This window comes from Vipera ursinii (assembly GCF_947247035.1).
Source record: "Vipera ursinii genome assembly, chromosome: 3".
Taxonomy (NCBI): Eukaryota; Metazoa; Chordata; class Lepidosauria; order Squamata; family Viperidae; genus Vipera; species Vipera ursinii.
Window position 1 is genome coordinate 81,564,473 of NC_139516.1, and position 72,089 is coordinate 81,636,561.

General features: G+C 39.1%; 1 protein-coding gene across 3 annotated transcripts; it reads left to right on the plus strand.

Moving 5' to 3' along the window:
- Positions 1 to 10,818: 10,818 nt before the first annotated feature.
- Positions 10,819 to 45,710, plus strand: ZNF326 (zinc finger protein 326). 3 transcript variants are annotated; one of them, XM_083358868.1, is made up of 12 exons: positions 10,819 to 10,949; positions 21,127 to 21,253; positions 23,157 to 23,562; positions 26,678 to 26,873; positions 29,801 to 29,835; positions 33,325 to 33,409; positions 36,853 to 36,967; positions 37,753 to 37,900; positions 38,991 to 39,090; positions 40,037 to 40,167; positions 43,480 to 43,575; positions 45,010 to 45,710. In XM_083358868.1, the coding sequence occupies exons 1-12, from the start codon at positions 10,934 to 10,936 to the stop codon at positions 45,196 to 45,198; spliced, it is 1,644 nt and encodes a 547-aa protein (XP_083214994.1). In that variant the 5' UTR covers positions 10,819 to 10,933; the 3' UTR covers positions 45,199 to 45,710. The 3 variants fall into 3 exon arrangements, with proteins under 3 accessions (XP_083214994.1, XP_083214996.1, XP_083214995.1); XM_083358870.1 differs by lacking the exons at positions 29,801 to 29,835; positions 33,325 to 33,409 and having other exon boundaries at positions 26,678 to 26,807; XM_083358869.1 differs by lacking the exons at positions 29,801 to 29,835; positions 33,325 to 33,409 and having other exon boundaries at positions 10,821 to 10,949.
- Positions 45,711 to 72,089: the final 26,379 nt, after the last annotated feature.

A 72,089-nucleotide genomic window follows, 5' to 3' on the forward strand; every position in this document is an offset into this window, starting at 1 on the left:
CTCCACAAATCTTTGCAGTACCAGTTGAAACAAGCAATTTAGACTGGCAACAGTGAAAAGGTGAGCTCCATTTAAAAAATTAATATGATTTTATTTTTTTATTTCATTTGTATCCTGCCTTTACTTTTTTTTAATAAATAGGGCAGAAAACACACTCCATCCTTTTCCTATTTCCCCCACAACAACAACAACCCTGTGAGATGGGTTCGCTGAGTGACCAGCCCAAAGTCATTTAGCCAACTTTCATGCTTAAGGTGGGAGAAGACTTCTCAGGCTTCTGGTTTCTAGCCCGGTGTCTTAACCACTACACCAAACCAGCCCTACTACTAACTGCAGAGATCTCCATTGGGCTCTCTGGGTACACTATGCACCATTTCAGTCATTGCATCTTAACAAAATAGAGAAGAGCAAACAAAATGATGAAAGAGCTGAAACAACTGCCCTGCAGGAAAAACCTGGGGCTTAAATTTAGAAAAAGGTGGTTTTTTTAAGTTTCTTTAAAAAGAGGGGCAAACATGGTAGACATTTGTCAAATTGCAGTATAGATGGTGTAGAAAATGTGCATTGGCCTTTTTTGACAATACAGGTAGTCCTTGACTTACTTTGGCCACCACTGGGCCCAAAATTTTTGTTGCTGAGCGTAAGACGTTTGTTAAATGAATTTTGCTCTGTTTTATGACCTTTCTTGCCCTAGTTGTCAATCACTGCAGTTGCTAAATTAGTAACAGGGTGGTCAAGTGAATCTGGTTTTCCCCTTGACTTTCCTGGGTGGAAGGTGGCTACATGACCCTGGGATGCGACAATAGTAAACCTTAGTCAGTTCCCAACCATCTGAATTTTGATCATGTGGAACCGTGGGGATGCTGCAACGGTCATAAGTGTGAAAAACGGTCGTAAGTTATTTTTTTCCCAGTGCCGTTGTAACTTTGAACTGTCACTAAATGAACTGTTGTTAGTCGAGGACTACCTGTATTAGAAGCCTGGCTCTTACAAGGAATCAGCTGAATGAAAGGAAAATTTACAACTGACCAAGGAAGTGCTTTTGCATACTCCCCATAATCAAACTGTGGTAGCTACATTTGCTATCTGAAGAGGAGGGGAAGGTCATTTGCCCAGAATGCTTGAAAGCAGTGTTGTTGTTGTTGTTTTTTAAAAAAAATCTGGCAACTTTAAGATGTGTGGACTTCAACTCCCACAATTCCTCAGGCAGCACTGCTTTAAAGGAACTACCGGTAAATTCATTCTGGTAGAATAAGATCCTTCTTACTATGTTAAGAATTTATGTCTTTGATTTATGTCCGGCTGCATGTCTGTTTCTCCTGGAACCTTGACTGTGATTCATAGCAGCCAAACACCAGATTGTTGCTGAACTACAGTGTTGAAACTTGAACGTTCCTGTTGAAATTGGCTGCAAAAGAGGAGTAGCACCAGGGCAAAACAGCACTCCAGCTTTGGTGTAGCTCACTCTTGTATCACCCTGCCCATCAACGCCCGATGAGGAATCCAATGGTGCTTACATTCACAAAGCACATTGAACATGGTTACAGTTTCTCAATTCTTCAGTACAAATTTTCAGAGTGAGGTTTTCAGCTGTACCCTCAAAAGGGATACACTTGCAAGCATTTCTTTGGAAGACAGTCAGACATACACAGTGCTAAACGGGAGGCCTCCAAATGGATGTTAAACAAAACAAATCGAGAGAAAATAAAAGATATTTGATGGCGAGTTCAGTGCAAGTTCACAAGCCTGACAGTAAACCTGCAGTTGTCGAGAAACAAATAGGATTGAAGTAGAAGAAACAAAACATGTTTTCAGGATGTGTACATGAATTGTTGCTTCGTAGAGCATGTGCGATGTTTTTTTTTTTTTAAAAAGAGGCTGCTCTTCAAAACGTTGATACGGATATTGTTTAAAAGCAAGCAAGAATAAAGTATAGGAAATCAATTCCAGATCAGTTAAACCCATAATTCCCCTGGAATTATGCATCTCTGGCTTAATCAAAATGCAAAAAAGTAGCTATGCATCTCGAGAAACTTTGCTGTGATGGAGAAAAGAACGCAAGCCATTCCCAAGAATTAGGTCAGACAAAGAGCTGCTTATTTTGCAAGTCGTAGACAGGGTGGGACATATATACGTTTTCTTAACCCTTGAAAAATGCTCACTTATCTGGTCTAAGGACAGCCAAGGGCAGGAGTCTTCAAACTTGGCCCTTTTATGACTTGTGGACTGGCTGAGGAATTCTGGGAGTTGAAGGCCACAAGTCATAAAAAGGCCAAGTTTGAAGCCCTGTGGTCAAGGGTGTCTTAAGTATTTGTGTGAGAATAATGATGTTCACATGATCCCAGACATACCTGACCCCTGCTGGAAAACTGAGATCCAGTTTTTGCCATGTTCTGTTGCAATGTGGGTTCTCAACATGGCGACAGGCATTCCCTTTTCACCTTGATTTTTTTCAGGATCCAAATGTCATTCATCTTGGATACATAATTTAGCCACGCAGGGACACACACACCCATCCACTGTCGTCTGAGCACAAAAAATCTAACCTTTTGCTTATGCTCCATAATACACTTAGATTTTTACCAAGATGCACAATTTAGATAAATATCTTTTTCTGCTTAATGAGGCTAACTTTGCTCTTCCTTGTGTATTTTGGAGAACCAAGGAAAGTTAAGTAGAGGACGGAGGCTCCAAGGGAAGAGGAGAGTTATCTTTCCAAAACTAGCAAATGTTAACTTCAACAATATTGCAAGCCTTAGCCGCTTTCAGCGAGGCCTGCCTAGATATGCAATCACAACACATCCTTCGCTAACTGCAGCCTTTAATCTTAGTAAGAGGATAGATTCCTCAATTAGATCGGCTACAAATCACAAATGCATTCCACTGAATGTTAAGATGAGGGAAAGGCAACAGTGATAAAATGCATTTTGGGGGGATTATTGTAACATCAATGTTTATTTGGGGTGCAATGATGTATTAATCTGTCAATGCTCAGAAATCTTCGTAACATCATTTTGCAATGGAAGAAATCACCTCTGATCTTTGCTTGTATATCTTGTATCTTGTATATATTGCTTATTTATTCAAAAACAGCCATTCCAACTTAAGTTGCTCAAGCTAGCTTACACCATCGTAGATTTAGATAGTTCCCACTTCAAAAATTGCACCACCAGTTTGATCGCTCACTGGATTACTGATCAAATAGAACCAAGAGCTTCACGAAGAGGATTTCAGGACCACTGCTATAAGTTATTATGTAATACAGGCCATCCTCTTTTACTGGCCACAGTTAGAACTGGCAACTCCATGACTAAATGACACAATTGTAAAGTGAAATGTCAGATAACCACTCCCAACCTATGACAGCAATTCTAGTAGGGGTTGTTAAAAACAATCACGTGTGGGTCACTGTGATGTCACATGACCAGGTCTTACGATTTTCTGCCAGTTTCCCTGTAGACTTTGCCTATCAGCTGTGAAGGTCACAAATGGCAACCAGGAGACATGACCGTCATGTGTACAGCACCAGGTTCCCAAGCACCAGAATCCTAGAAATGCTGCAATGGCCATAACTTCAAGGACCTCTCGTAAATCTTCATCAGCAGCACCATCGAAACTTTGAGCGGTTGTTAAATGAGCAGTTGGTAAGCAAGGACTATATCCTAATTTGTAACTTGCATTCCTGTACAGTTTTTCCAATGTTTTCATTGGAAATTGCATCCATAGAGTATCAGACATCCCAGAGTTTTCTTTTTTTAAAAAAATCCCTTCTAGTCTACAGGATGTGAGAGCCATTTGGTCTAGTAAGTTAAGGCATCAGACTGGAAACCCAAAGGCCATGTGTTCTACTCTGGGTCGATCTGGGTTATTTTATGCTAATGGTCCAATGCTGCTACAAACGTTTTAGAAATGGCCTGTTTTTTTACCCTTTAAACTGGACAACCTCATTAAAGTCCCTCCTCCAGGCTAGTTTGTCTTGCAATTTCGTACTCAATGAGCAAATGAAATTGGTGGCTGAAATACTTTTATCTCATAATAGAAAATGGCAGTTTTAATGAACATGCTCCTAATCCCTTCTCCTAAATATTTCCATGTAATGGGAGCCAAGAAGCGTGCCTTTTCTGTGGCAGCCGCTGCCTTATGGAACACTCTGGACCTTCATCCTTTTAGCCATCCGTGAGGCTTTGAAGACCTGCCTTTTCTCTCAAGCGCTAGGAGAAGATTGTATAATTGAACATTAGAAGCTTGACTTGGTACCAGATCTTTGTTATCTTTAAAGTTTTAATCTATTTTACAGTTTTATAGTTTTAATATGATTGTACATATTGTTTTAACTTGTGATTGGGAGCCTCCCAAAGATGGTTTGAAAATGGGTGACTACATAAAGGTTTTAGATAGATTAGATAGATAGATGAGAGAGAGAGAGAGGGGGGGGGGTAGATTAAAAAGTTCCTGCAGTTTTCCTGGCAAGATTTTTCAGGAGTGGTTTACCCATTACCTCTTTCCTAGGGCTGAGAGAAAGTGATTGGACCAGGGTCACTCAGCTGGCTTTGTGCCTAGAGCAGGACTAGAACTCGCAATCACTCAGTTTCTAGCCTAATGCCTTAACCACCACCCTAAACTAGCTCTCTAGCTAGAGGTTACCAATTTCCTATAAATGACACACCAGAATCTGAACCTGGGCCGTGACTCCATGAAACACAACACAACAGTTGCAATGCTATTTAAACCAGCTGCCTTGGGGATGCAATGCTTGAAAGAAGCAAAATATTATTCTCTTCTTTACAAGAGGTAAGACTATTGTTTGCAGCCAAAAGCTACGGCTTTTTCGCTGTTACCTAGAAGTAAGGCCCAATGAGCACATGGGGACACAATTTATTGGTAATCTGAGAACAAGATTGTACTGTTCAACCTAATAAAACCCTTTGCTTTTCTAAGAACCAAAGCTAACATTTTGGCTGAGTCCCTTGAGGTTTAGTTCCTTTCTTTTGCTGACTTGCACAGACTAGTACTGTTATGTGTTCTGCGGTGGTGGGGTGTTTTTGTTTTTTTGGTCTTCTTAACTTTTTTTTTTCTTCTCTGCTGTTTGCATCTGAGGTCCTGTGGGGAGACAAAAAGGTGGTCGGTATTTTTCCCCCCAAACTGCTTCTTACACATAGTAACCCCCTAAAGCCTTTGGGCAGGGTGTATGTGTTTAGCTTTCTTAAGAGCCTTGGTGGAGCAGTGGGCTAATGTCTCCTTAAGTAACACCAGCTGCCTGCAATTAGTGCAGGTTCGCATCCCACCAGGCTCAAGGTTGACTCAGCCTTCCATCCTTCCGAGGTAGGTAAAATGAGGACCCAGATTGTTGGGGGCAATTAAGCTGACTTTGTAATAATGCCGCTGGGGGGGGCGAAAGCCCTAATAAGCAGGCATATACATAGAATGAAGGCTACTGCTAAGCTTGTAAGCTGCCCTGAGTCTTCGGAGAAGGGCGGGATATAAATGGAATTAAAATAAATAAATAAAATAAATAATACTTCCTTAAGTTAAAATAATGCTTTCTCACAGTTCTGTTTGTCTCGCACCATACACCTGCCATGCTCTCTAGCTGACCACAAAAACTGCTTCTTGTCACTTCCTTCCCACAACTTTCTGCTTATCTAAGAGCACAACACTAAACATCGCTTGCAAATGTCCTTGTCACACTGCACTGTTGCTGGGGTGATGGAACCGGTTCTTATCCTGCAGGGTGCATCATGTGTTCTTTGCAGCCAGTTTTCCCATTGCTGAGCAACTTCTAAATTGCTGGTAATCGCACTTCTACATTCCGAGTGGAGCAGACAGTTTGTTCTTTATGGTGACCTGCACAGCCCTGGATTAAAACATAGCCTGTGTCATGGTTGCGTGCCATATCCCCACAACCTCTTTCATCATAGTTAACAGCGCAGAATACTGCTGGCAATAACAGCATGGAAGATCTGCACAGTGCTTTCAAAACCACGAAGCAAGTTATCCTCAATTGTTTTTCACTCTTACAACAATTCTGCAAGGCACACAAATATTATCGTGCTCTAGATTTCAGAGAGAGAGAGAGACACCAAACCTGAGATACAAATATACACGCAAATATAGAAATAAGGATACACTAAGGATATTTCTAATAAAGCACCAGGAACAAAAATAAAGAGCAATCTTATAATCAATCCATATATTTTAGCTGCATTACACAGAAGAGTCTAAAATAGCCCAGCTTTGCCATTTTCGTAGTAGTAAAAGTCACTTACAATTAATACATACAATTAAAAATAAAATAAAATATACAGTTGAAAGAACAATGTAGTTTACTGGAGTAAAGCAGGTTTTTTAAAAAAGACATTTAAAATGTACCTACATATTTAGTTGTAAGATTTATCAATCAACCCAACTCAGTGTGGCTCTGGGCAGAATAAAGCTTAAAAACCAATAACACATCACAAAGCATGGTAAATATAACCACCTACAGAGGAGCTGAATACTAACAAATATTGTAAATTAGCAAACGTACAGAAAGGAGAGAGACGGAAACCAATAGGTTTTGTCTTCTTTTATTATTATTTCTTTTTACCCTACTTTTAATGTTTGGATACTCAAATGTTTGCTAAATTTTCTTCATCTACCGGTATTTTTAAATTTCCTTTTATAAATGCGTACGTGTGCGCATGTAGATAAAATGGTAGATAAAAGGAAATAAAAATAGATGAATTCTTTGTATGTATATGTACACGCAGACCCAAACATATGCATGCACATTAAGCAGCCATACAGTGGCGACCTTTATATAATACTATATGCAGTGCTTTTTTTGTAAAAGAAAAAGGTGCCGGAACTCACACATGTCATACAACCCACTTTGTCTACTCCAGAAGGTTCTATCCAAAAAAGGTGCCGGAACTCCGTTCTGAGCGTTCTATGAGAAAAAAAGCCCTGACTACATGTGTAGACTATTCCCATCATGATGCTCTGGCTTGTGCAGAACAAGGTAGAGAGAAAAAACCCACCGGCAGATTAAAAACCACAGCAGTGGGTACATGCCAATCCATGTATTATGACCAATAGTATGATAGAATAAAAAAAGACTTTTAACTACTGCTTGGAAAGCAAAGAGGGAAGATGCTGAATGTCCTTCTGGGAGAAGCATATCCCCGAACTTCCATGAAAATACAAAGCACAACTACGGGTTTTCTCCAGAGCCATGTAATTGTTGTCATGCCCTTTGGCCACAGCAAAATGAACTCTGGCTGTATCTGCCTTAGAATAAGACAGCTGATTTCACTGTGAGGCTGAGGCGCTGAGGCTCAAATCAAAAGGAGTACTAAATTAAATTATGTTATCATCTAATAAATAAAATACCTACATAATTGCAAATATTTTTCAAAATGCCCATCTGAGGCAGCTCCAGGTCACACGAGGCCTGGAAACTTCAGAGAACATTCTTGCACTGCCTTATAGCTTCTCCCGAAAAGTAGGAAAGTATGCCTTGCATGCTTTTTGGAAACTCTACAGGCCATGTGAGAGTAGGGCCTTCTCACGTGACTTCCAAAAAGTTTGGAGGTCTGGTTTGTCACCAAGCATGACATGGTGTGCCACCTGTGGAATGCACGTCATAGGTTCACCATTACAGTCTTAGGGAGCATAGGTTTGGATCGTGAGGCCTGATTATAATAGAATGTTTGAAGACCTGGTGGATGTAAAATTAAATCTCTCCTCAGCCATGAAGCTAACTGAATAATCTATGACCAGAGACTATCTTTTCAGCTAAATTTACTTCCCAAGGCTATTGATGGAATAAAAAGGAAGATGGACTTTTCCTTAAGTATCACACTTATTTTATCCATCCTGGCTCCTGGAGCACCAAACGAACCCTTGAGGACAGAAAAATCCTTCCCTGCTTATTAGATCTGTTTTATTGCATCAGGAAGTAGGGTGGCAAATATGTTTACATCAGCTGTATTACAGCTACCTTTTCTGGCTTGTTTCTCAACACTCTCTATGACTACCTCATGGCAGCAAAGAGATACATGTAGTAGTCCTCCCTTAGCAACCACTTGTTGAACGACCATTCAGAGTTACAACACTGAATGTGTGGTACTTATGATCACTTATGATCAATCTTTGAAGTTCCAGCTGTTTCAGCAGCCCTGAGGTCATGTCACCATGATATGGGTGCTTGTCAATGGGCTTGCACTTGTGACAGTCACAGCATCCCACAGGCACTGTTGGGGGACAACATGCTGATTCTGTAAACCACTTAGAGAGGGCTGTAAAGCACTATGAAGCGGTTTATAAATTTTAGTGCTATTATTATTGCTATCACCATTTGCAACCTTGTTTGCAAGTCACTCCTGTAAGTCACTTGTATTCAGCCACTTACACGGCCGGCGTGCTTGCAAGTCATCTGGAACTCATTTAATGACAACAGGGATTGCTGGGATTGCTGTCACTAAGTGATGTGGTCACATGATGCCCTACTTTATGATTATCACTTAGTGACTGAAATTGTATTCCCAATTCTCTTAGTTAAGCGAAGACTACCTATACATAATGTATCAAGGCTTTGGTGGTCATCCCAAGTTTTGCTGGTGTCTTATATTCTATTATCATATTTCAGTGGTATATGCAAGATCAACAAGCATCTCCATACTTTGATTATTAATTATAGCATATTTTCTTGCTAAAATCTAGTGAAAAACCAGAATGCTATCTCCAAAAACGTGGTGAGATGATAGGTCATATATAAAAATAGGAATCAGCTAGCAATAATTCTTGTCCCTAATCTAATTTATGAAATACGTCCCACCCTTTCTTCCAGTAAATAGTTTGAATGGAAATTCCCAGTTTCCCACTTCCAGATCCCAGTGTTCTATGACATATCCTGTTTTTCTCCTTCCCTGCTATTTTAACATCAGATTTAAACAAGAATTCTGGATAATTCAAAAGCTGGCTGAAAACATTATGACATTTTAGTTGATCCTATTAAAAGCACTGCATAACTGCATGTATTAAAACTAGGAACAACAATTTTTTTAAAAAAAGATAACACAAAAAAACCCTGCTTTAACAGGTTTGCACAATGCCTTCAGGCTTGGGAAAAGATTAGAGGATGTTGCAGACAAGCTTAGGTAAAAGGAATGTCATAGCAAGATAGGACAATTGGGAGAATTGGGAATAATTTTCCGAAAGCTCTCAGAAATTATATTTGCATGAATAGCTTGATCTAATGTAGATTTTTTTGAGGAAAACATTTTTTTTCATGTTTCAACCTAAAAGTTATTGTACTTTGGCCCCAAATAATACAAATTCCAGCAGTTTACAAGTTTCTAAGTTAAAGTGACAGGAATTTATTGACCTTGCCTGAACTTGGAATTTAAATAGATTTGAGCTAGTTAATACACAGGGAAGTTGAAAAACATCCATAGACAAATCAATTTCATTGTATAGCCAGGAAAGTGCAAATATTGTGCATTTGTTACAGGAATCATATTCAACTAAGAGACAACTTCATTTTTGTCATTACCTAAAGCGATGGACCGACATTTTATTGGATAAATTAAGTACCCTTTCAAGGATGTTATATAAGCTATAAAATCAGCCCATACCCGAGATTTTATGCTCCTTTTATTGCTTACATTTCATCAGTAATTTTATAAAAAGACCAATAGAAGGGTGAGTTTTTGATCCATTGTTCTGCTTGGTGGCCATCAGTTACTTGAATGCATTAAGTGATTGGTTTTTATGTTATTGTACTTTGAATTGTGTGCTGCCAGATCCTGGATAGATTGAGCGGCTTATAAATACTGCTAAATAAATAAATAGCCTGGATCCACCGAAGTCCCCAGGAACGTTCACATTTTTTACATGCCTGTGATTGTGAGATGGGCAGCAACAGTACAATAAATGTGATGACTGCATAAATGTGCTAAGCACATTGGTCTGTGCTTAAATTGTAAGCCGCCCTGAGTCTTCGGAGAAGGGCGGGATATAAATGGGATTAAAATAAATAAAATAAATAAAAGTGATTTGTGCTAAGCTTTAAGACCTCTGTGACTTACTCTGTGCCCCTCTTGTATTACCTCAGAATCCCACCTACGACACCTGTACAAGAGATTGAACAACACTGGAGTAACCAGTTCATCAGACACCCCCCCCCCTGAACTTCGGTTGGAATATGAGACGCACAAGGATATTTTTTGACGTTTCTTTTTTTTAAAAAAAAAATCGATCAAATCTCGCTCTCCGAGTTTTTTTTAATTTTTATTACATTTATATCCCGCCCTTCTCCGAAGACTCAGGGCGGCTTACAAGCTTAGCAGTAGCCTTCATTCTATGTATATCCCTGCTTATTAGGGCTTTCACACCCCCCCCCAAGCGGCATTATTACAAAGTCAGCTTATTGCCCCCAACAATCTGGGTCCTCATTTTGATGAGAGAGTTCAAGCAGGTCTCACCCTTTGCCACCTTGACCCTCTGTAATTTTCCCTATAGAAAAATAACGACACGTTGCGCCATGTCTTATTGTCCACAATTCTGATACCACGTTAACTGGACAAGCATGTGTATAAATACCAGAGACTCCTTGACCGCTAGAGGGCGATAAAGAAAGCCGTTCCTACTCTCCCCCACCCCGGCCAATCTTCCCACAGCTGTTGCTATCTCTAGGGGGCTATTGAAACCTCCTCGTGCTCGCGCTGCTCCTTTATCTCTCTCTCTCTCTCTTTCGCCGGCTCTATGCTCGGAGAGGGCTTGACGCAGCCAATAAGCGTGCTCAGAGCCGTGCGTGCCGCGCCGTGCTCCTCTACGTCGCTAGGAAAGGAAATTACGTCACAGGGAGCTTGTGACCGCCACACGGAGAGGGACGGCGCTCCCGCCACCGCTTCGAAGCGCGCCTAGAAACCCCCCGAGGGCCGTCGCCGCCATGGATTACGGGGAAGGTGAGAATTTGGGATTCGCCGTTCGCGGCCCTAGAGCGAAGAGAGGCTCGGGCTCAAAATGGCGCTGGGAGCGGCGGCCGCAGCCGCCGCCCCCGGCGGGAAACGGCGCCTGCCGGCCTAGCGGAGGCCCTTTTCCCTGAGCCCGAGGTGCGCCATGTTAATTAACGAAATGCGCGGCTCACAAAAGGCCCAAGGGAAGCTGAGGAGGCCGCGCTGCTCGCAATCCCCCAGCCCCGCCCCGGCCCTTAGTGTACCCACCCGGCCGGCGCCAATAATAGCGCCGTCTGAAGTGGTTACCGTCCCCTCCTCATATTGGGAGGGGGAAAAAAAAAAGGGCATGGCTATCCGGAACGGTGTAACGGACGAGGACCTTCGTAACGCCTGAACCTATTTCAACCGGCGAAGAGACCGTTACGTTTTAGGCCGGGCACATCCGGGTTACAGGAATTTGAACAGACACACACACAAAAAGGCAGCAGCGAGAACGAGGGTTTCCCGGATCTCCGGGCGGGGGGCGGAGCTCCCGCCCTTCTGCGCGTCGCGTCGCCTTCACGTGATCCGTGCCGTTGTAGGAAAGCTACGTGGGGAGGCATTTTTTGAGCGAGGGAGCCCCGTGGCCGGACGGAGGAGGAAGGTTTGCTCCTTTTCTCGCCTGCAAATGGGGCGTGATTCACGCGCAGCGTTGATCGTGCGGCGCGTATTCGATTTGCCCCTGGTTTTCCCCTCCCCCCCCCGCGCGCTGTTTCCCTTCTCAAACCTCCAATACGGTAAACCTAACGAAACAAAATGTACAGAACATAGAATTGAACGTTTTATGATTCTAAATCCATAACTGGATCATTCCCAGTGGGATCTTAACTAGGTTTAATACTAATTTCCTAGAATGGGAGAAAAAAATAATATTCATTCCACCCGGGCCTGAAGACCTGGCTCTTCGAGCTCTCTGGCCCAGGCTGAGGATTAATCTTATTTTAACTGGGGTTTTATTTATGCAGGGACAAATATAATTTTTTGTTTTTAACTTCTGTATCTTGGTTTTTTTAATCACCCTGTAAACCGCCCTGAGTCCTTCGGGAAAGGGCGGTATATAAATGTAATAAAATAAATAAATAATAAAATAAATGCCTTTCAACTTCTTGCACAGCGTTGATCGTGCGGTGGGTATTCGATTTGTCCCTGGTTCTCCCCCCCCCCGCGCGCTGTTTCCCTTCTCAAACCTCCAATACGGTAAACCTAACTAAACAAAATATACAGAACATAGAATTGAACGTTTTATTATTCTAAATCCATAACTGGATCATTCCCAGTGGGATCTAACTAGGTTTAATACTAATTTCCTAGAATGGGAGAAAAAAATAATATATGGGGATTTAAATGCCTTTCAACTTCTTGCACAGCGTTGATCGTGCGGCGGGTATTTGATTTGTCCCTGGTTTCCCCCCGCGCTGTTTCCAGGCGGTTTCTTTTAAAAATATATATATATTAAATACATAATTAAAAAAATTATTTATATGTATGGGTGTCAGTGACTCCAGGCTGCTTACAAAGATAAAGACCCAATGTAAAAACAAAAAGCGGTAACCACTCCCGCCCTGCGATGACAATGAATCAAAAAAAGGGGGGGCTGCGTCACGCTCTGGGGTCCCCCAAACCAGCGTCTTTCGGGCCTTGCAAAAGAGTGCCAAAGTGAGGGCCAATTTTATTTCCGTGTGGAAGATGCTTCACGAGGAAGCCACCGCAGAAAAGGCCCTTGGTCTTTGTTAGACGGACCTCTTTAGGAGAGGGGGACCCGTAGCATCCCTTGTCTTTCCCACTCTGGTGGGTTGGGTGAAGGTATTCGAGAAAAGACAGTCCTGCAAAAACACCTAGCCCTAAGCCATTTAGGGCTTTGTTTCAGCTAGAGTATTAAGGCTGAAACATGGTTTTTTTTAAATTGAGTCACATTTGTCTTTGCACTTTTCTGCATAGTAAGAACTAGTTTGGTGAAAGATAGGGCTAGAAACTGGGAGACTCTTGAGTTCTAGTCTTTCTTAGGCATTGAAAGACAAACTGGATGGCTTTTGGGCCACTCACTCCCTTTCAGCCCAATTCACCTCATAGTGAAATATTAGGAATGTTCACCACCTTATGTGATTGAAAGGTTATTAGATATCTTTGGCTGACTAGAGACTATGTATACTATATTTCCTTACCCTACATGGTCTAACCAGGAGCAAATATTTTGGATATCCACTCTTTTAGAAATCAAATGGATTGTGGCCTGGAAGATAACTTCAGTAGCACTCTTGAATAGCTTTCCCCCTGAGGTCAGATCAGCCCAGTCCTATTGTTTAATGGTAAAATAGTTGTTCTCAGAGAACATTTGAAGAGAAGGATTTTTCATTAGAAGACATAAAATTAATTAGAAGGCAGCACTTGTATAATTTATTTTTTATATCTTATGTATTATAAGATGTATAGAGTCTAATGAATAGCATACAGATAACTGAAATAAAAGCAATTGTTTGGGTTTTCACAATAAATTGAAAGAAAAAATATACACAGGAAGGTTTTATAGACTGCTGGGTTAAAATTTAGATAGTTTGCTATAGGGGTTTGCAAGTTCTTTTAAGTTCGTGCATATCCATATAGCGACTACCATGAGCAGTATGTGAACCACTTTCATGAGCCTGTAAAAAGACATGAAAATGTTCAATCTATCAAAATAAATGTATTGACCTTTCATCTAACCAAGGTGTATTTTTTTACATGGAGGAAAAAAAGAGAGAGAGATTAAAGGGATGCAGAGAAGAAACTGAGACTTGAGTTTGAATTGCTACGTTAGAATAGGGATCTCAAATTCAAATTGCAACATGAAAGCATTTTCATATCCAAAATCTAATGAATAAGTAAAATGAAGAGTATATCTTTAATGTTTTTATTAAATAAAATTACTGTGTAACAGTGGCTTTTTTAATTGTTTCACTTTGGCCATATATTCCATTTCTTTGCCTGTAAAGAGGTAGAAGGGAATATATACTTTCAGACATGCAAGATTCTGTTAAAGAAACTTTATAATAAAGTGTGCTTGTCTGGACTACCTTGCAAGGCAGACGAATGTTTCAGAGATCACTAGTTGCTGCTGTTTTTTTACTCATATAAACTTATTTTGTATAGCTATGCCAGGATTCTCACTCTGGTGTGTGTTGTTAGGCACACAAAATTTGCTAATAATTGTATACATTGATTGGAAAATAACTTTTACTACCATTATATTTGTGAATGGTTGTTAAATGAGGTGGTTGCTAAATGAGTGAGTGTATAGGCTGCAAAGATAGCTGTACAATGATAGTTTAAATTACTGTTAACATGTGAATAGTTATTGCATAAAGAGAGGCTGGAGCAGATCCTGGAAATTTTGTAATGAAGTGCTGAAACTTTAGGTGGGGCCACCACTTACACCGCTCTTGATGGAGCCAGGCTTAGACTGTATCTCTACACAGGAGTAGAGGAGTAACTATAGAAGTAGCTATAGCTGGGGGGAAGGGACTAGGATAGGGAGACCAGGCAAGTTGGGAAGAGTGGGACTAGGGTTTTGGCCTCCTCTCATAGTACCTGAATTTATTATTAGCCTGAAGCTGTTGGTCTCAGCATCTGCAATGAGCCTGGTGAATTTCACTGCCTTTACATTTTTACCAGCCTCCTGATGTTCAGTTATATATTCAGGGAGGATCCATAGTTCTTGTCCAAAATCATCAAGCTGTTTACTGCTACATGTGCAGAGAGTGAAGTGCTTTTTACTATTTTGGGCCATGGGGAAAGCTGTCTCTTTTCCATCCTTATCTTGTCAATTTAGTTTGTTCTTGCTTCACTTGTTATACCCCCAGACGTGAGCAGAGAGCATTGCTATCTTCTGGGATAGATCCTGTTAAGATTAGAGGCAGATGCCTTGTGGAACTTATTCTGATCACTATTGTTGTAAACCACAGAAAATGTCATGGAGGTCTATATGCAGCCCATGGACCACAAGCTTGGGAATCCTATATAAATCATGCAAGAATGTGGATAAAAATATGACAGCACAACTGGTTATTCTGAGGAATCATTAGGAACTTTGTTAAGAGAAAAGATTGATTCAAAATAAGGGTTCAACTTAGGGTTAGCAAGTGCCACTAAAGGAATGGCAGAATTGAAAGAAATGACATCTAGAATTAGATATTTGGACAATTACATTTTATTAGCAGAAAGTGAAGGAGACAAAAGAACTCGTTATAAAATTAATGTATAAAATTAAAAAATGAAAGTGAAGATCTGGATTAATATTAAATATTAAAAGGATGAAGGTAACAACATGATTAAAATGTTCAGAGTTGTAAAGGAATTTAGAGTCAACTTTGGGGAATATAAGAGACCTTAAAAAAGGAAGAAAAGAGCTAGCCATTAAGGTAATAGTGATATAAGAAGGAGCAAAGAGAAACATACTTTAAAAATTGTATTAATATATCTTTAAATAATACAGTAGCATTCCTGGAAAACCTGTAGTCTTTGTTTCTTAACCTGGCCTACATTAAAGAGCTGATAACAGCTGGCAGTGAAGAAGTGAAAGTCATAAATTGCCTTGTTTTCCTTGAGCTGAGTAATAAATAAATAGTGTGTTCGAGAAGTAAACAGTTTAATTCTAGGGGGAAAGGTAATGATAGATGTAGAAAAGATCATAAAGATTAGCGTATAGTTAATACCTAAATGAGCGGTTTGCTTCTGGTAATATATTGATGTGCACATGGCACATTGAGAGAGAAAAAAAAGATAAGATACCTTCAGATTACAGATTCAGAGTGTGTTGTGTATTGAAAGAAGGCGAGTCTGTAGGTCCCAGATAAAATAAAGACGACTGAGACACCATGTGATAAGGTGGAATGACGGATCCTTGGAAGAAATGTCAATTCATGCACTCGTGACCTCCCGTTTGGACTACTGCAATGCTCTCTACATGGGGCTGCCCTTGAGGACTACTCGGAGGCTCCAGCTGGTGCAGAATGCAGCCGCGCGAGTGGTGGTGGGGGCTTCCCGATACTCCCATGTAACACCTCTACTCCGTGAGCTGCATTGGCTTCCGGTTGTCCTCCGGGTAAGATTCAAGGTGCTGGTTACGACCTATAAAGCCCTAAATGGCATGGGTCCGGGTTACTTACGGGAGCATCTGCTGCCGGCATCAACTTCCCTTCGTCCAGTGCGCTCCCACAGAGAGGGCCTCCTTAGGGTGCCGTCGGTCAAAGAGTGTCAACTGGCGGCCCCCAGGGGGAGGGCGTTCTCTGTGGGCACGCCAGACCTTTGGAACCGTTTACCGGTGGAGCTCTGGATGGCTCCCGACCTTCGCTCCTTCCGACGTGACCTAAAAACATATTTATTTGAACAAGCAGGCCTGGTCTGATGGGTTTAGGGGTATTTTAACATTTTGTATTAATCTATTGAATTGGGCTAGTGTATTTAATATTTCTTTTAATTTTTATTTATTGTATTGCCCTGTACACCGCCCTGAGTCCTTCGGGAGAAGGGCGGTATAAAAATTAAATTATTATTATTATTATTAATTGACACTAGTGGCAAATAGAGATGAATGATATTTGTGCACTGTCACCAGTCCTGACTCAGTGCCACATAATGATAACCGTTGCTTAAAGACCAGAGCTTAGACATCAGTCAAACATGACAGACACGCCTCCCCAAATACTTATGAACTGGTTCAGGCGTTCCAATAGTGGCACATCTCACCACTATAGTTACATGCATTTTGGGCACATGGCAACAAACTTGCTTTTACTGCTGGTTACCACATTCTGCTGTCACAAGAAGAGATTTATGATGTTTTTTTCTGGAAACCAACTTTCACCCAGTTTCTGGCAAAAATATGCTCATAGGAATGCAGTGACTCACTTAACGGCTGCTGCATTTGCTTTACAACTGCTGCAGAAAAGGTCATAAAATTGGGTTGGTCATGTAGGTGCTTTGACTTACAATCATTTTAACTTATGACAGGCTGGCTTCCACAGTTGTAATTCCTGAGCCAGCCATGTTGGCTCAGGAATTCTGGGAGTTGAAGTCCACGAGTCATAAAAGAGCCAAGGTTGCCTACCCCTGGTCTAGTACTACCTATAATGAATGCATTCTCATGCTCATTATATTTGAAAATAATTTCTATAAGTATTGACATAGTCTAACTATTGATTCTTGAAAGGATATTTTAGATATATGCTAAATCAGCTGCACTTTGAGATTAAAACATTTCACTGACACTGTAGTAACTGAGTAGTTTCATGGAAGTAGTAGGGTACTTTTATAGAAGTTGATAGCTTTGGCTTGTAAATGTATACATATGTAAAAGCTTATATGGCCAGAATTTATTTGCTTTATGTGGTTATAAAAATAGATACCAAATAAAATATCACAAGTAGCTGCTTATGAAGAAATTGCTGCTTTGTTGCCATCTTAGATCTGCCTCGTCTAATCTCTATCTGCTGAGCATTGATTAATGATGTGATAAAAATAGAATAGTCATAAATCTCAGTGCAAGAAGTTGAAAGGCATTTAAATCCCCATATACTATTTTTCTCCCATTCTAGGAAATGAGCATTAAACTAGTTAGATCCCACCGGGAATGATCCAATTATGGATTTAGAATAATAAAACGTTGAATTCTATGTTCTGTATATTTTGCTTAGTTAGGTTTACTGTATTGGAAGTTTGAGAAGGGAAATAGCAGTAAGGAAACAAAATTCCGTGCATTTATATATAATTCAATGAAATCAAGAATATCACATACGAAAGGTGTCTATTAAAACAACTCAGTAATTTCATATTCTGTGTAAGTGGATTATAGGTAGTTTACAGCTACAATTGAGCTCAACATTTTTGTTAAGTGAGACATTTGTTCAATGAGTTTTATCCCATTTTACAATCTTTCTTGCCACAATTGTTAAGTGAATCACTGCAGTTTTTAAGTTAGTAGCCTGGTTGTTAAGTGAGTGCCGTCCCCATTGACTTTGTTTGTCAGAAGCTCGCAAAAGAGGATCACATGACTTTGGTATACAGTAACGGTCATAAATATGAACCAGTTGCCAAGCATCTGAATTGTGATCACATGATCATGGGGGATGCTGCAAAAGGTTGTAACTCTGAAAAATGGTAATAAGTCACTAAATGAACTGTTGTAAGTCAAAGACTACCTGTATTGCTGTTTTAGTTACCTGTTTCTCTGGCCTCCACAAAAATGAGACACCTACAAAGTGATATGTAGCTGGAATTTTTTAAGCAGCAGTATTAGGTTTATTTTATGACTGTACAGATACTCATTAAGAACAAATTTTCCCTTCATGATCGTAGAGAAAGGGAATGAAAATTTGTCTGATTACGTTTCTCAGATTTTTAAAAAAGGATGATCATGCAAAGCTGAGGTTTATCATAAGCCATACTTTACTCTCAAGTTGAATTACTCCAGATATTAGGGGCTTAAATCTCTTAAAAGTAATCCTTGGCCGTGCTGATTGATGAAAATGTTAGTTCACCTAGAGCAGGGGTTCCCAACCCCGGTCCGTGGACCAGCACTGGGCTGTGGCATGCCAGCAACCAGGCCGCACAAACAAGCAAAGCTCCATCTGTAGGATGCAGGTAACACACAAAACCACGCACCTTTCAGTCCGCAGAAAAACTTTTCGCCATGGAACCAGTTTCTGGTGCCCTAACGGTTGAGGAGCTCTGACCTAGAGGTACTTGGATAAGTTGAGACTAGTTTTAACTCTTTTATTAGCCTCAAATAGTTATCTGTTTCCTAACATATATGGGAATGCTGCTGCAGAGTATTTACCTTTATGCAGTAGTTTGGGAGATATAAATGGAATTTTGAGAAAGCATTGTAAATCCTACATTAAAGTGAGAACGATAGACAATGGCTATCTGAATACGCTCCTTGGTAGATTGTGATGTAATTGCTTGGGGAGAAACCTGTGAAGTGCAAGTTCATTTAGTCACTGTTTAGCCCAATTTAAATTACCAAATTGTTATAAAGGACATTTGGAGGTTCCCAGATAATCATAGGAGTAATGTAATTTTTTTTTACAGAAATGAGGAAATCTTGTGAGATTTGGTAAACTAGTGAAATTTTACACATTTAATAAAAAAAAATCCTTAGGTTCACTTTGTTATTCTTTGGAGGTATGATAGACTACAATGAAGTAACAGCTTCCTGGGAAGAAGGGATCACCTTCCCAGGAAGAAAAGTGAAACAAGACACAACACAGCCCAAGGAGTCAGATGAGGATAGTTAGGATAGCTTGACTCCCTAGAACAGGGGTAGGCAACCTCGGCTCTTTTATGGCTCATGGACTTCAACTCCCAGAATTCCTGAGCCAGCTATGCTATGCTGACTCAGGAATTCTGGGAGTTGAAGTCTATGAGTCATAAAAGAGCTGAGGTTGCCTACCCCTGCCCTAGAACCTTCCAGGGTATATTCATTTGGGTGAGAGTAGTAAAGGTTTAGTCTGACAAGATTCTGTCTATTGGGTATACTGAACTTTGTCTGGATTGCTCTATGTCAGGGGTCTTCAAATTTGGCCCTTTTATGACTTGTGGACTTCAAATTCCAGAATTCCTTAGCCATAAAACGGCCAAGTTTGAAGACCCCTGTTGTATGTCTTTCTTGTGCCGGGCCCTACAGGGTGCCATTTGTGGACAATTGCTGGCAGCAGATTTGAAGTTGATGACCTTTGAATAAAAAAAAAGTACATAAAAGGAAATATTCTACCACCATGATCTTTTCCCAGATGTTTCCTTGGGTATGCCTCATGTAGGATCCTACTTTATTTAACTTTTTCTCTCTAATTATCAAGCTTGTCTGTAGCTGATTAAAGCATTTGTGACATTTTGTTCTTTGTGCAAATTCCTGGCCATCCCATGTGTTCTTTAAGTTACTAATACAGAATTTCTGGAATTTTAATTTTAAAATTTCTCAGAAATTTTTAAGTTTAATATGATTAGTTGACTTGCATTTAATAGACTCAGTTAAAAAAGTGAACTATATAATTTTAAATCCTATATTGATTGCTAAAATTATGAGAAATGAAATATTTTATTGAGGGTAAATGTAGTGCAGCATGCATAATATTATTACTGTTGAACCACATTAAAAAAGAACTCGTAGAACAGGGGTGTCAAACTCAATTTCATTGAGGGCCACATCAGCATTGAGGTTGCCCTCAAGGGGCTGGGTGGGTATGGCCAGGGTGGGCGTGGCCTACTGGGTGGGCGTGGCCAGAGTGCGCATGGCCTACTGGGTGGGCATGGCCAGCTCTACATTGTTCGCATCAAGGGTGCCTATGGGGGCCTGGGCAGGAGTGGGACAGATCTGGGGGTCTCTGGCAGAAGGAGGGTCTCTGGGCCAGGGCCAAGGCAGTGGGGGCCGTTCCCTCACTGTTTCCAGGATGGCTTTGCGGGCCACATGAAACGACTTTGCGGGCCGGATCCGGCCCCCGGGCCTTGTGTTTGACATGTCTGTTGTAGAAGAAGTAAAACTTCAATATTTTTGGCAAAAACCTTGATCCTGTGGCCCTTCTGTCAGATTTTAATTTATTTTTGCAAGAAATAAATATGGAATGCTTGAGCTTCATTTGCTCAGTCCCATCTCTTCTAGCTGCTTTTCTGCAAATTAGCCTCCTTAGTTGAACCAGAAAGCAGTGATTGAATTTCTTTGTTCTTGCTGTATGGTGGTAAATGTCTTGATAATATGTATTATAAGCTGATTTTGGGACTGGAATTGAAGTAGGTCATGACATTTAATGACAAAAGTTATGACGGCACTGAAAAATATGAATTGTAACCAGTTCTTGCACCTATATCCCAGCATCCCATAGTCACATGGTGAACATTTAGACGTTTGACAAATGGCACATATTTATGAGGGTTACAGGGGTCCTGGGATCACATGTCCGCATTTGAAACATTTTCATGGGGCTTCTCAAGCTGAATTCACTTAATGACCATATGATTCACTTAGCAGTAGCAGCAAAAAGGTTGTAAAATTGGGTGCAACTCACTTAACCACATTGCTTAGCAACAGACGGTCTAGTCCCAATTGCAATTGTAAGTTGAGTGCCTAATTTATTAATCTACAACAGTTCAGTAATTTTAAGCCTTTTTTTTTTTAAAGAAATGGACCGGGACTATGGGCATGGTGCCTATAGTGGCCCAAGAGCTATGGACTCTTATATGAATCAGTCATATGGAATGGAAAGCCATGGAGGCGGCGGTGGAGGAGGAGGAGGTGGCAGTGCCAGGTAAAATACTGAATCGTTTGCTTTGTATGTCAAAGATAATATAAATATATTCTGCAGTATACCTCTATCCAATTTAAGTGTTCCTTAAGCATATTACAGGGCATGGTGGGTTATTATGCAGAGATGTAATGTGTAGCATATTTTAAAATAAATGTTTTTATATAAAATATAATGCTGCAATGCATGTTTTATCTCAGATCTCTCTTAAAATCTTATTTCAACAAGTGATCTTAAAAAACCTAGCAATTAAATATTAGAACAGAGCTGAAGTGCTCTTAATTGGATCAGAACTGCTGCTTTTGTTTCCCCATTCTGTTTGAAAGGAACACTTAAATTTAATTTCAATAGTAATATCTTTTGCAAGAATATTCATTGGTAGACAGCTTTTCATGTCCAGATTATTTTATTGGCAGGTACTAATTACACTAAAAGCACACTTTTTTTGCAGTGTTTTAAAATTGTTCCTAGCACTGTAGTAATATTTCTGACAGTTTGATTTTTCACTGTGCCTGCAGTTGATGTTTACTAATGTCAGATCACAATTTTATTCTAAATTTGGCTTTCTTATAAGAACTCTGCATTTTAAACAAAATAACTGTATGAGATATTAATCCTGCTTGCAGTGTCATTTGCATATCCCAATTCTTCAATGGCAGCAAGAAGACCATGGATTGACAATTGGATTCCTCCAGTTTTTTTGTGGCATTGATTTTTAAGGAATTGGGAAATTAGCTGTATAAATGCACAGTGCTTTTCAACAATTAATATAACTAACATTGATGTAAACTATTTTGAGAATCAGGAAAAAAATGTACCTACCATTTAGTAATCTGAATATGGTTGGAATTTATTGAATGCATTATATAAAAAGTTTGTTGTTGTAATGGACTGCTTTGTAGTTGGCATTTTAAATACAAAAGTTTTATATTTAAAGTATGAACTGGAGAGAAGATAAATTTAGCCTTCTCATATTGTGATTTTAAATTATTAGAAGTTTCTTTTCAATTTATTTAATTAAGAATTAAAATATAGTTAATTTTTGGGATGAAAATGATTTCCCATTTCTATGCAGTATATGACATTGATGTTACCCTATGCACTTTTCTCTGTTCTTCAATTAATATCTTTTTAAAACGTAATGTAATATACAGCCTTTCAGTGCTAAAAAGGGTCATTAATATTTAAGATTTATTTTGACTTTTCAGTTCTATAAAAGGTGTTTGTCTGATTCCCTACAAACAGAGGCAGGTGAATCTGTGACCTTCCAAATGTTTCCAAAATCTAGCATTTCTTAGCCTTTCATTCCGGGGCTCATGAAAACTACCATCCAACAACATTTGGAAGGTCATAGATTTCCTACTCCTCTCTAATACATTGTAAATGTAATAGTAGAAGATGAGGCATGCTAGTAGTTAAGAAAAATTATTTAGATTTCTTCTATAAGATATAACTGAACTATGAACCATTGAAATATCAAGTTAAAATAGTTGCATTATTGATACTGTCACAGCTTCTAAGTTGAGAGCAATGTCTTTCAAATGCTATTGAACTGTTTTAGGCATGACTTTAAACAAAAGAGTTTTATGAACCTTTAAAATATGCAGGTGCCTGCATTCATTAGACTAGGTCTGGGCACAATAATGAGGTGAAATAATAATTTTGAGCAACTAAATTTAGTGAAATTTAGGCATTCTGAATTTTAATACTATTTTTAACTGAAAAGTGACTCAGATAGCTTTCTGTCTGATCACAGCACGGAAATGCCCAGCCCTAATCAAAGCAAACCCTACCAAAGTAAAATATTCATTGATTTTAGTTGATAAATGTCAACTGATAACTTGTCTTTTGAAATGTTATAACTTTAGTAAGCTTACTTTTTTTTTCCTCACTGCAACTTTTCCAGGTTTGGACCTTATGAGTCTTACGACTCCGGGTCTTCTCTGGGTGGGCGAGATCTGTACAGATCTGGCTATGGTTATAATGAGCCCGAACAAAGCCGCTTCGGAGGTAGTTATGGTGGTCGATTTGACAGCAACTACCGGAATAGCCTTGACTCTTTCGGAGGTAGAAACCAGGGCGGGTCTAGCTGGGAAGCACCTTACTCACGCTCAAAATTGAGGCCTGGGTTTATGGAGGACAGAGGAAGAGAGACTTACTCTTCCTACAGCAGTTTTTCTTCACCCCATATGAAGCCTGCACCTGTAGGCTCTCGGGGGAGAGGAACGCCTGCTTATCCTGACAGTGGATTTGGAAGCAGAAACTATGATGCTTTTGGAGGACCATCAACAGGCAGAGGCCGTGGCCGAGGAGTAAGTACAGAATCTTTTCAGATTCTTTTCACTAGTCACTCTTTTAAACCCTTTCAAGACCATAGCATTAAAACAAAAGCACTGTATACCACACTGCAGTTTTTGCCAAACTGTTAGGGTTGATAACCTTCCAATCCGGTTTGGTGTTTACCCAGAACTTAGTACCCTCTCTCTCTCTCTCTCTCTCTCTTTCTCTCTCTCTTCATTTACACAAGTAAAAGCGCTACAAGATTAGTGGCTAAGGTTTTATATCAAATCACTTTTTTGTGAAAGGTGAATATTAAGGCAATGGGTTTGGTCTAAAAGGGGTTAAAAGGAATTGCATTTTTCCTTGTTAACACTAGCATCTTGGCTAGTGGGAGAAGTCTTTGAAACTTTGTAAAGGTTAATTAGAACCTTTTTTCATTTTGAGTAGGTTAAAGGTGCAATGTATGTATACTATTGATTTTAGAGAATAAATGCCACAGAACAGATTTTGTTGAGGCAGGAAGCAATTAGTTCTACATGCTCAATTTTAGCTTACTTTAAGGTCACTGAGACTTAAATGGAAGGGAAGATTTAATATAGGCAAGAATTAAAGCATAATTTCAAACCACTGTTAAAGGGATATCATCAGAATTGTTTGTGCTGAAAGAAAGGTAACTGTAATCTATGTTAGTCAGCTGTTGTGTTATAATTCAAATACCAGGTATTCTCATGCGCTGGATCTAATGTTTTAGTGCAAGTTCAAAAGAACAATTCAAAGATTATAATCAAATATCAAATATTACCCTACCAAATCAACACATCATTAACAGCATCTTAAACTTCAGGAAGCTTCAAGATGTAAGATGATATCCCATTAACGTACTTTATAATTTCATGTCTGAATTTATACAGTTCCAGTTCAGTTGATAATCGGTAGAAGCTCTCTTAAAACTCTTTAAATACTGAGTTTCAAGAAGCTGGCCTGAAGAAAACAAAAGTTTAAGTAGATTGGATGATTAAATGTAAACTAGAATATTTTAAAGTTTTCTGCATGCCTATTACTGTATTTTAATTGATTTATTAATGTGATACTCTGAAGGGTACAATTGGCATTTAATCCATATACCTAGGAACTCTAATAATATTTCTATAATTATTTAATAAAGGAATAAGCTGATTTGTTTAGTCTGGTACATTTGTGAAATTAAATTAACTAAGCAGTATTGAGTAGTTTTCCTTTTTCTTGAGCTTAATGTTACTCTTGAGAACTAACTACTTTAAGAAATAAGCTGCTTGTTTATGTGAAATGCATTGCACCTTTAATAGATTCTGAAAATATTTGCTCGTGCAAATGTACATCACCTAGAAAGTGCCTTTTGATGTATGTAATATGCAGGGTGAGAATATTACTAGACTGTTATTTACTAGAGCCCAGTTTGTTACAAAGTGAAATATAGAACATATGCATGGATTTACTTAATATAATGATCTCTTAACACATTGTGGCCTGCTAGGAATAAATGCAACTCAAAGTAAAGAAATATTGTGTAGCAGTACTGCCTTTATTGTGTCTAACTTTTATTATTAAATATTTATGGCAGTTTACTCATTTCTGCTTATATAATTTCACTCATCCAGTCAGATGAGCCTATCTTACATGTTACTGTCAGTGAACAGTAGAATCTTTGCATGTTTATTCAGAAGTAAGTGCTACTAACTCCCAAGTAAGTATTACAGATTGCAGCCTAAATTATAACTATTATACTCATTCCTTGTCTTCAGTTTTTTCTGTCATTCAGTGCCTTAAATCAATGAATTCAATCATGTATGCTCTATTGATTACAAGATAGATGTCCAAATTAAGATTAGAATTTTTTTAACCACTTTGTTGATATTCTAAATTTTATTTTTTCCTTTGGAAAGAATTCGATCTAAGAGGGGCTAATATTTAACTTTTCTCACTGCTCCTTCAAATATTTATATACTTTTTTAATTGTTGAGATTACATACATAATGCAATTTCTTCAACACGTGTGTGTGTGTGTGTGTGTGTGTAGACACACAAACACACACACACACACACACACACACACACACAAACTGCTGATTGGGTTGAACTGTTGATAAAGATGTAAAATTTCTAATCAGTTTTAATATGGCTAATGCATTGCATTCGGTTTGCTTGTTATATGAGGGGGGGAAAGAAAAGACATTTTATGAAAAGTTCGCTTTTTATCTACTCTAAATTAATACAGGACTATTTTACATATTTATAATATTTATATAATTTTAAAATCCGTGCCTCACATAAAAAAATTCTATGTGTACTTACGTGGAACTTACTGTTTGAGTGAAAATAGGAAAATATGAGATATATATATATTACCTCAAAACAATAAACTTATCTTCTCCATGTATTTTTAGAAGAAATTCCCATGAGTTCAATGATACTTATTCCATGTACAGTTTGAACTTCCTGCTGGTAGCACTTATTTCTGAATTGACATGCTTGAGATTATACTCTGAATAGTGAATAACATATACATACTGTGAGAAAAAGGGAGATAGGAAAAATAAAGTTTGAAAATAACATGTATTTTATATAAGCAAAAAGTGTGAAGTATGAAACTGGAATCCCATTACAGCGTTAAGAGATAAAAATTATTTTAAACATAGACAATATCTTACACAGAAAATCTTACATACATATGAGCAAATTTTAAACCATCAAAAGGTTATTTTAAAACTTTTTTAATCATAGTAAAAGAAAACCTATGAATGTTTCAGAGACTTTTATGATTATTTTCTCTTTTTCCCTAAGTTTGCATTCTTGTATTATTGTTTTGTAGAAATAATTTTTATTCTGTTTGTTTGAGGCATTATTTGAGAATCCTGAGAATGAATATGGTAAAATTCTAGCAAGGCTCATAGTCTGGACCAATGATTTTGAATAAGCAGAAATCCATTTGATATATCCACTTTTAAGTCAAATATTTTAAAAACTAATCAGTTTGCATTCCTGATGTGTGTTAACTTAGTATTGCATTTTTTCGTGAGTTAAAATATTTTAAAATATGTTTTTATGTAAGCTAGTTTGTTTATGGTCAGCCACATCATTTTCTAATACTTGGTCTTCACCTATTTACAGTATATGGGAGACTTTGGAGGCATGCATAGACCTGGAATTGTGGTAGACTATCATAACAAACCCAGTTCTGCAGCAGTAGCTGCACGAGGAATAAAGAGAAAAATGATACAGCAGCCGTATAATAAACCAGGTGGGACATTTATCAAGAAACCCAAACTGACAAAACCTAATGTGAAGATGAACCAAAACAAACCTAGTAAGTAATTGAATGAAAGATGTGAATTACAGCTCTATTTAACATTTTCTGAGAGGATACATTTATAATGCATTGCTGTTCCTCATTTTCCAGCCTCAAAGCCCCTTCTGTTACCAGTTGTACATAGGGATTGACCTTGGTGGCACAAATTAAAATTTTTGAAAGATAGTTACAAGATATTTCACTAATTTTGTGCCTATATACTTTGAAGGATATATACTGCCTAATATATAATCAGCCCAGGTTCGAATCTCAGATAAAGGGTATGACTGACTGATGAGAACATAATAAGTTCGAAATGATCTTCTCAGCCTCCCAAATTCTTTATTAGCAATTTGAATAATTTACACAAATAATGAGCTGTCATAAGTTGACTATATCCTGTGGATAAGCCTTGAGTCAGGCCAAAGCAGGAAAGAAAGAGTTAATTAGCAAGGTGCATTCAAAAAGCCTTGACAAATTCTTAACACATATTTCCCTTGCCTTCTAGCTAATAAAAGAAAGAACCTGTGGCTCAGGAAGTTAAAACAACTGCCTAATATATAATCAGCCCAGGTTCGAATCTCAGATAAAGGGTATGACTGACTGATGAGAATATATATATATATATATATATATATATATATATATATATATATATATATATATATATATATATTTTCTGACTTTTTATTGTGAAGATATATATATATATATTCATTCATATTCTGACTTTTTATTGTGAAGACTGCTTGCTACATGAGATGCTGTAGGACTGTTATCAACAAAATAATAGTCCTCCCAAATTAAACATATTCTACGCACAGTTACATTACTATTGGAATTCATTCAGAAATATATGCTTTTAAGGATGCATGGGTTTTATTCCTTTAAATAATTATGTTGATTGGATGAGTCAAAAAGTGATTTGTGTTAAGAGATTTGAGAAAATAAAAATTGACAGAATGCTTTTTTTACTAATAAAGTATTTAAAATACAACAATAGTACTTAGACTTATATACCGCTTCACAGTGCTTTACAGCCCTCTCTTTAAGTGGTTTACACAGCATATTGCCCCCAACAATCTGGGTTTTCATTTTACTGACCTTAGAAGGATGGAAGACTGACTCAACCTTGAGCCGGTCAGGAAGAAACTGCTGGCAGTCGGCAGAGTTAGCCTGCAACACTGCAAGCTAATATCAATGAAGAGGTTAAATAAAAGAGAATAGAACAAAGTGTAACCCAGTGCGGGCCATGCAGAAACTGGAGGAGAGGTCTCGGGAAGACTGGGAAAATTGGGTGCAGGGGGCACGGAAGTGGGCATGGGTTTCTTGCAAGCATATGAAGGCCAGGGAAAGAGAGCATAGAGTGTGTGCAAGTTACAAGTTCAGGAAGCTGAGTAAAAAAGGCACAAGGTGTGTGCGAATGTAGGGAGGCTAGGGTGTGTTTGTGTGTGTGTGTGTGTGTGTGTGTGTGTGTGTGTGAGAGAGAGAGAGAGAGAGAGAGAGAGAGAGAGAGAGAGAGAGAGAACGAGAGGATGGAAAGAGTGAGGTGCTTGAGTATGTGTTTGTGTGAGTGCAGGGAAGCTGAGGAAAGAGGGCAATGGTATGTGCAAGTGAAAGGAGAAAGAGAATGTCATGCTTGTGAGCAAAAAAAGGCAAGGGTGGACGAGACTCACCTGAACAATTTGTAACTTTGCCTACCCCATTAGCTTTGCTTGTTGGAAGCTGGCAAGGAAAGTCGTAAATGGTGATCATGTGATCCTGCAACCAATCACAAGTGCGAGCTGATTGCCGTGCGTTTGAATTTTGTTCATGTGGCTATGTGAGTTGCTATAGTGGCCGAAACTTTGAGGACCAAATATGAATCCATTCATTCGGTGCTATTATAACTTGCACTGGTCACTGAAAAAATGGTTATGACTTGAGCATTACCAGTTATATGTGTGCTATAATCTAAAATACTGATGCTTTCTCTTTGTAGAATGTATTCGTAATATATGTAGATTGCCAGTTTAATAAATATTTATATAAGTATTGAATACATTAATGAAAATTCTAATACCTGGCTAGGCTAAACCCCTCCCCCCCATCTCTCTATATCTATCTATGTATCTTCTTCTCAATGTTTTTCCTTCCAGTGTATTTTATCTTCCTCTCCTTTTACCATGTTTTTAGAGTTCATCCGCTTCTTGAATATAAAACAAAACATACATATATAGATATGTCTCTATTATAATAAATAACAATTACACAATAAATTCTCTCAATTGAATCAATTGTATTTTCCATTTGATTGATGACATTACATATTATGAAAAACTAGCTTTTGCTTTTTTATTTGAGATTTAAAAGCATATATTTTAACAATTCTTTTACTACTAAGCACTCTTAATTCTAATCAGATTAATCTAAAATATTGTTTACAAATTCCTCCTTGTTTTCTCCTTGTTTTCAAGTTGGTTGTCTATTGAAATGTCTTTAATTGTTCAGTGTAATTGTTCAGATATTTTATTCCTGGATTGAAAATAGGTGTAGAAAGTTGCACTGCTCTTCTTAGGTACAATGCTGTGGAGACTAATATTGCATATGATTAAAGCAACAGTTGTGAATGGAAGGTAAAAGGTGTATAACCAATTAATGGAAAACCACTTACACAGTATGATGTTATAATCCCACATGGTCTACTGCATTTTCAGTTTTGGTGTATTTTCAGTGCTTGAAAAAGAGAAATAGGCCACTGTGTCAATTTTTTTTTGTATTTTTCCTGTTTTTTTTTATAGAGGAGGCTATTATATACCCATTTCTTTAATGTTTCTGTCTGATTTTCTGTGTCCAAGATTCCTATTTTCTCAGTTCTCCAAGGATTTAAAATAATTGCTAGGTGAGACAAAACATTTAATTGCAGTTTGATTTTCTTGAATTTCTTCCTCCTTTCATGCTAATAGACCCAAGGACTCCAAGCAAGAAAACTACTGCAGAGGTAAAAATCTAGTTTTGGAAAATACTGTACTTTTTATCAGGCATTGCAGTACATTAAAGTAGTAACTACCTCAATTTTTCAAAACCGTTTTCTAAAGAAGCAGAGATATATGTCTTCATAGTAACTTTTCTTGATCTTCATGGTAGAATTTTGAAGCACCATGTGGTACCATAGTGTTAGAAGGTAGAATTTATTTTTGAAGCTCTGGTTGCAATCCAGAGACATTTAAAAAAACCAATTCTAACAATATTGAATTTACAGGTGAAACTCGAAAAATTAGAATATTGTGCAAAAGTTCATTTATTTCAGTAATGCAACTTAAAAGGGGAAACTAATATATGAGATAGACTCATTACATGTAAAGCAAGATAGTTCAAGCTGTGATTTGTCATAATTGTGATGATTATGGTGTACAGCTCATGAAAACCCCAAATCCACAATCTCAGAAAATTAGAATATTACATGCAATCAATAAAACAAGGAGTGTACATAGAACAATATCTGACCTCTGAAAAGTATAAGCATGCATATGTACTCAGTACTTGGTTTGGGTCCCTTTTGCAGCAATTACTGCATCAATGCGGCGTGGCATGGAAGCTATCAGCCTGTGGCACTGCTGAGGTGTTATGGAAGACCAGGATGCTTCAATAGCAGCCTTCAGCTCTTCTGCATTGTTCGGTCTCATGGCTCTCATCTTTCTCTTGGCAATGCCCCTTAGATTCTCTATGGGGTTCAGGTCAGGCGAGTTTGCTGGCCAATCAAGCACAGTAACCCCATGGTCATTGAACCAGGTTTTGGTGCTTTTGGCAATGTGAGCAGTTGCCAAGTCCTGCTGGAAAATCAGCATCCCCATAAAGCTCATCTGCAGAAGGAAGCATGAAGTGCTCCAAAATCTCCTGGTAGATGGCTGCGTTGACCCTGGAGTTAATGAAGCACAGTGGACCAACACCAGCAGATGACATGCCTCCCCAAATCAACACAGACTGTGGAAACGTCACACGACTTCAAGCATCTTGCAGTGTGTGCCTCTCCATTCTTCCTCCAGACTCTGGGTCCTTGGTTTCCAAATGAGATGCAAAAGTTGCTCTCATCAGAAAAGAGGACTTTGGGCCACTGAGCAACAGACCAGGTCTGTTTTTCTTTAGCCCAGGTAAGACGCTTCTGATGTCGTTATTCAGGAGTGGCTTGACAAGAGGAATACGATATTTGAAGCCCATGTCCAGGATCCGTCTGTGTGTGGTGGCTCTTGATGCACTGACTCCAGCCTCAGTCCACTCCTTGTGAAAGTCTCCAATGCTTTTGAATGGCCTTTTCCTGACAATCCTCTCCAGACTGCGGTCATCCCTGCTGCTTGTGCACCTTTTTCTTCCACACTTTTCCCTTCCACATAACTTTCTGTTCATGTGCTTTGATACAGCACTTTGGGAACATTCAACTTCTTTTGCAATTACCTTTTGAGGCTTTCCCTCCTTATGGAGGGTGTCAACGATGGTTTTCTGCACAACTGTCAGGTCAGCAGTCTTCCCCATGATTGTGATTCCTACTGAACCAGACTGAGAGGCCATTTAAAGGCTCAGGAACCCTTTGCAGGTGTTGTGGCTTAATTAGCTGATTAGAGTGGGAGACTTTGAGCCTAGAATATTGCACCTTTTCACAATATTCTAATTTTTTGAGATTGTGGATTTGGGGTTTTCATGAGCTGTAAGCCATAATCATATTAGTTTCCCCTTTTAAGTTGCATTACTGAAATAAATGAACTTTTGCACGATATTCTAATTTTTCGAGTTTCACCTGTAAAGATCACAATTGAGCCCAAAATTTCTGTTGCTAAGCAAGACATTTGTTAAGTAAATTTTGCCCCATTTTATGACTTTTATTGCCACAGCTGTTAAGTGAATCATTGCAATTTTTTAGTTAGTAACATGGTTGTTAGGTGAATCTGGCTTCCCCATTGACTTTGTGAGAAGGTCACAAAAGGGGATCACATAACCCCAGGACCTCAACTGTCATAAATATGAAATCAGTTGCCAAGCATCTGAATTTTGATCACATGACCATGGGTATGCTGCAATGATGATAAGTGTAAAAAATGGTCGTAAGTCACTTTTTACAGTGCCATAACTTTGAACAGTCACTAAATGAACTGTTATAAGTCGAAGACTATCTGTAATTTTAAAGTCTGAATTTGTAACAAGTATTTAAATGTATTGAACAAAACTAAAACAGGAACCTTGAAAGCTTTGAAGTGGCATTTTACAAAAAAAAATTGAATTAGTCTAGACTTGGTTTCACTGAAAAATAACAGGTCTTCAAATTTGCTAGGCAAGCAGTTTTCAGCTTAGACCATATTATGACCATTCATTTATGTAAAAAAGATTCGCCTGTCATTGTTTAAATCTGAGTTCTCAGTCGAGATCATTGTCAATGCCTTGACACACTAAAAGTTTGAAATACGATTTAGTTGGTATGAAGCTGCATTTTTTAAAAAAAAAATACATCAGAATCTCTGAACTACATCTGAGTTCTCTGTAGATACATTTATAAAAATAGTTAATCATTTGAACTCTTTTTAGGCAGCTGACAGTTTATAGTGGTGATTGATTGATTGTGATCAAGTCAGTATTGACTCCTGATAACCAGTACTGACTACTCGTCATATCAAACTCTTAAGTAGTTTCAATTCGCACAATATAATTTATAAAGAAACTTGCGCAGCTAAAACATTAAAACATATATGAGTCTGATATTCCATAGCAATATCATCTTACCACTTATTCAAGCCTGACGGAACAAAGATGCTAGTGCGCTGTTTTCTGCTTGTAAGTGGTGTATGTATGAGATAAGATTCTGCAGTTGATGATGGGATGTGAAGAGGAGCTTTGGTTTGATCTGTACCACAAACCCCCCCCCCAAATAAATAAATAAATAAAAAAACAAGAGGACTGTTCTTGAGGGCAAATACTTCCTGAAACACCATTGGGATGGATAGGACTGTTGCATTTACATTTCAATGCATGAAGGATGATCAAGTGAAAAAACAATATAGTAAAACATGTAACTATCCAGTAAAATGATGCCGAAGAACATTTTCATTTCTCAGCTGAACAGCAGTTTTTGAAAAAGGAAACAATTGCTTCAAGTTTAGCCTTGACAGTAGAGCGAGATACAAATGTCCTTGTATATGACACACTCAGTTGATGAGAAATGCTATCAGATCATGAATAAATCAATTACCCCAAATACTGTTTACATTAAATCATTAAATACGGCATTTAAATCGTCTGTTATATAAAACATGACACTCTGATGTGTGACTCTTTGACACACGTTAACTCCATTTAATGACCTGGAGTTGACTTGCTTAAATTATCTCCTCTGAAGCTAATTGCTTCAGCCAATTGGATTAAAATCCTTTATTGGAAATAATATGGCACATTTTGTCAGCTCTTCTGTTTACTCTGGAAACTTGTGCATTTGACCTTTCATTAGGATAATGAAGCTGAAGCTTGTGACACAATTATGGATGAAGATTTTACAAAAGATGCCTATGATGGCATTGATCAGGCATTTGAAGGTAAGCCTACTTGTTTTATCAGGTAAAACTCAAGATATAATGCCTTTACAGTTTCACCTGGTGAAATATCAAAACCCTGCATCTGAAATTGAAATTTTATCCTAAACTTCTTTTCCCTAGTTATGATTTGTTGGATCTAATCTGTATGATATACAATGTGCTGGGAACTTGTTACATGAAGTTTTGAAAAATTGTGGACATATCTCATACTGTGTAATAGGCTTTCCATTAAAACTACCTTGAACTGATAAAAATCTGGACTACTCTTAATAATGAAACTAAGTGGACTTATTTTTCCCTCAGATTGTGCCATTTTCCAATTGAAAGTCTATTTAGTGTAATAGTTTTTAGATCTATTAGGTAATGGTACTTTAGCAAATGTTTACATATTGCAATCTCAACTCTTCAAATAGAGGTGTGAAGTTCATATATGGACTCGAGCATCCCTTCTCCAGGACTGTGCTAGGCTAGGATTTAAATTTGTCTGCTGATCTTGAAACCCAAGATATAGCAATGTCTCTCTGCAGAAGTCAAGCCAATAACTTACAAAATTAAGCAAGATTTCATTTGCATACCCTTTAAGCTTCAGAGGTAAGATGCAACATTGTAAGTTTATCCCTGTGGAGTATTTTGGAAGGCATTGGGGATATGGCAGGGGCTAGATCAGTGGTGGAGAATCATCTCCTTTTTATTATCAAGCTCCACGATCACCGGAGGGGGGGGAGTGTTGGACTGCATTCTGAAGATAAGCAGAGTTTTTTTGTGGTAGATCACGGCTTGTTTCTTTCTTCTCCTTACTCTTTTTTTTCCCCACACAGATTTTCTTGGTCAGCCGTTAGGCTTAAATTTATGTCCCACTAACAGAGTGAGCGCCTGTTACTTGTCCCAGCTTCTGCCAACCTAGCAGTTCGAAAGCACGTAAAAATGCAAGTAGAAAAATAGGGACCACTACGGTGGGAAGGTAACAGCGTTCCGTGCGCCTTTGGCGTCCAGTCATGCCGGCCACATGACCACGGAGACGTCCTCGGACAAGCGCTGGCTCTTCAGCTTTGAAACGGAGATGAGCACCGGCCCCTAGAGTCGGAAACGACTAGAACGCATGTGCGGGGGACCCTTTACCTAACACGAATGGCAGTTTGCTTCTGTTTCGATAAGCCTGTTAGTGTTACAGAGAAGATTGTAGGCTGCAGGCTGGATTCAAAATCTCTAGGAGCACCAAGGCTTTTAGGTTAGCAGTGCCCTAGGCCTGGGCCAGGCTATGTATGACATCGAGGGCTGTTTGTTCTGTAAAATAGAATGCTACTGCCGCTACAGCTTGGAAGTATATGACCAGGTGTGCTTATGTATCTCTCTTATCTTTTAAAAGGAAACTAAGGCTCATTAACTAAAGCCTGGTGTAAGATACAGATACTTACTACTAAAGGATTGGAGGCCCTGGAATTTGTTTCGTATATTCAAATGAAACAAAACTCAAAATTCTTCCACAACAAACTCAGCACAGGGAGCCCTTGACTTACAGAGCAGTTTATTTAGTGATTGTTACAACGGCACTGGAAAAAATGTGACTTATGACCGTTTTTCACATTTAATGACCGTTGAAACACCCCCATGGTCACATCATCAAAATTCAGAAGCTTGGCAACTACCCTGGGCTCATGCGATCACGTTTTGCGACCTTCTGACAGGCAAAGTTTCTGGGGAAGCCGGATTCATGAAACAACCCTTTTTACTAACTTAACAACAGCTGCAGTGGTTCACTTAACTTTAGCAAGAAAGGTCGTAAAATAGGGCAAAACACAATTAACATCTGCCTCGCTTTGCAATAGACGTTTTTGGCTCAGTTGTGGTCATAAGTCAAGGACTGCCTATGTTGGTCGTCCTAAGCTTGCTTAATTTCAACAGTATAATTTATGAAGTTGACAGAGCTGTGCGTCTCTTGTTCAACAAATGGGAGTCAGAAAACCTTCCTGATTTCTGTGCTGTTAAGATTCGTATCTTTCTTTCTGCTCATGCTTAGGGAATGGAAATTATACAATCATTTCCAAAAGTATTTGTGTAATGCTTCAGTTATGATTTCCACATTAGTTGATGTTTGGCAGTTGGGAAATTGATAGCTTATTAATACTTGTTTTTAATAAGGTAGACTTTTATTTCAAAGTGAAAAGTAAAGGAGGGAACGAGCAGCTGTTTGGCTGCTTGAAAATGATGTCCAGATAGATAACCTCCCATTTGACATACGGACTGAAAGCATGCCTCCCTTATAAGAAAGCAGCCCCTTAAATAGAGAAAAATATTGAAGTTACTTTTCCTGGCATACAAACAGATGTTTAGAAAGATAAGGAATGTCGCACATTTTAATGTGTATGTTGATTTTCCCTAGCCATGTAGGGAAAATCAGGATGTCTGTTCTTGAGTTTCTTATTTTATTTTATTTTATTTTATTTATTATTTTATTTTATTTTTTATTTTATTTTGTTTTGTTTTATTTTATTTTATTATTTTATTTTATTTTATTTTTTATTTTTTATATTAATTAATTAATTAATTAATTAAACAAACTTACAAAGCTGCCCATCTCACTGAATGTAAGATTGGGTGGCATACAACTAACACAAGCACAAAAAACATTTCAAAAAATAAAACAAAAGAAAGAGCGCAGGATAAAAACATTGCATTAGACATAATACAACCAAGGGACCTCCAAATGTGCTGAAAAAACCCATCTGCAGGTCCTTCTGAAAGACTTAACAATGACGGGACTAACTTTACCTTAAGGGGGGATGATGTTCCACGGGGTGGGAACCACAATAGAAAGGGCATGTTGTTTGGGTCCTGCCGAATGGGCCTCTAGTGGACAGGACCTGGAGCACACCCTTCCTGCCGGAGCTGGTAGGACAGGGAGATGTGGTTAGGAAGAGGCAAAGCCTCAAAATAGGCTGGGTCCATCTCACAGCAGAAGTTCCCCTTTTTATTTTTTATTTTATTTCATTTTGGAAAATCTTGCATGCATTTTCTTGTCTGTTTCTGTAAGCTGTCTTCACAATAAAATCAGTAAATATTAAGTTTTAGCAAATTTTATTTAACAATAAACCTGCAGTTATGGTAATTATAGGCCCTCCAATTGAGGCAATCTCCCACTGTTATTCGCAGCATTTACTTAGTGCTTTTATTATTTTGGCACGTTAAGGCTGGGCTTAGTTCTGGATATTATTCCTATGAATATGGCCCTTAATTAACATATATGTATCACGAAGTGTTGAAAATTGCATTTTTTTCCCCTTCTAATTCAACAACATCCTAATAGATGCTATCATCACACATGGCATAAATTATCCCTCCTTATGAGATTCTAAATCATGCTGAAAGGTGGTAGGGTAAGTTCACATTTTCCCCTGGTTAAAGTCTAGAACCTAAGGATTTATTTAACTCTTAATTGTTTTTAGGCGTCAAGCCAGAAGTAAAAAATGAAGAGGAAGAAAAACGTCGAATTGAGGCAAGAAGAGAGAAACAAAGGCGTAGGAGGGAGAAAAATAGTGAAAAGTATGGTGATGGTTACAGGTTTGTGGTGGAAATATTGTCAATTTGTCCCACCCATAATTCAAGGGCATGTATAATAACAATAATATTTACCCTAAACAGCCTTGACTCTGTTTGTTTCATGGTGTTGTGTATTCAAATCTCTGGGTTTTCCTGCGGGGTGGAAGGGTGATTTATGGGTATAGTAAGCCAATAGTAAGCCATTATATCCAGGAAATATTTTGAAATCTCCAAGAAATCTTTGACAAGAATAGAATCCCAGTAAGCCATCCTGAGAAGTCACCTTGATAATTATTTAGATTCAATAGTGAAAAGGTGTAGTTTTGTCAAAGGCAGTTTTTTTTCCTGGTGCTACCAAATCTGATCTGTAAAAATCCAGATAGCAGAGACAAGAAAATTCTAACCTTCTGGTGCCATCTGATGGTTGTCTGGTTTCTTACAGTTCAGACTAAGTAACCCTATTTTTTTGTTTTTGTTTTTTAAAAAACCCATTACACATTTTTATTTTGCTTTATAAGCTAGTATGGTAGCTAAAGATTTGAGCCAGAAAATTTTAGATTCAAATTTCACTTTGTCCATAAACTCGTGGTCTTCAAAACACTTAACTCACAATCTCACTTGTGATGGCTACATTTGTCATATAGCTGAAAAATGTTTTAAGTGTAGGGATACATTTTCATTAGTGTTTAAATGTTTGATAAGACAATTTCATTGATCAGAGTATCTAGTTCTCTTGATTCCATTAAACTTTGATGAGTTAGCTATTCTACATGTTGCACTGACAATGTGCCTGTATCTTCCGCTAGAATGGCATTCACCTGCTCATTCTGTAAATTTCGAACATTTGAAGAGAAAGACATTGAAGCTCATCTTGAAAGTGCTGTTCACCAGGAGACTTTAGATCACATTCAGAAACAGACCAAATTTGACAAAGTTGTGATGGAGTTTCTGCATGTGAGTAACTTTTAATTCTGTAAATCCAGGGAGCTATAATTATCAGCTTAATCTTCTAGGTTAAAAAAAACCCGATCATCATAAACAATGATGTTACCTGTTTAAGAAATATTTGTACAATATGATTTTAACTTAATGAGGTTCATTGTGCGCATGTTGAAAAATATTTGATCTTCTAACATTGTCATCCTAACACATTTCCTGAAATGGAGCTCAGATGATAAATTCTCTCTTCTGCCCTACCACACCCCTCACCACTGCTTAATCCCACCCTTGCTTGGCTATTTAGGCACATATTTTTGCCTTCCTCATAGTGCCATTTGATCGTAGTCTGCCATGTGATAAGGTTGTTGGGTCTATACCAGGGGTAGGCAACCTCGGCTCTTTTATGACTCAAGGACTTCAACTCCCAGAATTCCTGAGTCAGCTATGCTGACTCAGGAATTCTGGGAGTTGAAGTCCATGAGTCATAAAAGAGCCAAGGTTGCCTACCCCTGGTCTATACAGTACCACAAAGCCAAGAGCCTTTTGTTACTGCGATTTGTAGAAGTGCCTTATTCTGGCTGTAAAAATTTTGATTTTTCCCCCACATTCTATTGTGGAAACAATTTATGTCCTACTTGTCAAGGCGTGAGAGGAAGGGAAGAGAACAGGACTCCACTATTGCAGAAAATAATATTATTCTGTCCCTAATTTCATAGATATTTGAATCATTTATTTATTTATTTATTTATTTTAATTCCATTTATATCCCGCCCTTCTCCGAAGACTCAGGGCGGCTTACAAGCTTAGCAGTAGCCTTCATTCTATGTATATGCCTGCTTGTTAGGGCTTTCACACACACCCCAAGCGGCATTATTACAAAGTCAGCTTATTGCCCCCAACAATCTGGGTCCTCATTTTACCTACCTCGGAAGGATGGAAGGCTGAGTCAACCTTGAGCCTGGTGGGATGCGAACCTGCACTAATTCATTCACTAATTCTAATTCATCATGACTGATGAATCTAGAATTTCACAAAGTAGGAGATGAATAGGGAATCAGTGAAAATAATTTTGATTCCTCCAAAAATATATTAATTTCTGTTTTAGGAGTGCATGGTGAATAAATTTAAGAAGACTGCTATGCGTAAACAGCAGACGACAAGCCAAATGGAAGCTGCTCAGATTACTGAAAAAGATGTAATGGAAGGCAAGTAGCCTATGAGAATAGGTGTTCTGTTTCAACACTGCTGTTCTATTCTATATAGACTCAGTATGTTTTGAATACCTGTCTCTAGATTCTATTACCAGTAAGTGGATAGATGACAGTAAGGCTCTTATTCTCACTACAGATGGTTAACGGCCCCTCATTCAGTGGCTGTTCAAAAGTTACAAGGGAGCTGAGCAAGTAGGGCATACGACAGGCTTTCAAAGTTTCAACTGTCCCAGCACCTATGCAAGTCACTTGATCACAAACTGGGAACGTGGCAACTGATTCACACACAAGTTGCAGCTTCCTGCAGTCATACGATCACCATTTGTGATTTTTCCCTATTGATTTCCCCAAGCAAAGTCAACAGGGAAGCTAGCAAGTTACTTCCGCCCTTGCTGCTTTTTTTTGTCCCCAAGCAGCCTGACTGTGGAGCATGAGATTATGGAGATCTGATGCTCCATAGTGCTCACCAGGCAGCGTCCACTTCTGGCCATACTTACACCACAGCAACCACTTACCGACCTGCTGGCCTTCTGGCGAACTACCCAGGACTTGTAACTTTCCGTAGGTTTCTCCATTGCCTTTGCTTGCTGGGAGCAAGTAGGAAGACATGGACAGATTCTTGCTTAATGTCCTGAAATCCTCATTTATTGATGGTAACCAAGAGTGCCAGGATTGCTGTTGCTAAGTGTGTAGTCCTGTTACACACTTTACATCTGCATTGCTTGGCAATGGATATTCTGGTCCCAATTACATTTAATTGAGGAGTTACTTATATGTACTTGTAATTTCTTCCTCTACTCCCCGCTTTTTTTATATTATGCAGTAATCGAATACTTGGAAAAGTATGGCTGTCCCCCTTTTAACTTAAAGCCATATTGCTTCTCTTTTATATATTGAATCCTCACTTTCTTTTTGACCAAGTCTCAGATGTCTGTTCTAGGTGTTACGGCTGATGATCATATGATGAAAGTTGAGACTGTCCTCTGCTCTGCATGCAGCGTCTATGTTCCCGCACTACACAGTTCCGTTCAGCAGCATTTAAAGTCTCCAGAGCATGCAAAAGGAAAACAGGTAAAATGTATCTGCTCGGTTCCATTTTAGAAGAGTGGCAGGTGACAGAGGTCTAGAGATACGTAGTTAGAAGACCCTTGATGACCATGTAAAATGTTAGCATAATTCATCAAAGAAAAAAATAAATAAATGATATAGGTTACTACATTACTCTCCCTTGATTACATCTTTGTTTGAATGGCTGATCTTATTTTATGTTGCTCTGTTCTTCAAATATATGAGAACTGGTAAAAAAAATAACATTTGTACAAAGATGCTTAAGTTTTTTTCTTTTCTTTCAAGGATGAAAGAAAGGATTGTTGCTGAATTTTCTCCCTCCATAAAATAAAGAGAAAAATAAGTAATTTTGACTCCACTCTTAATTAGCTTTTCACTTTTATTGAGATTTAGTTTGACCAACATTGGTATTAATTCTTTTATGTGCTTTAAAAAGCATACTATGAGGAGGATGCGGTAGCCCAATGTGTTTATCGGTGTCAAAAATGATCATTATTTTTTTGGATTCTGTAGGGAGTGATCTTCTTAACACATTTTTTTAAAAGAAGGAATGCAATCTTTATATTGTTTTTATAGGATGGGCTATAGATGAGTCAGTCAAAAAGAAGTGGCAGGAAAGCAGGTCCACGTGCCTGTATTTTCTCACACATACACACAGCCTCCGTTAGTTATCTTAGGAATACTAACCACACATCATCTTGTAAACAGTCAAAGGGAAGGAAGCTGTGGATTCCAGTCCCACCTTAGGCCTGAGAGCCAAATGGGCCAGTCCCTCTCACCACAACTGACCTCACAAGGTGGCGGTGATGAGGAAAATAGGAGGAGGAAGGACTATTCAGTAGGCTTACTGCCTTGAGTTATTTATAAAAAATAATGTGGGATATAAATAAATACAGCGCTAGATGATTATCAAATTCATGTTTTGTGTGCTACCATGTCTTCAGGGTATATTCTAGGTTTTGGTGTGTTTTTTTTCAGGCTGCAGAAGCTCTTAGTTAAAACAAAAACAGAAGCCCAGAACCGCTGATTGAGAGGCAAAACTGTGTTGAGAGAAAAGTAGTTTTGTGATTCGGTGAATGTTATTTCGCCCAAGTCGGTCACCGAATTACATCAGGTTCTCAGCAGAACTTGGCTATGATTATGAACCCAATTTGAAAATTTTGCAGATGCATGCAAACTTAGCCTGAGGAGCAAGAAGACGCTTCCAAACACAAAATTGCTTCCATGCTGCGTTGATAATGTGTTAAATAAAATATGCACGGGGAACACAAAATATCATAACAATGCTGACAAAATGCGTGACATTTAAAATCCTATTATTCAGCTGCTGCTGAAAAGAGAGAGGGATTGTGAGTTTTATTTCAGATTGGAGCTGCCATTATTCATCATTTACACTACAGCAAAGAATTTATATAGACTTTAACAATGTGATCCCCATACATATTCTTACTTACAACATTAAATGCAAATAGTGTTACCAAAACAAATTTGGTGAGTCCAGGAGTCCCCCCTTGACCTCTCATTAGTCTTTGATACATTGAACATGGTATCCTTCCGGACTGGCATAGAGAGTTGGGTGCAGAGGCCACCGTAGTAGTTCTCTTTCCTTCAGAGGTTGTTGTAGTTACTGATGGTTGGTGGGGGAAGTGATCTAATCGTAGATTTTGCAGGATACCTCAGAACTCCTTCCTTTTTAACTCTTTCCATTGATGATATTTGTGTATTTCTGAGCCTGTTCCCTAAAGTGAAATGGTCATGGATTGGTCCTGGTGTCTGTAAGCTCTGAGGATCTAGATGGGATTTATTTATTTATTTAGATTTATATACCACCCTTTCTCGAAGGACTCAGGGCGGTTTACAGGGCATTTAAAAGAAAATACCCAAATGGCTGTGGGTTTTGGACTTCACGGGTCCTGGAGCTGGAAAGATTTCATCTTTGACTCTGGGCAGGGTTGCACTAGCCTGCACTGGTAATGCAGTCTTCCTGGACTGGAATGTGGATTTGCATAATTTCAGTTTGTGTTCCGGTTGCACCTTTTCGTGGATTTGGGGGTGGGGGGGGATGGCTTATTTATGATCAATCACATTTAATCATCTCCTGACTGGATCGTTATACAGTTTTTATGTCCTCTGTATGGAACTGCCCTTGAAAACCCAAAAGCTTCAGTTAGTCCAAAATGCATTGGCACGGGTAGCTAAGAGTGTTTCTTATTTCATTGTGTCCATATAACAAAGTCTCTGTAGGTTGCAGGTGTTGGTTATCTGTAAGCATTGGACTGGTTTACATGTGAGGCCAGCTTTTGCCCATACCATACACTCCAATAGGGAGCCCCCCACTCAGGTCTCTTCTTTGAAACAGTGTCATCTTGTGAGACCTCGGAGGGATGTCTTTCTAGCGCCTGTCCCTGCTCTTTGGGATGACATCCCCTCCCCCCAGTATATGGTCGGTCCCAACCTTGTAGTCATTAGAAAGGCAGGTGAAAGCAGGCTTTGGTCCCCAGGCATTTGGGTCAGGGTAAGTACAATTCCCAGTTACTGAGTTATATATTTTAGTGCCAATCACCACATGTTTTGTACTGATTTTGCACATGTTTGTGTAGGGCAGCTGGGAATTAGAACTCTTGAAAGAGGAGAAACTTCACTTTTTTTTAGAGCACAGGTGCACACACATCTGTAGTTCTTATGAAATTTGTCACAGTGGCATATGGGCAAGATGGGGTGGAAAGGGATGTGGTTAAAAGACAATGTTTATATAACAAGTGGAATGCAGTTTTAAAAGAAGTACTCCCGTCTTCTTCTTCAAATTGGTTTCAAGGTCTCAGGGCTTGTCAGAACATATACCTTAAAAGTAAAGCCAAGCTTGGTTCAGATTGGAGTAGGCTGCATATGATCTCTGAGTGGTGTGTCAGGGTACATATTCTAAAAATATGTGAAAATCAGTTAATGAAACTCTATGCATAAGTATTTTAAGTTTTTCTCTCTTTTCCATCAGCCTAAACACTGTAGCTACTTAACAACATCTAAGGCATTTATGGCTGTTTGCAGTCCTGGCCTTTCAGAATGTCCAGTTCTGGAACTGGCCTTTCCCACCTTTCAACACTGTGGAGATTCCATAGAATTAGTTTGGTAATAAGTTGTGGTCCCTGCTTGATGGGTTTCAGTATAGATGGTCATGACAGATATTTAGATTTACAAGAATTAGTAAGAATTCAGCTTTTTTTGAGATTTTTTTCTTCTTCAGTGGCAACTTGGTATATTTGACTAATTCATCTTTTGTTGTGATATTTTTTGAATGGCACTCTGGAATATTTACAGACTTACAAAGAACAAATCAAAAGAGAGAGTGTTCTAACTGCTACCAGTATTTTGAATAACCCCATAGTGAAGGCACGGTATGAACGTTATGTCAAGGTAAGTTTGTAATATGGATTAATTTTCCCAGCAGCAGAGACAGCAATGATTGAAATTGATGTGAAATTAATTTCTTTGAATTTAACAAATCCAAAACTACATTTCATGTTGGTCTAAAGCGTAGCTCACATATCAGTGGAAGGAAGAGCTGGAAAATTAAATTAATGTTCATAGATTAATCCAGTGAATATATTTGTACATTAAGTTAGCATATATTTTCATGTTAAAATATTTTTGAAGCAAGCACATAAGCCTGTCTTTTAGTTTATGGACAAGGTATGTTGCATAATTTTGCAAGGTTTAAAATTGCATGTATCAGTTGCTGCTCCACATGTATTTTTTAAAAAAATTGTTTTAATATAATTTTAATATGATAAAAGGCAAAGAAGCCAAAGACAAGCAGGAAACAACCAGAAAAAACCCTAGAAAGTTATTAGTGACATAATTAAAGCTTAACACAAAAATGCTGATCATTCTTTTTATTATACTAGTTGAGAGCTAACTCATAAAAAGTGAGTATATCTGAATGATCGAAAATGGATTTTGCTGTCTTTATGGCATTGAAAAATAATTGTTTTTCTGCCTCTCCCAGTATATCCTCTTTAAATACCTCAGATAGTTTTAACAACTTGATGGCGGTAGGTTTATTGGCTAGTTTTGGTTTTAATTATTGTATGCCGCCCAGAGTCACTATTGCAAGATGGGCAGTCATATAAATTATTTACATAAGTGCACACTAAAAAAAATAATGAGTTCCAACACAAAACATAACTTGCTACTTTCAAATTAAATTATTCTAGAATTACTTTTATTATGTCAACATAAATACTTTCATCCCAATATGTCTTTAGACATTTGACCTAGGAAGTACAATTGTCAAAATTACCCTTCTGAATCATTGATTGCTGCAGTTAAGCTAGACTTTATAATGTCTGGATTTTATATCTATCTAGTTGAACCGTCCAGAAGGACTAGATAAGGAAATATGGTTGTACTGAGTCTACTTTCTGCCCCTGCCTTAGTTTTTTGTTCAGTTAGTAATGTACTTAATTTCAGTAATAATGGTTTGAACAAATTGCAAACAATGCAAATAGACCATTCATGATCTGTAGATGAATTATTCTCATTATAAGTTCTTGATTGTAAAGTAGTCCAAATTTAATGGAATGAAATTGAGAAGATATAGGATACAGAGCATGAAATGTAATTGTGGTTTTATGTTATTTGCATTTTGATTTTAAATACTGTTGGCCACCATGTGAAATAGGTGGCCATATAAATTGTAAGTAAGTAAATACTGAAGCTACTCCTGCTTGTTTTCACCATGAATTGGAATTGGGAGTCCAATTTTAGATTTATTTATTTTATTCCTGTCAGTACAGATTTTGGTGAGCGGAGTTTGTTTCTGATTAGCTTTAATTACTGATTTTTTAGGGTGAAAATCCATTCGAAGTCACTGATCAGAGTGCAGAACAGCAAGGAGAGGAAGAAGAAGACAAGGCCAATGAACCCGCGGAGGAGGAGGAGGAAGAGGAGGAGGCAGAAGGGGGGGAAGAAGAGGAGGAAGAAGCAGAAGCTGAAGAACAGACTGACTTCACTCTTGACCAAACGGAAGACAGTTAAATGCAACCATTTCGCACAAGCCAAGGAAAGTCCTACTTTTACTTTCCTGTTCATGCGGCTAAATGTAAAATGTAAAATTTCTTAACAAGCAAAGACTGTCGTTATCCTTGCCCCTTTGCATGTACTTCGTTTGAAGAAGTCGTTCTGTAATCTACTTCCACTTTTGCTTAAAAATGGAAGTAAACCCATTTTTAGTAGAACCTTTCTAAGTGATCTTGCTGTTAGAGCTTACTATATATTGTGTATCTTGTGAATGGTTTTTTTTCTTGTTTCTTGACATTGATTTGGATACAAATAAAGTAGAAAGTTTAAATCATTTCATCACAAAGCGTTTTAACTAAATGCAACGTAAATGGTTCTAGAAGCCTAAATATAGAATTATGTTGTGAGTGTGCCTGTCTCCTGGACTGCATCCACTCATTGTAAAGTATATATTATGACTTGTAGGTTTTTTTTGTGTGTGTGTGTGGTGAAATGTACTCGTTTGTAACAATAAAACATTCTAGAAACCACGATGTCCGGTTTTAATTGTAGACCCAGCAAAATTTGCCTATTGAATAATAGAGACAATAATATTCTCTATTTCTTAAGAGACAATAATTTTTTTATTAAATAATATGGACTTTCATTTCTGATACATAAATGTTTACTCTGAAAAACAGTACGCTATTTATAACTAATTAATAGTGTCTTTAGCCATATCTTCACAAGTTTGATTAGTATTCATACAATCTTTATACTGAGCATTTTGAGGTAAATCTGTCATTACGAAACTATGGTCAGTTGTCCTTGATTATGTTTCTAGATTTTCTAGGCAACTCTTAAGTTCCAAAAGTGCTGTTATTTTCTGTTGTCTGTTAAAAAAAAATAGAAGTGCCAAGTACAAAAATTAATGCTTTCTAGTTGTCTGAATGTAAGAGTGAATGCATACTTGACCCCTTTTAATATAAATAAAAGCCATTTGACCCCTGTTTGGGCTGAAAAATAGTTCTGTGTGCAGCTCCCACTATGATTTTATCTTAAACTCTGCATATTTTACCATTGAAAAATGGTCTAAAGAAGTGGTTCTCAAACCTTTTATTCTGTTTTATTTCTGTTTTAAAAATGTCATTTGATTTGTTGAAATTTCCATTTGCTTTCATGTGTTGCACCCACACATATTACAAAGTTCTAAATTTAATTTTTCAGTAGAAACAAGTCTTGAAGATTATCCTTGGAAGAGTGCAAGAGCAAAATTAGCTTATTTTCGTAAAACTGAATAGAAGGGCTTAGCCATGATAACTTAAGTGTAGTAAAATATCACATCAGAAATAGATGTATAGATACAATCATGAGCTCTAGAATAAAGAAAACAATGCAGCTGAAAGTTTAAATTTGACCCTGATAAAATACAATTTTTATTGTCCTTTCAAGTAATCATAGATATCTCCTTTTGCATCTTAAATCTCTTTCCTTTTCTAAAAGGTCCATGTGGCCCTGCGCATACATGCGCACACACACACACACACACACACACACACACACACACACACACACACACTCTCTCTCTCTCTTTTGAATAAAGGGAACCTATTCAAATAAAACCTTAGGAGATTTACAAAGTTCCAGACGGCCCTGGAAATAGGAATTATGTACAATATTAATACTGTACATTCCAGCTAAAATGGAGAAATTGTCAAAACTGCATTAAAAAGTTGCCAGGTATATGGCTTCTTATTCCCGAGTCTAGAATTTTGCATGCTTTGGTATAGCCTAGTTTTAAGCTTTATAAGATAACCTTATAATACTTTGTGTATGTTAGGTAATAGCTTTCTCGTATTTATTGCTGGTTGTGTAATTTATGGTCCTCTATAGAAGAAAGAATAGCAATAAATGAAAGAAAAGTGAGTTCCTTTGGGTGAGGTGCACAAGGAAGACAAACATTGCTTGTTGCTTTAAAGTGGAACCTACTTTGAAGAAAGGCCTGGCTATGGAGTTTACTGCTTGAGAAAACTGAATTCTGCACTCCAAATACTGGATGCACTTAGAAAATGATCATGGGGAAAGAAAGAAAAAGCCCCAAATACTATTTTTTATGTGTATGGCATGCTGTTTTTTAAATGAAAGAATTTTGTTTTCTGTAATGTCATCTATAATTGGAAATGGGTATTATGAATAGAAGCTAACTTTTCTGACCTTAAATCAGACATGTCAAACACAAGGCCCGGGGGCCGGATCCGGCCTGTGAAGTGGTTTCATGCGGCCTGCGAAGCCATCCTGGAAACAGTGAGGGAATGGCCCCCACTGCCTTGGCCCTGGCCCAGAGACCCTCCTTCTGCCAGAGACCCTCAGATCTGTCCCACTCCTGCCCAGGCCCCCATAGGCACCCTTGATGCCAATGATGTAGAGCTGGCCACGCCCACCCAGTAGGCCATATGCACTCTAGCCACGCCCACCCAGTAGGCCACGCCCACCCAGGCCACACCCACCCGGCCCCCTGAGGGCAACCGCAATGCTGATGCGGCCCTCAATGAAATTGAGTTTGACACCCCTGCCTTAAATTTATCTTAATTACGAATTGTTTTGTGTTATGTGAATGAAAAAAATCATCAAGGGATCTTGTACCGTAGTTACCCACTGGGTATTTAAATCACAGATACCGATTGCATCACAAAGGAAACTGGCTATTAAGCAACCAAAGAACCTATAGAACAGCTGTGTTGACCACTGTTAATTATCTGCGGAAAGATACTTTGCACAAACAAATGTATTCCACTTTTTCCTTTTTAAGCACAATAGTTTTATTGAAGTTAACGTACATTTTTTGAGTCTAGAGGCCATAAATTACATTGTTTTCAGTGTAAAACAAAGTGTAAAAATTTAGTGAAAAATTAGCACTGCCTCTTGTTGGTGTTAAATTTCCTAACAATCATGTTGCCTTTGAAACCTGTGGAAACATGAACAATAAGAGTTATTGTCCTGACTTCCAATAAAGGGTTAATTTGCTTCCATCTCCCACCCTAGATTTGAATTGGCTGTTCTCCCTTTTAAATGATCTGCATGTATCCCTTGTGATACATGTTGTTGTTGTTAGCTGCAAAGTCGTGTCCGACTCATCGCGACCCTATGGACAACATTCCTCCAGGCCTTCCTGTCTTCTACCATCTTCTGGAGTCCATTTAAGCTCACGTCTACTGCTTCAGTGACTCCATCCAGCCACCTCATTCTCTGTCGTCCCCTTCTTCTATTGCCCTCGATCTTTCCCAGCATTAGGCTCTTCTCCAGTGAGTCCTTCCTTCTCATTAGGTGGCCAAAGTATTTGAGTTTTAGCTTCAGGATCTGGCCTTCTAAAGAGCAGTCAGGATTGATCTCCTCTAGGACTGACCGGTTTGATCGCCTTGCAGTCCAAGGGACTCGCAGGAGTCTTCTCCAGCACCATAGTTCAAAGGCCTCAATTCTTTGACGCTCAGCCTTTCTTGTCCAACTTTCACTGCCATACATTGCAACTGGGAAGACCATAGCCTTGACTATACATGAGAAGTGATACATAGCAACTGCAAATTGATTCTTTAGAGCAGGGGTCTTCAAGCTTGGCCCTTTTATGACTTGTGGACTTCAACTCCTAGGATTCCTCAGCCAGGCACACTGGCTGAGGAATTCTGGGAGTTGAAGTCCACAAGTCATAAAAGGGACAAGCTTGAAGACCCTTTAGAGATTTATTTGCTAAATGTTCTATTGCTTCTTAAATGCTCTCTTGACATAGAACGATGCACCACCTCCTTTGGCATGACGCCTGTGGCTTTCAAAGTTGTATAACTTGTGTACCCCCCAGTTTAATGCTGGTGAAATATTTGCAAATCTACTGTTTTCATGCAGTATTTTATTTATTTTATTTATTTTAATTCCATTTATATCCCGCCCTTCTCCGAAGACTCAGGGCGGCTTACAAGCTTAGCAGTAGCTGGGAATGATAAGTAACCTCACTGAGGTATACAGAATGCACAATCATGAGTTTCAGTGTCACTTTGAAATCCCCAAGAAGTAGTTGTCTAATTATTTCTATTTGTATTCTCCAGTAAATCTTACACCAGCCAGATATTAGTTTGGAAGAATGTCGTCATAGTGTATTACATAGAGAACTAAAGGATGCTATAATGATACCTCCAGCTTCCCTTTCGTTTTCTGTCTCCCGAGTGTTCCTATGGTTTTTCTCCATGCATAGGGCTGGCTTTTGTGTTCCAGTGAAGTCATCTGGACAGCAGCAAGTTGCAATCATTGCTTCAGGGCTCACACGCTTACTTCCTTCTGAAAGACTTGGAATAGAGACGTGGAAATGGGACTAACCTGTGTCTTGTGTATTTGAAGTTACAGGTTTAACCAGCTGTTTATAGTTTAAATGCTAATGGTTTTTACACCTTGCTTGTCCTCTCTAATTTATCCAGGCCACATACACTATTTGTTACAATTCATGCTCTTAAAAAATACAGTAAACAAATTTTGTTTTACAATTGCATTTTTCTGTTGCTTTTTTCAGCAGCTTGTTAAACAGTACTGCTAAATTAATATTTGCCAAGCACAATGATTACACACATGCCCCAAAGATGTATAGAGAAGTCCCCAACGTTTTGGGTACCAGGGACCGGTTCTGTGGAGAGAAGTTTTCCGTGGACCAGAGGGTGCGTGGTTTTGTGTGCTGCCTGCATCTCGTGGATGGGGCTTTGCTTGCTTGGTGCGGACCGGTTACTGGTAATGGTCCACAGACCTGGGGTTGGGGACCCCTGGCATACAGCACAATTGTCCAAATTAAGTAATCCTAATTGAGTATAGGACTTAATTTTCAGTAGTGCTAACTTGCTGGCTGCTGCAAGTTCTATTGCTTTAGGTAAATAGTATTCAGAAGGGTCTCACGTTTTCGTATCATGAAAATAAAACTTGCATTTAAAAAAATGAACAAATTCATTACAGGGCAAAGAACCTTGTAACAGTTAAATGTTTGCAAAAGAGTATGTCATCCGTAATGAATATACTGATCTGTTGAAGTATCAAAAGTTTTCCTCCTATAGTAAAGAAATGTACTTTAAACCTAGCATGATGGGGAAATGTGTATTGTGTACTTTATGTAGGAGGGTCTTCATTCTTTCTAACAGTTCCTGAAAGGTACCCGAGGCAGTGGTAACCTCTGCATTCTCAGGCCATAAATTCTGAAAGGTACTTGTGTTTGATTTGAAGTTCAAAGTTAAGATTCCAAAGCAGCCCTGCCTGCAGTGGCACTTAAAAGTTTGTGAATCCTTTTTGATGTTTCAATATTTCTGTATAAATATGGCTTAAAATACGATCTGTTCCCTGCATGCGTCCTACAACTAGATAAAGACAACCCAATGAAAGAAATGTCTCAAAACATATTTATCGAGGAAAATGATCCATATTTGTAGATGGTAAATGTATGTGAAGGTTGCTGTCGGTAACTGGTGTGCCTCACTCGGGCAGCAATAACTGCCATTAAATGTTTCCAATCATTGTCAATCGGTCCTGCATGTTAGCTTGGAGGAATTTTGGCCCCTTGGGCTTCCTGAAGCATGAACAACTTGCTTCGGGTCCTTCAGCAACATTTCTATGGGATGAAGGTCAGAACTTTGACTTGAGTTCGCAAACTTTTGAGCAACCCTGTACATCTAGATACAGCAGTCAATCCCGTGGCTGAAATATGCGCATCAATGGTCAATATTGGGTATATTTAATGTCAGCCAAAATGTGGATAGATCTAGTGCTGTAACTGGGAAATCCAAACACACAGTTTGGATTCCAGGTGCATTTCCAAATGGCCTACTTGATTTTTCCAAGGAGCTTTAGCATTTTTGCCCATTTCTATAATGTGTACGTTCAATTTTGCTTGGCTTAATTTCAGAGAGATGGGCTGTCTTGGGACCAGATGGGGGACTTTCCACAACCCTGGAATTTATCTGAAAGGAAGTGCCAGCATCTGAATCCCTATCCTTCATGGTTTCGTTTATAGTTTCATGTAAATGTACATGTCACGGTGATCCTCTGGCACTCCATGGTGTACTTTCAAACTTAAACACAGATACAATTTAAATAAAAAGAAGCTACATTATGAAGGCTCCACAGTTTTATATTTAACCTGCCAAGTGTGAATACTGGTGAATCAAACATGGCCTTGGACGCATCTTGTTCTTAGTTTTTCCTCCACAATTCATGATCTCGGGTACAATCTATGTTAGGTCCTTCTGCCTCCTGACACTGACCCCTGCACTGAACATGCTGTAGGTTTTGCTGGTCTTTGGAAGATCAAGGCTTCTCCAAAGGTTGGAGAAGGCCAGTAACTGCAGTTTATTTATTAGAACAGAAATTTTAGAGCTGTGTCTCTTGCTTGGTTGTCTGGACTACAATTGTTAGGGTTTGTTTGTTTTTAAAAATGTGGGCTTTAGATTCTTTGACTACGCTACTGATCAATGGGAGCTTTGACAGTGCAGCGGCATCCTAACATCCATTTTGTGAAAGGCAGATCTTGGCTCCCATGCTGCTATTTTGAACAAATACTCGTGACAAGCTAACAAGGTCCGTCAGATATTTGCAAAGGTTGAGGAACACATTTGTAACAATGAGATTGTTCAGAAGATCCACACTACTGCAAATGGTATTATTAGGAAGGGGTTGGGTCCCCCCCCCCCGTATTTTTAACTGAATTGAAATGATTTAGAGCGGGAGACATAGAATGTGGCTTTATTTCTGTTAGTGAACCTGAAAATTAGAAATGTTACCCATTGGAAGACGGCAATGAAATTGCCCCCACAATTCTGATGCTCAAGATGGAAATATGGCAGCTTCCTACGGCTGAGTGGTTCTTTAGCACAGGAATGTCCACAGAGGTAGAAGGTCAAAAAAGCCAAGAAGGCAGCTCTGATTCCAGGAATAAAGCAGCCCCTCCCCCCACACACATTTTATATACCATACATCTAAAACTGGAGGGTTTTATCCAAGCTTTGATTGTGAAACCTGAGTGGGTTAAGGTATCCCTCAAAAGAATCCTAGAGATGGTTGGGCACACCAAGTTCAACCTCTTGCTCTGTGCAAAAATACCGATGAAAATCTCCCCGATAGATGACTATGAAGAAATGCTTCCACTGAAAGGCAGTCTTTTTATTATCTTCCTGAGTAATGAATGGCACTTAAAAATTTTTTTTAATTAAAATGTGACTTTCTGTAACTTCAGTCCATTATTCTCCATCTTGCATTCTGGAAAGAGAGAGGCCAGAACTTGAATATTCTTCCATGTGTTCCGTGCTTTCAGAGATTTGAAGAATGCTATTCTTGATCAACCTGCACCCCCACCTTCCCACATAATTTCTTTTGTTGGGATTAAATACATTCAGCTTCCTCACCTGCTCTTTCTATTGTTTAGCTTCTGGTTTCTGCGTCGTTTTCATCAGTCTGGTTAATGAGAGAAAAGTCCCCAATATCAGCAGACGTAGAAAGCAACCAGTGAGATTGCAGAAGGAAAGATGTTAGAACAATTGTCAGAACAATCAGTGGAACAACCTGCCTCCAGAAGTTGTGAATGCTCCAATGCTGGAAGTTTTTAAGAAGAGACTGGACAGCCATTTGTCTGAAATGGTGTAGGGTTTCCTGCCTGAGCAGGGGGCTGGACTAGATCAGGGCTTTTCAACCTTTTCACCCATTGTACCACTTTTAGGATATGGCAACATCCGAGTACCACCAGTCGCCTAGCAAGGTGTCAAAAACTTGACCCCCCAAAAAGAAAAAAATGATGAAGTACAGGTAGTCCTCGACTTACAACAGCCCTGAAGAAGCACTGATCCTGGCGCTTCTGCTGAGCCTTGACAGCCCTGCAGCTCCAGCCATCTCTCGCTCAGACTTGTGCGGTGCTGCCGCTTATTCCCCTCCCCTGCTACCACTTTTCTAGGATGGTCACGTACCACCTGCCAAGTGCCAATGTACCACAGGTGGTACCCATACCACTGGTTGAAAAGCCCTGGACTAGATGACTTCCAAGGTCCCTTCTAACTGCTATGCCGTTATTCTGTTATGTGTATGTATGCATGAGAGAATGGGGTGGAGGGACAGAAATTGGAGATATTTTGTAAGCTGTCCAGGGTTCCCTCCAGAGAAGAATGGCAGCACACAGATCTAATAATATTTTCTTCTTTCAGATTTAAAGGACTAATTTTCTTACTTTCTCCCCCACCTTGATTTAAAAAGGATCTGCTTGGATAAAATCCACTTCTCTATTTCTTATATTGATAGGCAGAGGGCAGCAAAGCTCCATTTGAAAAAAAAAGTCCTCTAGCTAAGTAGGAATTTATTTTGGAACTACATTTGCAGGTGACTTGCTCTTTTATTTATCAATTGAAAACTTTTAAGTCTGGATAACACTTTGTAAAATAAATTAAAAAAACAAAATTTGAATACGAAGGCCAAGCAGAGGGGGATACAACTCCTCCTCCTTTTCTGAAAGCCAGCTTATGCATTAACTGTTAAAAATAACGATGCTGGGAAAGTGGTATTTTGCAAGAATAAAAACAGGACACTAGTAAAATGTAAAGGTCATGCTAACTGCTGTAGAGAGAAAATTGGGCAGGAAAGCACAGCAACTAAACGTTCTGCGCTTGTTTTAATATGGACTTAAAAGCTATCGTATACCAATTAAGAAGAGACTGGACAGCCATTTGCCTGAAATGGTATAAGGTTTCCTGCCTGAGCAGGGGGTTGGACTAGATGACCTCCAAGGTCCCTTCCAACTTTATTATTATTATTATTATTATTATTATTATTATTATTATTATTATTATTATTATTATTATTTTCTAATTTTCATTTAGTTCAATGGACATTATAGTATAAATCCTTGGTGGTAAACTGCACAAAATAAGTGTAGACTCTTGCACTCTTTAAAACGAGTAGTCAGTCTTGCATCTGGCTTAGAACTGTTTTTTTAAAAAAAAAATACAATATATGTTTATTTTCTAGTAACGTGAACTGCACAAAATAAGTGTAGACTCTTGCACTCTTTAAAACGAGTAGTCAAAGTCTTGCATCTGGCTTAGAACTGTTTTTTTTTTAAAAAAAATACAATATATGTTTATTTTCTAGTAACGTGAAATCACTTATATTATTTGGTGGTCGAATTCCATTCCCATTTCTAACCTTAAAGGTAAAGGTTCCCCTGCACATGCGTGCTAGTTCCGTGGTCATGTGGCCGGCATGACTAGACGCTAAAGGTGCATGGAACGCTGTTACCTTCCCACTGTAGTGGTCCCTATTTTTCTACTTGCATTTTTACGTGCTTTCGAACTGCTAGGTTGGCAGAAGCTGGGATGAGTAACAGGCGCTCACTCTGTTACGTGGCACTCGGGATTCGACCCGCCAAACTGCCGACCTTCTGATCGACAAGCTCAATGTCCTAACCCACTGAGCCACCACGTCCCATGGTATTTCTAACCTTATGTATTTATAAATAGTTCAGTTTATTCAATCAGAAGTAAATAGACATTGAATACTACAGAGAACACTACAGAGAACAGAGATGTGGCACCAAATCACTTGAAATCTGGCAGCCTTCTTGACAGGTGATACGGATTCAACCCTTGTATTGGAACACAAGAAGTCCTTGATGTAACAACCAATCATTTAGTGAGAGTTGAAAGTTACAACAGCACTTTAAAAAATGACTTATGATTGGTCCTCACACTTATAATCATCACATCATCCCCATAGTCCCTTGATTCAAATTTGGGCTATTGGTAACTGGCATCTATTTTCAACAGTTGCAGTATCCTGGGTTAATGTGATCACTATCTGTAACCTTTCCAGCTAGCTTCCGACAAGCAAACTTAATGGGAGAAGCTGCTTAATAATTACATGTTTCATTTAACAACTGTAGGTACCATGTTTTCCTGAAAATAAGACCAGGTCTTTTTTTTGTCTCCAAAAGAAGCATCAGGTCTTATTTTCAGGGTAGGCCTTACCTCACCTCTGGCACTGACAGCCCCACCCAGCTGGTCCACTTCTTCTGGGGCCAAAGTTCTGCAGCTGCATTTGGGCTTGCATTTTGCAGTCAGGCCTTTCCAGAAGGCCTAAGTAGCTGAGTACTGAACTATGGATTCAATCCATAGCTTGGTGCGCAGCTGCTGAGGTCTTGCACAACTGAGCTATGAATGGAATCCATACCTCGGTTCTTGGCTGCACAGGCCTTCTCAGCCCTGTGACTGAGAAATGCAGGTCTGGCTGCAGAAGAGACCTCAGAAGAAGAAGTGGGCCAGCAAGGAGAGGCCTGGCTGCAAAGTAAGGGGTGTGGGGTGGGTGGGGCAGCTCCACCCCCCACCCCTGTCCTAGCTTGATTTCTAGGTGTGTGCCTAATCTCAAAACCAGGACTTATTTTTGGGATAGGGCTTATATTAGGCCCACCCCCCAAAATCAAGCTAGGGCTTATTGCTGGTGAAGGCCTTACTTTCAGGAAAACACGGTATTAACAATCATGGCAAAAAAAGTTGTAAAATTAGGCACGACTCATTTAACAGCTACCTTGCTTAGCAACAGAAATTCTGATGTTGTGGTCATAAGTTGAGGACTACCTGCAAGGAAGAAAGTGTCCTGTCTAAAACATGTAAAATGTTAAAAACATATATCTAGGCATAGTCCAGGAGCGTGGGGGAAATTAGAAACTCTGGCTCTATCAGCCAAGGGTGGATATTACCAGAACTGAGAAATGAAGAATGTCAAATCATGATTATTTTCTCTGCTTAGGGGAAAAAAATGAGCCTATCAAACAAGGACAAGTGGCTCAAGGAAGTTCTCCAGAAGAACTGCTTGGAGGCAGTTGAGTGAAATGGGAGAATTTCCCCTTCACTGTGCAGTCATTGTGGCAGTTTCTAAAACCAGGGAACAGGATGGTTATGGGATGTGGCTCCTTTCCAATTTACTTCACAACCTTAAACATACATTATCAGCTCTTTTCAGAAGTGTCTTGGAACTTAGCTTCTGTTGACTCAAGGATTGGAGAAACTCATAGTAAATGCCCAGTATAAAGGCAATGAAACAAATAACCAGATTCAAAACTTGAATGCAAAGTGAATGAGCAAAGAAAGTATATGAGGCTGAGAAGTGAAAATAAAATTATTCTTTTCCCTGCCCATTTTTTTGAAGGGGGGGGACCCCATCCCACAAAAGCAGCAATGTGTTGGCTCAGTTCTTCCTTTATAAAAAGAGCAAGAGATCAGATAGAAAGTGACCCTTTTAAAGGGAGAGAACAAAGGGAAGACTTTTGCAAGTTGAGCCTATTAATGTTTACCCAGAAGTCAATCCTTGAAACCGTTCTCCAGGCCATTCCCTTTGAAATTTTCATAATACGACATTCCCCCGTTATTCTAAACTATCTGAGCTTCTGTGTGTACCGATTGGAGTGATGGGATTTAGAATTCTCAACCATCTGAAGGATATTGGTCCTGTGGTACCTGCTTTAGAAGCTACACCTAAGATTTTTATCCCATTGAAAGCAACCATCTTCATCTCACCACCTTTATTCATCCAAAGAGCTGCATAATGATTTATTGACTCCTCCTCAGCTTTTATCTGACAGCATAAAAAGTAAGCAATCCATCAGACATCAAGAAAATGCTAGTTATTTGCTTGCTAAAAACACACCAACTTCCTACATATTCCATGTTGATCTACACAATCCAGTTAATGTGCTTTTTATTGCTCTGCATTTCATTTGAACGCTCTGATGGACCCAGTGGCTTTAATAGAAGGAGGCAATTCCCTATGAGTATAGTAGCAATCCAAATCCCATATATCTTTCTGATTTTCCTTACTTTTTGTACATGATTCTTTTATGCCCAAGACATAGTCAGTGGCCCTTGGATAAATATATTTAGTATTAAAATATATAAAATGGTTTTCATTTGGCAGGAATAAGAGTTGCCCGTCTCACTTTTGTCTCTAGCTTTTAGGAGTCTTGTATGTCTCAATAGGCAACTCCCATAAATATTGTCTAAGGAATGCACTGACCTTTTCCCAAAGACCTTTCCTATCAGCGAATGCCCGTATACTGTAGATTACTATACAGGTTGACATTGTTATTGGTCAAATAAGTGCAAGTATTACTGGTATACTTTAATATTCATGAAAAGAAATAATACACATTTTTTGTTTATCTTTTTCCCCATATATGCTTAAAAACCAGTAACAGTGAGATGGGCGACATATAAATTTAATAATAAATAAAAAAATAAGGACATAGTAGGTTCACTAATACTTGTAAATGAATATTTAAACATGCATATATTGATTTAATTCAGGACACGCACATTTTATATGCACGGTTGTTTTTTAAGTATCTTTGATGATATGGAGCTTAGCCCTACCGCTATTTTCTTAAAAAAAAAAATGAAACAGGTTCAGTGAATTTCTGTGTACATGAGCACACGACTGTATTCTTAATTTTCTATTTTCAGTTTTAATTCCACGAGTGCTAGAAGAATAGGAGAAACAAAAGGACAATAGTAGCACTGGATTTAGTTCCAATCTTTGTGGCTATCAATATTTAATATCCAGATCAAGGGTGTTTTCCATTTCTGAATTCAAACATCCCATGTTTTTAATGTTATATTTCAAAAGCGACATGAATTCCAGAAGGTCCGATATATTTTACTACAGCAACTGACCTAAGTAGTTTTTTGGATCATGCTAGATAATGCCTGAGTATAAGCAGCAGAGAGAAAATAATACAGTTCCAATAATAGAAGGTTAAAAGAGTAGCAGAAATAATATTTAAAATACTTAAAAAAATTTCACTAGCTAGCCCGTAGTGCTACCAGTGAATAAAAGATTGACATTTGGTCATTATTTCTTATCAAGGGAGTTTTACTTATAATGCTATTTGACAGCTATATTCTAGCTCTGACAGCAGTGAACCAGCTTAATTCCCACTGAACTGTTTTAAATACGTGGTATTGCAATCAGTTTAACAACCCCTGGAGGCAATGAAATCTCTCCTTTGAACACACTCTAGGGGAAGAAATCTAAGATTTATAAAGGGCAGCTAATATTCAAGTAGGGGCAGAGTTTATGTGTGAGCCTATAATTGATGTTTCCTTTGTTGAAAAAGAAAGCTGAGGTACGCTTTAAAAATTAATCTTTAACTCCTCCAAATCTGCACTAACAAGATGACCAAGAGAGAGAGGCGATACTCACATTTTTTATTTTATTTTTTGTCAGCTTTGGTCTAGAAAGGTAATAGAGTTCAGGCACATAGAACTGAGGTAAGAGGTGGGGAACGTTCCCACTGCAGCGGGAAGCGATATTCCTCTTGTTATTGGAAGAGCACAGAAAGAAATGTCCTCTGCAAATCATTTGGGCAGCTCCACCAGGTTGGCCACTGTAGACTAGCAAAGCAGTGAAGTAAAGTTGATGTATGTTTTACTAGGAAAGAAGCACAGTCTTTGCTATGTTGCCATTTTACCTGTGCTGGGTAGGAATGGGCACGTCAAATATTATTCGTGATTTGCTTGAGCGTCAAAGCCTATAGGAGAATTACCTACCAGAATTGGAATTTCTTGAGGACTTCTGGTGCTACTTCAAGCTATGTTTGGGATGGGATTAGAGAAAAGCTCATAATCTCCTGGATAGGAAGCTATGTCCGGCCCTTGTTCTAACACTTTTCTGTTGACTTTGGCTTCTGAATTGTCTTCAAAAATAGGAAGGTCACTGTTTAGGAGCACAGGAAGTGGCAAAGCATAGAGAGCTTTGCATCCGTAAATCTCTTTATGTACCTTATGCCAGAGGTTCCCTAACCTTTTGGGCACCAGGGACCAGTTTATGTGGAGAGAGGTTTTTCCACAGACCAGAGCGGGCGTGGTTTTGCGTGCTGCCTGCATCCCATGGACGGGGCTTTGCTTGTTTGTGCAGCCCGGTTGCTGGCATGCTGCGGCCCATTACCGATCCATGGGCCGGGGGTTGGGAACCCCTGCCTTATGCGCAGTTCACAAAGAATTCAAACCTTGGGAAACTGCTGTATGCTAATATGGATGATGTTGAACTAGATGGAATAATCCAGACTACCAAAGTCTACCAAAGTTTTATTTGGCTAATGTTTCTTTAATATTTCTCTGATTTCACATCTCTTTATGGGCAACATTTCCCCCTCAATATATTATTGTTAATTGCCTTGGCTGCTGTGTACTAAAAAAAAAGGTACCGATGATATGATGAAATAAAGAATTCCTTGCTATTCTACAGGATTTTTCCATTCAGAACAACACCACAATGATGTTTCCACTGCTGATTACCTTGTGGTTTTCATAAGCTCTCTCTCTCTCTCCTACACAAACACATATACACTGATATATGAACTCACACCTTTAAAAGATCAACATGTTATGTGGATATATTGTAATACAGGAAAAGAAAAAAACCCACAATGTGAATAATAATGTATATAATAAATGTGAATGAAGTCAGAACTTCTAATATTATAAAGCAGGTTGCAGTACGGTTACCACGTACAGTGCTAAATACCTTCCCCTCTCTGTGTGTGTGAGTGAGATTCAACTAGAACCCTAACTCTAATTCTGAATGATTAGTGCAGATACAACCAGCTTTTTACTGCCTTTCCCCACTTTGTAGTTGTATTTCTCAGTGGCGTAGCGTGGGTTGTCAGCACCCGGGGCAAGGCAAGTAATTTGCGCCCCCTAACCTGTGGATTTTAGCACTCGAGTCTCTTCCACTAGCTCAGGAATTCTGGGAGTTGAAGTCCATGAGTCATAAAAGAGCCAAGGTTGCCTACCCCTGAGTTAGGTTCAAGGCAAAAAAGGGTCTCTGGAGAAGAGGGAAAATGCTAGTTTAAAACTGAAACAAGGCAACTTTAAGGTGCCTCAGCTGTGATTTAGGATGAGACAAAGAGAGGACATGGCGTTGAAAATGGTTAATGGGGCATGTTTGTTCCACTCTTAGTGGACGTCAGGATAAACCCCACGAGAGAATGAACTTACAACAGATGTGAATAGGCTTGGACTACGTTTGTAGATTGAGTGCATACATCACATGGAGCGATGATGGGCTTCATCAAGATTTATGATCCCACAATTGGCTAGTTTTCTCCATCTTGTCCTAAACCCTGGATACCAACCACGGTTTATGGCTTAGCATGTGGCGTGGGGTTGACCCAACATGTTAGGCGACAAACAATGACTTCCAACTTACAATGCCTCAGCTTCCCAAGGTTATTCCAAAGCCGGAAAAGCCAACCAACCCACCCTGCAGCTTTGCCTGCTTAGGCTGAACCCCAGGAGTTCATACTTGCTGCGGCGCCCGACCTATTTTCTGCCCAGACTCTGCTTATCCAAGCCAAGCCGCCTCCTTCTCTTTGGCACCTCACCCCAAAGATTCGCCGGCCTGGCTGGAAACTCTCGCTGCTGGCGACGTGTGTCGGGGGGGCGGTCCCGATCGCCGATGCACGGTTGGATCGGCAACCTGCCGACGCAGCTTTCGTTCCAGAGCAGGGACCCCCGGAGAGTATCAGACAGTTGCTGTACAATTAAGTGATTTAAAAGAACACAAAACTCCAGAATGTTAATTAACAAGAGAGGACATAGATACAACCCTGGGCCAGCAGCTTTTGAAGAAATGAAATAACTTTTGTTTGTAAGGCAGACCATCCAATATTCAGATGAAGATCTTCTCTATTCTTCTGCCCAGTTGGAATATTCATAAACTATTTAAAAATGAAATACGAGACAGAAGATATTATTCCAGTAGTTATAATGGGTAATCTGAAAGATCTCACTACACAAAAGGCCAAGAGCAAAGTTTACAAAAAACTAGCATTGGATGAAGTCCAGTGTCTATATAGTAAAGGAGCCAATATATTTCCTAAACACATTTTTACTGTTCTTTTTGTTTTGTTTTAATTACTCTAAACAATTTGGTTTAGTCAGCAAACTTGGCCATTTCACTCATGCACCAGATCATTTATAAAAAAGGAAAGAACATTGATTCAAACACAGATCCTTGAAGAAGATTGCACTAGAGTTTATATAAAAGATAAGCAACAAGGCTGTTGACATTTCCAAACCTCATGACCACATAGTCCATATTTCCAGGGCAAATATGAGAGGTTAGGTGTTCCCAGTCCTGATTTATCCTGATCTTTGTTTCTGATCTTTGAGAAAACCTCACCATTTCTGTAGTGTTGGCTTGGGACTGATATAGGAAAGAATCATGCCACAAATTGTGCTTGGAACAAATAATGGTGTTTCACTTCTAGGAATTTGTGATGGGTTATGTTACAAGCAGGAGAGCCAGTTTAGTTGTGTAGTGGTTAAGACATCAGGCTACAAACCGGGAGACTATGAGTTCTAGTCCTGCCTTAGGCACAACGCTAGCTGGATGACCATGGACCAGTCAATCTGTCTCAGCCCTAGGAAGAAAACTACAGTCTCCAAGAATGATTGAATGGAAGAAAGAAAAATTACAAGCAGAAGCAAAGTCAGGTGGTTGCAAAATTATTCCACATATTTGAAAAGAAGTTCACACACGCACACACACCACTGGCCTTAAATGATTTGGTGAACTGTTCTCTGGTTTCTACATTAAAAATAGGAAAGGAAAGAATAGTTACCCTAGAAAACTGCCTTGCAACGTTAACTGAAAAATGGGTCAAATTTACAACTATTCAGCAGACTTTAATGAGAAACTTTGCAAAAAAAAGGAAAAAAGTTTCAAAGCCTTGAAGAAAAGCAACTAGTTTATCTTACTAGCTTCACCTACTTCACTTAGCTTAGTTATCTAGAGAAAGGGCATCCAACCTTGAAACTTTAAGACATGTGGACTTCAACTCCCAGAATTCCCAGCCATCATGGGGAATCTAGAGTAATCTGGGAGATCTAGACAAAAATCCACACAAGTTTCCATTTTCAAGTCTGTCTAACATATAGAGCACCTATCTTACTTAACCTAATGTCCAGAATGGCTTAAATTCTCGAGCGCCTTGGGAGAGCCTCCGCAGCGGAGCCCCGGGCTTGCAGGAGGGCCGCGCTCTGTGCACGCTCAGGAGCCGCTTTCTCCTTTGCGGGGGGGGAGGAGGGAGAGAAGGCTTCCGCTTCCGTCCAGCGCCGGAGCGAAGGCGGAGCGGCCCGAAGGAGGAGTCACGCTGTGTGGTTGTGTGTTTGTGTTTGTGTGTGTGTGTGGCGCGCCGTGGGGCGTCAGGCCCTTCCCGGCTGGGGCTCCGGTGCCTCCGCCTTGCCGGATCCCGGCGCCGTCGAGTGCGCCCCCCCAGATGTTGCGCCCGGTGCGGCCGGCCCCCCCTGCACCCCCCATGCTACGCCACTGGTATTTCTTGATGCGCTGAGGTAGCTACAATTCTAGTATTGATTCTGACTTCATAATGTGCCTATAAAGGACCTAGTTCTTGATAGATGTTGTTTTGGAACTGGAATGATCGGAGAAAACTTGTAACGTAAGCACAAATTTGGTGATAGACAATACAGTACTAAATTTTCTACTGAATGTTGAGAACTGAAGCATGGAGTTCACCTAAGGAGCTCCACCCTGAAAGTACTGGGTATACTCGTAGCTGAATAGGTACAGATCCTTGTATACCATCAAAACTACAATTACTTCTATACTCAAGGTTCTTCTCTAAAACCACACTAGACTGAACGGGTTACAGACTTTCAGATGAACTCAGTGAATCATTTTAAATACTAAGCTTAACTAGGTAAGCAAGACCGACTATAAATTGGATTAATTACTATAGCTTAAAATTTATCTCAACAGCTTTTAATTTCAACTTCCAAAGGCTACACAAACCAATTTTGTACTTTTAGATTTTAATGAGCAGTCTTGATTCTTTAATCAGTTTATCCGGTAGCTAGCTGTCTAATATAACATTCCTTTGAAGCCTACAAAGATCTAACATAATTGAAGACATGTCCAATTGCTTGACACTCTCTCTCCCTCCCTCCCTACAGACACACACACACACACACACACACACACACACACACACACACACACACGTAAAATCAGATTTTTGCATTTCAATTAAAACGGAGTGAAACACAGGTTGGAACAAGTAGCTTTAAACATTTTCATAACGAAGGTCTTTTAGCCTCATGACAATGTGTTAGTATGTAGGTGGGAGGGTGAAGTGGATTACACATGTATAAAGCAAACAGCATCATAAATACTGTACTTGATTTCACTGGTATCCTAGAAAGGCACAATTTGGCCTAGTGGACCGATGCATGTACACAAAGTCCATATAATTACTAATAATTTGTAACAAGTGTTAATTGATAAACAGCTCCCTCTGGTAGCTTAATTAATGCGGCAGGATATCTAGGCAATTAACAACTGGGATTGATCTCAATTAGACATCAAAAATCTGTGTAATCTGTTCAAAGTAGAGGGAGAAAATTTAGCCCTGTGAGGCTTTGGAGATTTTTTTTTTACCCTTTACAGTTTCCTTAAAAAAAGAAAAGAAAAAAGAACAAAACCCATACACATCTACTAGTAGCGATTATCTATCATGGCTTTCTCTTACCTTAACAACATTTTCCCTCTTGATTGATTCATATAGAATAATATGGAATAGTAATATGCAATGAGAAAGACATCTGGTTATAAACATGGGCCTCTTGGGGACAAATGACAAATCATGTGCAACAAAGTCATTACGCAAGTGCCAACGTTTGTCATTGGGAAACAGGTATGTAAGGACTGTGTGATGACATCACTGTCTGGGTGTCATTTGAATGTCATCACAGTTTAGGGTGGAAGGTTGCTGTTTATAAATGAATAATGTGCAATTCTTTTTTACACTGTAATTCAAGTGTACAAACAAAACAAAAATAGGTTTAAAGTTGTGTGTATGATCAAAACTAGTACAATATTGGGCAAAATGGGCCAACAGGCTGCGACTTGCAGAAATCCAAAAACATGCTACAGGTAGTCCTTGACTTATGGCCACAATTGAGCCCAAAATTTCAATGTCTAAGCAAGACAGTTATTGAATTTTGCCCCATTTTACAACCTTTCTTACCACAGTTGTTAAGTGAATCACTGCAGTAACATGGTTGTTAAGTGATTCTGGCTTCCCCATTGATTTTGTTTCTCACAAGGTCGCAAAGAGTGATCACATGACTCTGGGACACTGCAACCGTCATAAATAGGAACCAGTTGCCAAGCATCTGAATTTTGATCATGTGATCATGGGGAGGCTGCAACGGTCATAAGTGTGAAAAACAGTCATAAGTCACTTTTTTCAGTGCCGTTGTGACTTCAAACTAAATGAATTGTAAGTTGGGGACTGTATTATGATCTATCCAGTGGATGATTGAACTCTATGGGGTTTTTAAAAATCAAATATAGAGCAAGAACAAATTGTGTAGACAGAATGTGCCAATTTTGTGAACCACAAATAATAGAAAAGCAAGACCACAATGCACAAGGAGACTTGCATCTGGATACTGCCATACATTAGAAAGTGATCTTTAATATTCTCCTCCGCTTTTATTTTCTTTCTGCTTCCATGACATTTGGTGAACTAGTTCCAACTCCACTTTATCTATCATAAACCAATCCTAATTAATTTTAACTCTAGCTCACCCAAATTCCTGAAAAGAATAGCAAACTACCTTTGGTTGAAGTGCTCTTGATGGAGCTAATGAAACTATCTACCTGGAGTTTTACAGAGAAGAGACAGAGTTGGATTCTATCCCAAGGCGATTGGAATAAAAATGTAAAAGGGAGGGGGGGAATTGAAATATGTATAGTTAAGGAAATAGTGTGTGGGATGCGGTGGCTCAGTGGGTTAGGCTGCTGAGCTTGTCGATCAGATGGTTGGCAGTTTGGCAGGTCGAATCCCGAGTGCCGCCTAGCAGAGTGAGTGCTTGTTACTCGTCCCAGCTTCTGCCAACCTAGCAGTTCGAAAGCAGGTAAAAATGCAAGTATAAAAATAGGGACCACTACATTGGGAAGGTAACAGCGTTCCGTGCGCCTTTGGCATCTAGTCATGCCGGCCACATGACCACGGAGACGTCCTAGGACAAGCGCTGGCTCTTCGGCTTTGAAATGGAGATGAGCACCGGCCCTTAGAGTCGGAAACGACTAGCACGCATGTGCAGGGGAACCTTTACCTTTACCTATTTAATTACATATACATTAATTAAAATAAATATTAGGGTAAGAATAAAAAAATTGTCCTGAAAAAATTAGTTCTGAAGAGGGAGATAAAAGACATAATTTTAGCGGAGAAAATAAACAAAATGGAGATTGCACCCTTTTTCCTTCCTGCCTTCAAACCTAACCCCGTGTCTAATCTGACACCCCAACTGTTCCATCTTCAATCAAAATTCCACCTCCTTAACAATGGTTTTACTCTTCTCTGGCGTCCTGCTCAAAGGGCCAGTTTACAAATAACTCCAAATACAAATTAGTTGAAAATAAGGATGTTATACTATATCAGGGGTGTCAAACTCAATTTCATTGAGGGCCACATCAGCATTGCGGTTGCCCTCGGGGGGCCGGGTGGGCATGGCCTACTGGGTGGGTGTGGCCTACTGGGTGGGCATGTCTAGAGTGCGTTTGGCCTACTGGGTGGGCATGGCCAACTCTACATCATTAGCATCAAGGGTGCCGATGGGGGCCTGGGCAGGAGTGGACAGATCTGAGGGTCTCTGGCAGAAGGAGGGTCTCTGCGCCAGGGCCAAGGCAGTGGGGGCCGTTCCCTCACTGTTTCCAGGATGGCTTTGGGGGCCGCATGAAACCACTTCGCGGGCCGGATCTGGCCCCCGGGCCTTGTGTTTGACATGTCTGTACTATATTATTAACTAGATGATGTAAGATGGTGGGAAACAGAACGTACTCAAATAGATATGATGTGTATCTTGAATATTAGACTTTGCTATGAATTTTGATAAAGGAAATTTTTGGTTATGTAAAACTTGGAAATTATAAATATCAAATGTTAAATTTAAATATTGATGGGAAACTAAAAATAGGGAAAAACTAATAACAGGACATTGATTGTCTATAAAGATTGAATGTTAAAGCAACTAGGATATGTATAAGCTAAAATTTATTGATAAATGTAACAATGCTATTTTTACTTAATTGATATAATAAGAACTGTATTAGTTCAAACATGAGACAGTAGATATTAAGAGAAAAAGTGAGGAAAAATTTGATGTGGTAGCTTGACATTTGTACTAAGGAACTTTGTGTGTTATTAATTATCGATTAACCCAGCCACCATGTTGCTTTTTAAATAAAGGTAAAGGTAAAGGTTCCCCCGCACACGCATGCTAGTCGTTTCCGACTCTAGGGGCCGGTGCTCATCTCCATTTCAAAGCCGAAGAGCCAGCGCTTGTCCGAGGACGTCTCCGTGGTCATGTGGCCGGCATGACTAGACGCCAAAGGCACACGGAACGCTGTTACCTGGTGTCAAGCCAAGCCCAATAATGACTTATAACAATCCAGCCATATTTCTGTTCTTTGTTTGCTTACACGCAGTAAACAGAATCTTACCAGACTAAACCTTTGTTACTCTCACCCTAACCAATATGCCTTGAGGTATTCTAAAAGGTAAGGTAAAGGTTCCCCTGCACATGTGTGCTAGTCGTTTCCAACTCTAGGAGCCAGTGCTCATCTCCATTTCAAAGCCAAAGAGCCAGCGCTTGTCCGAGGACGTCTCCGTGGTCATGTGGCCGGCATGACTAGACGCCAAAGGTGCACGGAACGCTGTTACCTTCCCACTGTAGTGGTCCCCATTTTTCTACTTGCATTTTTACGTGCTTTTGAACTGCTAGGTTGGCAGAAGCTGGGACGAGTAACAGGCACTCACCCTGTTATGCGGCACTCGGGATTCGACCTGCCAAACTGCCGACCTTCTGATCGACAGGCTCAGCATCCTAACCCACTGAGCCACCGCATCCCTTGCTTTTTAAATACTTAAACGTAAAATTAGAAAATTAATAAAAAATTTTTTAAAAAAGAAATAACTCCAAATATAGTAACAAAGGCCCGCCTAACACCCCCAAACCAGCCAGCCAATTAGAACCCTGGAATTTCCTTCCTCATAGCCTTTAATTCTATAAAATTGTTTATTTTTTCCATTGTTCAGGGCCCCTCTTTCTTGTAAAGCAGGCACCCAATGATAGTTGCAATGAGTGTTCTTTTCAGCATTGTACTCTGAGCTTCTGAATTGTTCATGTCATGGTTATATCAAAGCATTGTGGGAAAGCCATGGCACAAACAGAACAGGCTGAACTGTTTGAGGAAAAGTAAACTTTTGAATCTCCAAGGTTTATGGAGTTTGATGACTGAAGGTTACAGAAAGAAATGTGTCACATCATAAATGCGACGGGATAATGAATATCAAAGTCACAGGAGGCCTTGATGGTAAGGTTAAGCTATCTTGAGCACTGCCATCCCTTAGACCAGGGTTGGCTCATGATGAATGTGAGACAGACTCTTCCAGCTTTGTTATGTATTTTGTTGGCAGCCACCCATAAATAAACCAAAGTAACCTTCAGAGATTTGTGTGACATCTAGGATTTCACAGAATGGCAATGGAAGATGTAAAACATGAAGTTATATACTGTAGTTGGAAGAATGAAAAAAAATGGCAAATCAATACTTCCATCTCTCTGGTTAGCTTGCTTACCCAGAATAAAAAACCTCTATTGAGACTTTGCTTACGAAGATTATTAAGCTGAGCAGAAAAAAATCAAATCATGAAATGAAGCAGAAAAAAATGCAGGAACGCGTGGACGTTTAGAAGGAAACTGTTGCTGCATAAAAACATAACGAACATACCCCACTTATCGATGTTATATAGGCCTTTTCTTCTTTATATACAGAGGATCGTGTCAATTTTTATCCGTTTATGGTTTCTGCTGGAGATTTTTCAGAGCTCGAGAATCAACCATTGAAAAAGAGGTTTAGAAAAACAGACGATTGGAGTGATCCTACAGTTTAATAACTGACAGTAATTTATAAAAAGAGAAAGGGAAGGGAACTAACAGACAGGGAAATAATTGTATAATGCATTCTGAGTTGAAATGACTGTTTCTGTATTTGTCACAGCTAAAGCCTCTCTGCACCAGTGGTGCTGTCAGTCAAATCCACCCCCTGTAGTAAGTTCCTGACACACCAACAGTATGGTTTTTTAATCATCTTCTTGCTCTCAATAGGTATTCCTTTAAAGTAGAATTTGGCTCATCTTTTACTAAAATAATACCTCCTTGGAACTACTCACTGTCTCTTGCAGTCTTCTGGGCGGTTGTTAGAGCAGAGTTCAATGGAAATGACAAGGGAGTAATGAATGGGGCAAATATAAAAAGGTAAAGGTTCCCCCGCACATGCGTGCTAGTCGTTTCCGACTCTAGGGGCCGGTGCTCATCTCCGTTTCAAAGCTAAAGAGCCAGCGCTTGTCCGAGGACGTCTCCGTGGTCATGTGGCCGGCATGACTAGACACCAAAGGCGCACGGAACGCTGTTACCTTCCCACCGTAGTGGTCCCTATTATTCTACTTGCATTTTTATGTGCTTTCAAACTGCTAGGTTGGCAGAAGCTGGGACGAGTAACAGGTGCTCACTCTGATACACGGCACTCGGGATTCGACCCGCCAAACTGCCGACCTTCTGATCGACAGGCTCAGCGTCCTAACCCACTGAGCCACTGCGCACAACTTCCATCTTTTCTGGAACTTCTTGGGATGTATGTCTTTTGACTTTACCTTCAGACAAGTGACTTCTAAACACAGTTAGCAAGTGCTGTATTGCCCTGTTCTTTTCTACTGAGCATTTTGCCTGGCTCCAGGAAGAGGAAATTTTGTACATTTTCGCCAGGAGTCACGGAATGGATAACATGATGGTGTCACAAGGCTGCTAGTTAAACTGGTACACGCCTTACAATATTATTCTGCGGATTGTGATTCATCATCCAGATTGGTTGTAGCATTTGGCAAAAATACAGGAAGGAGGAGGGTTGCTTGTCATAGGGTTTCTCCCATGTTTCTTGCTTTCTGATATTTTGGAGGCGATCATCCCATTGTGCCTTCTGAAGAAACATTCAGGTGTCAGTACAGTTATCATGGAATGGGATGGAATGGAAGAAGGGACAACTCTTTGTTCTTTGCTTTAGAACAGCCTTGCTCATCCTTAAGACACTCCCCAAAGATATGCCATCAAACATCACAAGAAGGGGATTATCAGAATAAGTATTTTTCATATTAATGTAATTCCTTTCAGGCATTGAAACAATGCAACGAGGTTTAGCAGAATCATGGATTTCTCCCAAGGCATCTGTTGCAAATCCTTTAAAAAAAAAACCTTATATTAAATTTTACTCTTCTTCCAACCCAGATTCAGAGTGATATACAGGTAGCTCCTAGATCAGGGGTAAGCAACCTTGGCTCTTTTATGACTCGTGGACTTCAACTCCCAGAATTCCTGAGCTGGCTGGCTCAGGAATTCTGGGAGTTGAAGTCCACGAGTCATAAAAGGGCCAAGGTTGCCTACCTCTGTCCTAGATAGTTTGTTGCCCAACATTAGTCAGATTCGTAGCAATTTAGTTTCTGCAAGACAGATTTTTTTTAAAAAAGACCTTCACGTGCTTATTCCAGGCAGTTCTGCTTCTTGGTGGAAAAGATGAAGGCTAAGCTAGAAATCTCAGTGAAAATGATAAAAACTTTTTTTGGCTTTTAGATTAATAGCATATACTAGCATCCTTTAATTTTTTTTTAAAGCTAGGATTCCAGCCTACATCTTATTTTATGGGGTAAATGTTCAAATGAAAAGTTCTTCATGCATGGGTTGAAATCTCATACCCATATCTCAGCATCTTTATTCCAATAAACCATAAATCACTGTCAGTTATTCTGCTAAAGTGTCCTGGAAGTTTTTATAAGGCCCACGTCCCCAAGAAAAACACCATTTGAATAGCTGGTGTAATATATTATTTAAATCTAGTTTTCCCAACAGATCTTTTCCAATTACAGATCTTCCTTCTGTAGTTTTTTTGATTTTGTTTTAATCCAATTCTTAACAAAAGGCCTTTTTTTTGAGGCAGCTCTGTCTTGTGAATGATGTGTGTTTTGAGTTCTCACATCTTGGGAAGGGGGCAAATGTAACATAATTTGAGATGGAAAGACAGAGTTGGCATTTGGTCATCAAAACTAGTATTTTTCAGGATTTGAGAATTTGTTTTTTTTTACTCAGCGTTATTCGCCTTAAGCCCCTTAAATTGGAGTAAGCCACAAATGAAATAAATTTGAAATTTATGCAAAATAAATTAATAACCATAATATTGCTCCTGGGGCATGAAGAACTGCTTAAAACCTGACTTCAGTGCTTCCTCTGGGCTTAGTAACAGGCAGTTCATTGTAATTGTAAATTTGTCCTTTTCATCTTATACTATGTAAGGACTAACTTTTGCCCTCAGGGCTGACTTGTAAAAGAATGATTCTTATATAAAAAGCTGTTTATTTGGTTTGGAGTTTTCTCTGATCCCGTTGTTATTATTTAAAGTATTTGTAGAGGGCTAAGAGCAGCCTTCCCTTCAGCTTCACTGTTTTGTTTTTGAGCTGGATCAGAGGAGGAAGAGGCGGTGCATGAATTAGATTGCATTGGTTCTCTGTAGGGATTTCCTCCCCAAAATATTTAGGCGGCATGCACAGCACTCTGGCAATAAACAAACATTTATTACTTAGATTTATATCCTGCCTTTTCTCCAGGAGCTCAAGGCAGCTTAGATGCTGATCTCTCTTCCTTTTATCTAGGGATACCCAATGGTGATCCCTATGGGACTTAGTTACATAGACTATTGGTATGTATTTGATTTTCAGATGCCCTGGTTTCAGGATGACTAATGTAAAAAATACAAATAGCATCCAAAATTATTCAACTGAGACATTTTATAAACATGTATTCATCTAATAGCCTTCTTTTTTTCCTTGGTTCTAATGGGACTTTGCATAAACGTTTCAGGGGACGGGTTGGACCTACGTTAGCTAAATAGAACACTAAAGGTATTAATATGCCTATTTTTTAAAAAAAAGGTTAAATACAGAATTATGTGGACAGTACGGTTTTGATCTGAGGACTTACTTGAGGATTAATACTGAGTCCCACTAGGTTTTCAGTGATGCCTTCCAAATGTACGTTCTATAACTAGGTGGCATCTATTTTCACAGGATGGCCTGCATTTGCTTAGGAAAAAATCCTCTGATATGACATTACAGAAGAAATGCTATGCAATTTCTCCCCCTTTCCTGGTCCTCACCATTTCCATGGATCACATTAAAAATTTCAACCTCCCCTTGACAAGTACTGTACTCAGCAAAATTGTTCTTCCAGAGTTACCATTCCTGAATACCATGGAGAACCTGGGGAACAAATATGAACTCTGCGTAAAATACTATATTATTATCATTTGTCTTCATCATTATCACTATCAGTACCACCATCATCAAACCACCTTAGGGGAAGATCCACTGCCTCTCCACTGAAGGTTATGGACCATAATCTGCCACATTGGTCCAGGGCAGGTTGGTAGACTTTTTTTCCAATTTCAATTTCCCAGGCTTGGGCTGAAAGAAAGTGATTAGAGCAAGCATGTCAAACTCACGATGTCATGTGATGTCACGCAACGTATTGGGACTTTTCCCCCATTGCCAGCAATGGGGTGGGTACGGTTTCATCATGATGTATCCGGCCTGTGGGCCGGCAGTTTGACATGCCTGGATTAGAGCAAAGGCTTGGTGGTGTCAAGCCAAGCCCAATAATGACTTATAACAATCCAGCCATATTTCTGTTCTTTGTTTGCTTAAACGCAGTAAACAGAATCTTACCAGACTAAACCTTTGTTACTCT

What these genes read in the sequence shown, in the direction of transcription:
- ZNF326 (XM_083358868.1), top strand. An exon ending in CATTGATCAGGCATTTGAAG is followed by an intron (nt 33,410 to 36,852) that starts GTAAGCCTACTT and finishes AATTGTTTTTAG; the next exon opens with GCGTCAAGCCAGAAGTAAAA. An exon ending in GGTATGAACGTTATGTCAAG is followed by an intron (nt 43,576 to 45,009) that starts GTAAGTTTGTAA and finishes CTGATTTTTTAG; the next exon opens with GGTGAAAATCCATTCGAAGT.